Source organism: Erinaceus europaeus, chromosome 1, assembly GCF_950295315.1.
Source record: "Erinaceus europaeus chromosome 1, mEriEur2.1, whole genome shotgun sequence".
Taxonomy (NCBI): Eukaryota; Metazoa; Chordata; class Mammalia; order Eulipotyphla; family Erinaceidae; genus Erinaceus; species Erinaceus europaeus.
Genome location: NC_080162.1, coordinates 35,176,378 through 35,248,466, shown reverse-complemented (window position 1 = coordinate 35,248,466; position 72,089 = coordinate 35,176,378). Strand labels below are relative to the sequence as shown.

Genomic DNA, 72,089 nt, shown 5'->3' with positions numbered 1-72,089 from the left:
AAGGCCCACTTTCCCGTATGCCTCTCCCAATCCATACCAAATAATATTGCATCTGCCGATCACAACCTAACCAACGCAATGATTGACACCTCACATGCTTCACCTCAGACTGTGTCCAGAGACTTCACGTGTGGAATGACAACCCTTCAGCTTAATTATTCGGGTGAGGCCTTTCCTTTTATAGTACACTCTAATTTCATCTCAGGTGGTTCACTTTCTAACAAAGTCCCATAACCTAGATATACACCAGTTTCTGTGAGAGAGAGCTTATGTTCACATGTATCCATAAACTACTGCAAAATATATACCTGAAAGCAGAAGTACACTAGAGTTTGCAGTGAGTACCTCCCTAACACTTCCTCTCCACTATTCCAAGCTTGGGATCCATGATTGCTCAACAAATTGTTTGGCTTCGTATGTTAACTCTCTTTTCAATCACCAGGTTCCAGATGCCACCAGGATGCTGGCCAGGCTTCCCTGGATTGAAGACCCCACCAATGTGTCCTGGAGCTCAGCTTCCCCAGAGACACACCTTACTAGGGAAAGAGAGAGGCAGACTGGGAGTATGGACCGACCAGTCAACGCCCATGTTCAGCGGGGAAGCAATTACAGAAGCCAGACCTTTTACCTTCTGCAACCCACAATGACCCTGGGTCCATGCTCCCAGAGGGCTAGAGAATGCGAAAGCTATCATGGGAGGGGTTGGGATATGGAGATTGGGTGGTGAGAATTGTGTGGAGTTGTACCCCTCCTACCTTATGGTTTTGTTCATTAATCCTTTCTTAAATAAAAAAATTAAAAAAAAAAGAAAGAAAGAATGACAAAAGCTGGATAAAGGCAAAAGACTGGCTTTCTTAATGATGGTCTTTTTGGTTATTAGCAAACCACCCCATAATCTGGGGCCCTAATTAGGAAATTCTTGGATTCTTACACAGATATGAGGAAACTTGAACTCTGATAGACCCCCCCCTTTCCACCATCAATGATCACATCTATCAGAAATATCCTCATAGGCACGCTGGTGGACCTCTTCAGGAAATTTTCCTTTCTAGGAAGTAGCAATGGTAGGGACTGCCCCATTCTTGGCAGGGGAGTTGGGTTGTCAGGCTAGCATCACGAGAGAGAGAGAGAGAGAGAGAGAGAGAGAACCCAGGAATCAAGCGTGGCGGCAGGACAATTCAAGTCTTTATTCATCCGAGGGTCCCAGAATCAGATGGTAGCACACCTAGTTAAACCATGGGGTGCAGACTGCAATAGCCAGCATCAGCCTCTTGGTCTGCAGCTCTTCCAGCTTGGGACATGGAAGAGACAAGACAGAGACAGAAGTGGCTTGACAGTAACATACATGGTTAGGAAAGGGGTGCAGAAAGGCAAAGGGGGCCAGGAATGGTATGGACCTCCCCAGCAACTGTTGCTTGGGATTTTAAGTGTTAGGATTAATAATAATACCATGGAGGCAGTGAGGGTCTTGAGGGTAGAAAGAATATAGATCAAAGGAATGGAATGGGTGGGGATTTTTTAGGCAAAACAATGATTATGTAGATGTCCCCTCAAGTCAAGTCAAGCCTTGCCAAGCTCAACCACATCCTCAAAATTTCCTGACATTGGGTCATTCTACTCTGCCAATGGAGGTAAACTGATCTTGAACTCAATGCAGATTATAATGTTATCAGCTCTTCTATAGGACCTTGCCCTCATGTGGAACGATAGCGGGGAATGCTCCTTTCTTCAAATGGAGGCTGGGTAAAAATATTCTGTCACTCAAGGAAGACTGGTCCTTAAATGACTGCAGCTTAGAATGTTCCTAGCTATGACCATGGAATGTGAGAGCAGACCTACAGGGATACAGAGGTCACACAGACTCCTATGCTAAATATGGGCCCCAGATCAGATGGATGGGATTTAAAGTTGATTATATATATACACACTTTCCCCATATTTGGGAGCTACTCTCTGCCCTGATCCAATTATCTAGTCCTATGTCCAACTCTGACACTATCTCTTCAGTCAATACCTTTAGCCTACTTGCATGTTAACTGTTGAGCTCAGACAAAAATTGGTAAAGTCATGGGCCTCTTGGAATGTATCTGAAATAGATTTTCTAGCTTTTCTCAGAATGGAGATCCCAAATCTCATCTGCTCTATTCTTACCTTTAGGTACCTGATTATTAAGGAACCTGTTCTTTTTTTTTATATTTTTATGCTTTTCAGCCACCAAATTGCAGAAGATACCATGATGTCAACCTGGCTTCCCTGGGCAGATGGCCTCACCAATGTCTCTTGCAATCCCATCTCTCCAGAGCCCTTCCCTACTAGGGAAAGATAGAAACAGGTTGGGGGTATGGATAGACCTGCCAACACCCAAGTCCAGTAGAGAAGTAATTACAGAAGCCAGACCTCCCACATTCTGCACCCCATAATGTTCCTGGGTCCATACTCCAGAGGGATAAAGAATAGGAAAAGTTCTAATGGAGGGGATGATATATGGAACACTGGTGATGGGAATTGTGTGGAATTATACCCATCTTATCCTATGGTCTTGTTGACAATTATTAAATTTAAAAAAAAACAAACCTCTGGAATGCAGGGGTGGAGGGTAGTGTTCAGTACCTAGAACTCATATGATTGTGGAGAAGGACATAGGAGGTAGGGGAGATGGGAAGTGTTATGTAGAAAACTGGGAAATGTTACATATGTACCAGCTACTATATTTTACAGGTAACTGTAATCCACTGATCCCCCAATAAAGAAATAAGTCAGTAGCACACACAAACAAAAATGGGAAAATAATAATAAATATAGACATATAGTTATGGAAATAATAGTTGACCCATATCTGTGACCATAGGAGTGCTACTGCAGTTTCCAGTGGAGGGAATGGGGACTCAGAACTCTGGTGGTGGGAAAGATGTGAAATTATACTTCTGTTGTCTCATAATTTTGTAAATAAATATTAAATCACTAATTAAAAAATGATATTTTGCATGGCAAAAAAAGAATGTTCCCAGCTGTGAACTCAGACTGACAAAGACTCAGAGGTTACATAGGCTCCTGTGCTAAACATGAATAGACATGTTGCCTGGGTCAGGTTGATGTAGTAAATAGCTAAATTCATTCATAAATTCTATTCATGTTTGGGAACAACTCTCTGCCTTAATACAACTTTCTAGCCCCATTCTAAACTCTGACAGCATCTTCCTAGATTATATTTTTGTTCAACTCCATATTAACTATCAAACTCAAGCAAAGAAATTAAGTCCTGTACCATTAAGTGTTGGGAAATTGTGAGCATGTGGTTGAGCTTGGCAGGGCTTGACTTGAGGGGACATCCATCCTCTCCCTGCCTTATGAACCACCCTAAACTCCCTGATACTATGGCATGTCCTTTTATTATCAATATATCAGTCTTCTGCTTTGTCTTAAAAATGACTCCTTCCCAATTCCCCACAGGGTACTGCTAATCCTGCCAGTTGACCCCCTAGCAACAGTTGCTGAGGAGGTTCATACCATTCCTGGCCCCTTTCTCCACCCCTCTCCTAACCATGTATGGTATTGCCAAGCCACTTCCTTTTCTGGCTTGTCTCTTCCATGTTGTGTCCCTAGATGGAGGAGGGCAGGTGTACAGACTGAGAGGATGCTGCTGGCCATTGTGGTTGGCACCCTGTGATTTAACCAGGTGTGCTAGTGCCCGACTCTGGGCGCTCACATGAATAAATTTTTGTATTGCTTTGCCACCACAAGCTTAGCCCCTGGGTCATCTCTCTCACATGTGACACTAGCCTGACAATTAGGGACATACCTAAAATAGACTTTGCAGCTTATTTCCACTCTAAGATCCTTATTCTCACCTGCTCTATTTTTACTTTTTGGTTTCTGCTAATTAATCATTTTGCCCTGCTTTGGATATTACCGCCTTTCAGCCACCAAGTTGCAGATGCTATCATGATTCTCTCATGACTTCCCTGGAAAGACAATATCACCAGTGTGTCCCAGATCCTCACCTCCCCAGATCTCTACCCCACTAGGGAAAGATAGAAACAGTTTGAGGGTATGGATCCACCTGGCAATGCCCATGTCCAGAGCAGAAGCAATTACAGAAGCCAGAACTCCCACCTTCTGCACCCCAAAAGGTATTTTTGTCCATACTCCTAGAGGGGAATAATTGATAGGGGAAGATGACCAGAAAACTCTGAACTCTAACTTTATTGGGACTCTGGAAAGACAAGAGGTAAAAAGGATGGACATTCAGAAGTATTAACAGGTGTAGGTATGACTTAGAAAGGAAGAGAATGCAATGCAGGACCATAGGGGAATATGGAGATATATATACTAATAATTATAGAATAATAGTCAACTGATATCTGCAACCTTGGGAAAACTACTATAGCTTCCAATGGAGGGAATGAGAATATAGAACTCTAGTGATATACCTCTGTTATTTTATAATTTTGTAAGTAAATATTGTCACTAATAAAATTTAAAAAGTTAAACCAAAAGGAAGTTAAGGTAGCACTGTGAAATGGTATGGGAGAGGAGAGAGAGAGAGAGAGAGAGAGAGAGAGAGAGAGAAATAATTATAGAATCAGGCCATATTGTGACAGCTACTATAGTTACCAGTGGAGGACATGGGACACTGAATTCTGGGGGTGGGAATGGTGTGGAATTATACCTCTGTTATCTTATAATTTTGTAAATCACTATTAAATTATGAATAAAATATTTAAAAGAATTAAGTAGAAGGATTATCAACTTTTAACTTGCTAAGTTTACTTGAACCTTTCTTGGTCAATCTTCAACTCTGTTTTAACTGAGGGTCTGGCATGGGGCTTTGGGATCTTGGTACATGATGATAGAAAAGAGCCTAAGTTCCTCCAAATTCTAGGCAATTAAATTAAGCTTTCCAGGGGGTGGCACGGGGGAAGCTGATTGAAAGCCAAAAAGGAAAGTCCCAGTCTATGGTCTTGGGTTCACAGCCACCTCATCCTGGCCACAGAAACCGTGTTCTTTGAGGGTCATCACAGAGCTGGCATCACAGCCAAACCAGAAGAATGTGGCAGGCTGTCATCTTGACAGAGGAAGAACACATTTTCCAATTTATCCAAGCTGCTTGGAGCCCACACTGCTTGAAGATATTGCTCAGAATTGCTGGCAGGGAGTCTGTGAAATCCTCCTCTCCCTCTCTTCCTGAGATTTCTGAGGCAGTATCTTTAAGCTTCAAGCTTTGCAGTGCACTACACAGAGCTGATGTCTCCTGATGAGATGCAAAAGAGAGAAGAGATTGTGTAGACAACTTGAGGGGAGCCACCATCATGACTGCCCACCCGATGGGCAGGGGAGGGGGAATACACAGCACCATTCCTAATCTTAGCACCTGTCACAGATAGAAGGCAGAAAGGAGGCAGGACTGTCTGATTTGCTTACTTCTGATCCTGAGTTGGAGTATCCTAGTCAGCCGCTGTCTGTTGCTTGTAGAGAACAAGCCTCAAAAACTTGAATGGACATTATGTAAGCAAGGTTTCTGAAGACTTCTGAGCAGAATGAATGTCTTGTTATCTCTTTGAGGTGTGTAGCCCACAGACATCTGACTTGGCATCACTGATGCCACAACACAGCCCATTTCTCTGCTACCTACGTTCTGCATCCATTGAGGACCCTAGAATTCAAGCAACTTTTCAGACCATGGAATAAAGTAAAGCATCTTTGTGGTGGCGGGCTTGGGGGGGGGGGGAACATGGGATCTGCCCTGAGCCATGCAATATCTCTGCTGAGCCCGTGCTTCCCCAGGCTGCAGTGTTGTGCTGTGTAGTGCTCACATCTGCTGTCATCAGCCAGCTCAAGGCAACAAGCAGTCACACTTCGATAACTTCTTCCCATGTCCCCAGAAAATCCTCAGAGCAAAAGGGAGGCTCCAATTATGTGATCACTCACTTTTTTATTATTTCCAAACCAAGACAATGTTCAGTAATTAATGGAATATTTTAAATATTCCAGAGAGATTTGCATTACGTTTTTCTCCAAGGAAGCATGAAGGGACAGCACAGAGTAAATATGAGCCTACACTCATCTCTTTCCACACTGGTAATCAGGGACTGTACTGTTAAAGAGTGGAGATTATGTCACCCTGCTGAGTAAAATCCTTTTTGTTCAAGGGGGAAGTTTTTGACAGCGTGCATTGCTGCAGAGGCATCTCGGCAAGCCCTTTGTTAAAATTTATTTCTCGTCTTTTATTAATGAGATTCAGTTCAAGGAAGACTGTCTTGCTGAAGAATTAAAATCCTGCCTAGGAAAGCAATTTTTAAGTGCTGACTTGGATTTGGTGACAAGTGACTCAGCAGCTAGTATCAGGGATTCTGGTTGTAGGGAGTGGTGGCTGTTGGGTAGGGAATTACTGGGCAGATAACACTACAGAGAGAGACAGAAAGACAGAGGATAAGAACCAGATAAGTGAACAGCACTCTGTGTGCTCATAGGGTCCTCACTTCCCTCTGATCTATGAGCCCCTCCCTTCTACTCCAGATTTCTTTGTCATCTTGAATGAGAACATTCTTATTCATCTCTTCCTAGCATATAACCTTGGCAAGCTTCAGTTTTCTCATCTGTAAAACAAGGCAATCAGTAAAGACTTGAGTTGATCTATGCTAAAGTTTCAGCACACAGCATTAGGCACATGTAAAGTCTCAGGACCGCCCCCCCCCACCCCAGAGTACCTGTATCCAAGATATACAGGGATATTATTGTCATATTATCTTGGAATGCACTTTCCCTCCAGGCTTACTTTCTCTCCATGCTTGACAAAACTTAACCCATAGAATATTCACAATAGAAATATGTATAATCTCCCCAAAGTGAAAAAATTCAAATATTCATAAACTGATGAAAGGATTAAAAATGTGGTGTATTTTTGCAGTAGGATACTAGTTAGCCATTAAAAAGAGCAAAACACTGAAATACACTATGATATGAATGAAATTTCATAACGTGATACTAAATGAAAGAAAACAGTCACAAATAAACACATGTTGTATGATTCCATTTATATAAAATATCCAAAATAGGCAAATACATGGCAGTAACAAGTATATTAGTGTTTGTAAAGGGTTGGGAGATGAAGGACTGGGCAGGGAGTGTTAACAGGGATGAGACTACTTTTTGGCTTATGACAGTACCAAAAAATTAGATTATGACCATTCTACAACTTTGAAAAGACAACAAGAACATTGAATTGTATGGTTTAAACAGATAAAGTGTATATTATATAAGTTATATCTTAAATCTGTTAATGTAAAGAAAAAAAGTCATTTTCTTTCAGTTTTATTCATAATAAATATCATGCGTATCTATATACATATATCATACGTGAGGTATACATTTTAAGTAAGTAAATGCATAAGTGCTAGTGTAGATGTCCTAATTGCATATATTTATGTCAGGTTGTGTGTTGCGGGGGAGAGAGAAGAGACTAGGAACTCGTGGCAGAGAGGGAATGCAAATCTTTATTCGTGTGGATGCCCCAGAATTGGATGTAGCACTGTGGTTTAGGCCACGTGCAGTTATCAAAATGGCCACTTCCCACTACACCACCACCCTTCTCTGGGTCAGGTCAGAGGGAAAGTGGAAACAGGAGAGGCTTTTATGGGAGAATTCTGGAAATGTCAAGTTGGGACGGGATTGACTAGGAAAAGGGGTGGAGAGAGGCAAAAGACATGTTGGGAAGGTGGAAGTGTCCTTAAGCAACTGTTTCAATGGTTTTAACTGACTTAGCAATACCCTGACAGGTTAACGTGGTGGAGATTTGTAAATAATATTTGCATGGAAATATAGTGGTTTGTGGGCCCTGCCAGTGTTCAACCAATCTGCACAATTTCCCAACACATTTACATGCACAGCTGACAGGATACATTTATTTAGGTTGTATACAATGTATGCATTGATTTTCATTTTCACTTGCACAAAGCCTTTGTCCTCAGACTTCCTGATTAAAAATTTCCTGCCAAGAAATGAAAATAGGTTTTAATTTATCATCTGTCTAGATAGAAGAACATGATCAAATAGAGATTTGTACTATGACATAGTTATTCAGGGTAGATTAAAGCAGTGACTTTCAATAATTGATTCATAGATTAGTATTACTTAATAATGAAATATTTAAAATTAGAGTAAATTAATTAACAACATTGTTATCAAGGTTAATTTCTCACTATGGACACATGTTTTTGGATTTCATAAAACATCACTACTAAGGGAAGCTGAGTGAAAAGTAAATGGACATTATTTGCGCATTGTTTCTTGTAACATATTGCAAAATTTTTGTTTTAATGTAAATACAAAACTTTTACTTGACAGAATTTTACTTAACTCCTCCATTCAAAAAAAAAATCTAATACCACCACTATCAACAATAACAAAGTAAGTATGAAGGTAAGGGCATTAGCAGAAATGCAAATTAAGCCTTTTATTCTACAAGTTGGTCTTCCAACATGTTTGGTGCTAAAGCATTCTTTCGACAGAGTGGCATCAGATGAAGATTACATTTATTGTTTCCTAACTTGGCACCATGAAGGTGATAATTCTGGACCAGATCTACACAGGTTTAGCAGATGCTTTAGCGAGGTTCTGTCCCTCATTCTCACCCTGTTTCTACATGAGTGGGATTCTGAGGGTGCCAACTACACTGTACCTGAGGCCCCAGGCATGGCTGGACCCAGGAGCTGCTCTCACCTGCTTTCTTATGTGCACTATGGGCTCCTCCCATTCACTCTCTGCCTGCTCTTGGGATTTGTTGGAATCACCTTTAAGCAAGTACTTGCTCTCTGAATTCTCGCATCACTTTACTTCTGGGGTACCCATATTAAGATAACTGTTTGCAAGTTCCAAATTCTGGGGTTACAAAACAAAGACTCAAACACAGGTGAGCAGTAACCCCATGGTGACCATCAGTGAATGCCAAAATCTGCACTAAGCCCTGGACATGGGTGTTAATGTTAACAGGTGCCAATCTAAGGTATCAACTATTAAGTGATAAAAAGCATCTTCCAGGGTCCAGACACTTTGAGGCTCACACTCTTCTGAAGGCTTAGGGAAAAGTCACTCCTTGCTGATGATTCCCAGCTTCTGGCAACTGCTGGTCATCTCTGGTATCCTTAGCTTGCAGTTCCCTCTCTCCCTTCTCTGATCGTCGTTACCTGGTACTTTGTGTTAACTTTCTTTTTTTTTATTTTTTTTATGAGTTGTGTTTTCTTCCTAAGAATAACACCAAAAATGACCTATCAAGGGAAAAGGCACAAAGTTGACAAAATGATTAGATTGCTCTGTTTATTAAAGACTGCCAATATGGCATATCTACTTTTTGTTTTTGATAGGACCACAGAGCAGAAAGGGAGGGAGGGAGGGAGAGTGGGAGGAAGGAAGAGGAGAGAGAAAGTAGTGAAAGAGTGGACAGCACTAGAGCTTCCTTCAGAGTGGTGGGGGCCAGGCTAGAACCTGGCTTGCACATATGGAAAAGCAACACAGTATCCAAGTGAGCTATTTTACCAGCCCTGCCACATCTCTTATTCACTTGATTGTGGTGGTCTTTATTCACTTACTGAACTAGATTAAATAAAATTAGAAAGAACAACAAAGAAAAATCAAGTTAAGTTGAAAGGCTGAAGTAAGGAAAGAAATTGTTAACACCCAGAGTTGTCTTCATGTACTATTCCCTCTACTTTTCTTTAGTTCACCACCCCCCACCCCATCCATTATATTTCATGCACATATATCTTTTTATTTTTTAGATTTATTTATTGGGGGATTAGTGTTTACAGTGGACAGTAAATACAATAGTTTGTACATGCATAATATTTCTCAGTTTTCCACATAACAATGCAACCCCTATGTTTACTATTCTTTCTTTTTTTATTATTATCTTTATTTAATGGATAGAGACAGCCAAAAATCAAGAGGGAAGTGGGTGATAGAGAGGGAAAGAGACAGAGAAATACCTGCAGCCCTGCTTCACCACTCATGAAGCTATCCCCTGCAGGTTGGGGACTGGGGGCTCGGACTCGGGTCCTTTCGCATTGTAATATGTGTGGTCAACAGGGTGTACCCCACCCGGCCCCATGTTTCCTTTTCTTATATGAATATCAGTCATATTGGCTTAAGGGCTTGCCACTCTACAGACAACCTCACTTTATCTTCACTAATAACATTTTTCATGACTATTTAAACGAGATCATATTGTGAGGTCTCAGGAGGTCAGAGATCTTTTATAGGACACTGTTCAAATCAAAGCAGAATGCAAAAGGGCAGTGGATAAACAAGGTGCTCAAGCAAAGTGTGTGTGTGTGTGTGTGTGTGTGTGTGTGTGTGTGTGTGTGTGTGTGTGTGTGTGTATGTGGTGGGGGAGGGGCGGCAAAGTGTGTGTGTGGGGGGGGACAAGGAAGCAGTTTAAACTAAACATACCTTCTCCTTCCTTCTTTCCTTCCTTCCATTCTTTCCTTCCTTCCTTCCTTCCTTCCTTCCTTCCTTCCTTCCTTCCTTCCTTCCTTCCTTCCTTCCTTCCTTCCTTCTTTCCTTCCTTCCTTCCTTCCTTCCTTCCTTCCTTCCTTCCTTCCTTCCTTCCTTCTTTTTTGCCTCCAGTGAATGTGGCTTAGTGCTGACCCTACAAATTCACTGTTTCTGGCAGCCAATTTTTTCTTTCCCCACCCTATTTTATTCAATAAGACAGCGAGAAATTGAGAGGGAAGTGGGAGAGGGAAAAATAGACAACTTCAAACCTGCTTCACCACTTATGAAGCATCCCCACTGCAGGTGGGGAGTGGGAGCTGGAGCCTGGGTTCTTGTGTGGGCCCTTGTGCTTAGTACTAAGTGCACTTAACTGGGTGTGCCTAAACATACAGGCCCCTAAACATACTTTTCAATGATACTTTTTTTTTCCTTTCCATTTTCCTCCTTTTTTTAATCCCTGTGGAGTCAGGACCTTGTGTAATTTCACCACACTGGACTATTTTTGTTATTGCCTGTTTGTTTTTTTACAGATAGAGACAGTGAGCAACTTGTATATAGCACAGAGCTTCCTCTGTTACCTTGGCAGTTCACATGTAGTACCGTGATTTGAATCTGGGTCACATGAACTAAACTGCAAGGCAAGCATCCTACCTGGTGAGCTACTTCTCCAGTCCCCAGATAAAGATTCTTAACATTAGATTCCGAGTTTGCTTTGAGTGAACAAAGCAAAAGGAAGTGGGAAAAAGTGGAAGAAAGCAAGCCCAGGGACTGGTCAGGAGGATCTTTCTTGAGTGGTCCTTCCTGACGAAGACCAGCACTGTCCTCACAGGTCTGTCATCCAATATCCCCAAAGTCCTAGAGGGAGTTGAGAGGGAGGAGGCAGGAAAGAGCAGGATCCCAGGAGAGAGTAGGAGCAGGGAAAAGAATGTGTGGGGGCTTAGTAACAACTATGATCAGAGATGGGAAACAGTGCATCCAATGACCTACATACAGAGGCAGCCCTCTCAGACAGCTCTTGAAACAACTATATGGAGAGCCTTTGTTGCCCTCAGGTCTACTCCCTGTGGATCTGCCTACTTAACTAGTCCAGGGGGGACCTATAGGTCCCTGTAAGCACAAGAGAAACTGATTTTTGGGGGGAGGGAGAAGGAGGGAGTGGGGAGAGCAAGAGATTTCCTTTTTGAAAAACTTTTTTTAGATTTTTTTTCTAATTTATTTTTGGATAGAGACAGAAAGAAGTTGAGAGGGTAGGGGGAGATAGAGAGGGAGAGAGAAGGAGAAACTGTACTACTATTTTACCACTTGTGAAGCCTCTTTGTTGTAGTTGGGAACCAGGGGCTTGAACCTGGGTCCTTGCACCCTATAATGTGTGCCGTCCACCAGGTGTGATACACCTGTCCGAGAGAGAGAGAAAGAGAGAGAGAGACGGAGATTTCTTTCAACAGAGCAGAACACCTACTCAAACAACTCTTTCCTCTTTCTCTGTCACCTATCTCTCTCTCTGGCACATTCCCCCAAGGTATCCCGGATGGACTTGGCTGGGGCTTTATTAGCCAAAAGCCCACCCGCTGCCTGTAAACTAGTCAGCCTTCACCTTCCAGTAGTGGTTAGTTTAAGTAATAGCTTCTGTTGAGGGCTGACCCACAACCATCCTATCTTTCTCTAAGATGTCAAGATTGATTGCCTGAGAGAGATGGGGAAATCACAAAGTTCTTTTATTGGGGTGAACAGTATACCTCGCCGAAAACACAGAGCAGGATGCTGGGTTTGTTCTCAGGGAAGCATTAGATATCAAATGACTTTGCATGATGCCGCTCCGGTGGTGGAGTGCAGTGCCTGTGACTCCATGATTCAGTGAGAAAATATAAATGGAAAATTACTGGAGCTGAAATTTTTATTGCAGAGTTATTTATCTTTGTTATTACTTGCTGAATCCTTTTGTGCTTTTTTGTTCACAGCTACGGATAGAGGCACTCTTACTTACACTTTGAGCAGAGATTAGAAGGGAAAAATATTCCTCATGGCACTGCAAAATACCAGATTAAGGCTCAGCTAGGCCCATGATTTCCCTCATTACAATGAAATGTCTAGAAATTGAAATAATAATGATAATAAAAGTTTTGCAGTCTTTTCACAGAGAGTTTGCTGGGCTTTATAATGCTGCTCACTTAGTATTTCTTATTAGAATAAGAATAATGAAAACAGGGCTGCCCTAAAGTCTGGCCTAGAATTTCAAAATACCTGTCTCCAGGTAATCACAGAGTGTTCTGGACTGACTATTCCAGAGGACACAGGTACAGGCAGTCTAGTTAAATCGGAGCATCAAGGTAACATTTTACATTTTTATAAACAGTAATGACCTTCCTGATAATTAAAAAAAAATTTTTATTATTTTATTTTTTTAGCTAGAGCACTGCTCAGCTCCGGCTTATGGTGATTGAACTTGGGACTTTGGAGCCTCAGGCATGAGAGTCTTTTTGCATAACCATTATGCTATCTACCCTCCACCCTTTTTTATTGGATTTATTCCAAAGACCCTTAAGAAGTCTGTCCTTTGGGTTTTTTTTTTTTTCCTTGTGTTGGGGGGATTAATGGTTTATAGTTGTCAGTAAAATACATTTCTCAGTTTTCCACATAACACTTTAACCCTCCACCTAAGTCCTTCTCTGCCATCACATTCCAGGACTTGAACACTCCCTCCAAACCTGGAGTCCTTTACTTTGGTGCAATACACTAAACCCAGCCCAAGTTCTGCTTTTTGTTTTCCCTTCTGTTCTTGTTTTTCAGCTACTGTCTATGAGTGAGATCATCCCATATCCATCCTTCTCTTTCTGGCTTATCTCACTTAATATGATTCCTTCATGCTCTATCTAAGAGGAGGTGAAAAAGGTGAATCCACCATTTTAAATAGCTGAGTAGTATTCCATTGTGTGTATATATACTACAGCTTACTCAGCTACTCATCTATTATTGGACCTGCATGATACTTCTTCACTGAGCTGCTTACTATCTAGGAAAGTAATCAGTATTCAATGTGACTTTTTAATTGAATATAATTTTATTAGAGCAAAAGCTAAACTATTCACAAAGATTTATGTTTCTTTCATTCTTCATGAAATTATTCCATACTATATTCAGAGAAAATAAAGAAAAAAAAATCCTCTTCTTTTACTTCTCTGATGTTTTACTCTGACAAAACACAGGGAGACTCTGAGATGTGATGGCCACTTCCAGGAAGCAACACATGTGGAGTATAGACTCTGGGATTAAATCACCTGGTACAAATCCCAAATCTACTTCTTCATCCCCTAAGCCTACATAAGGGTAAAGAAGTCTTCACTTGCCATCTTGAAACATGGATGCGTCCCTAGTGAAGGGAAATCACCTGAAGACATTTTCAAGTAATCATTGGTATGCATGCTCATTTCTCATTCAATCAGAGGCATCTCTCCCAAACTCTCCACCTAGCAGGACTGGACTGAGACACTCTCAAGGAGTAATAAAACCAAAATTTCACCTGTGGGCAAATTATGTTCAAATGCTACAGGTCTAGGTGTAAGGCAGACAGGACTTCTTGCTTCATATAGGAACTAAGAAAATAGTCCTGAACTGAGGTAGAGAAGTGAAGGACCACCAAACCAGGCAAATTAGATGACATTGTGGAGGCATAAGAAAAGACCCTGCTGGCGGGACTCACTTTCCTGCGTGCTTCCCTCAAGTCATACCAACTGATACTGCATCTGCTGATCCCAACCTAAACAACGCAACCAGTACCACCTCAGCATGCTTCACTTTGGATTGTGTCCAGAGACTTCAGGCCTGGGATTTCAACCCTTCAGCTTCATTACTCTGGTGAGACCTTTCCTAGCTCAAAGGACTCCTTAACTCCATTTTTTGCGGCACATTTCTTAACAAAACCTCAAAACCTAGATATAGACCAGGGCCCATGAAATAGGGCATATGTATATGTATACATAAGTTAGGGGAAAACATACCTTAAAGCATGGAGAACAATAATTTGCAGTGAGTCAATAAATGAAGCAAGCAAGTAGAAAGACCTAAAAAGACACCATAAAGTACCTAATGAAACAGTTTCTACTTAGACCTAGATACCCTCCTCACCTACCTCCTGTTACAGGTCCGTCCCTCAGTTACTCTAAAGCTAACCTTGTCAGACAAAGTAAGGACTACAAAAACTGAATAAGGCCAAGAGACTAGCATAATTTTATGATGACTCTTAAATTACCACTAGGCAACCCCATGGGCCCTTTGGAATATACCTAAAATAGACCTTCTAGCTTTTTTTCCAAAATGGAGACCCAAAATCTTCATCTGCAATATTTTTGCCTTTAGGTTCATGATTAGTCAACCATTTGTTCTGTTTTTATATCTTAACTCTTTTTCATCCACCAGGTTCCAGACACAACCATAATGCCAACCTGACTTTCCTGGATAGAGGACCCCACAAATGTGTCCTGGAGCCCCACCTCCCCAGAGCCCTGACCCACTAGAGAAAGAGAGAGATAGGCTGGGATTATGGATTGAGCTGTCAATGCCCATGTTCAGTGGAGAAGCAATTACAGGAGTGAGACGGTAGCGCAAATGATGCTAAGTGCAAGGACCTGTGTAAGGATTCTGGTTTGAACCACCAGTTTTCCACCTGCAGGGGAGTTGCTTCATAAGTGGTAAAGCAGGTCTGCAGGTGTCTATCTTTCTCTCCCCCTCTATGTCTTCCCCTCCTCTCTCCATTTCTCTCTGTCCTAACAACAAGGACATCAATAACAACAACAATAATAACTACATCAACAATAAAAACAAGGGCAACAAAAGGGAATAAATAAATAAATAAATAAATATTTTTTTAAAAAGAGAAGCAACTACAGAAGCCAGACCTTTCACCTCTGCACCCCATAATAATCCTGGATCCATACTCCCAGAGGGACAAAGAATAGGAAAGCTACCAAGGGAGGGGATTGGATATGGATCTCTGGAGTTGGGCATTGTGTGGAAATGTACCTCTCTTATTCTATAGTCTTGTCAATATTTCCATTTTATAAATAAAAAGAAAAAGAGAAAAGAAAAAGAAAAGATCCTTCCACCTCTCTGAGTACTTCTTGGACTAGGTCAGCATCAAAACTTTGTCAGGCAATTAGCAAAGGAAAAATCAATTTAATACCAAATACATGTTTAATCTACATGGCTTTAAATTCAGAGGTAAAATGGGCAGATTTAGGTTATATGTTATGTTAAGGGGCCCAGTGTATCCGGTTGAAGACTCAATGAAGAGTCAGACACTGGGGATTGTCTTGGAAAAAATAGACGAGCTCAAAGTCACCTAATGAATTCTTAACAGTAGGAGAAGAGGCAGAAGCTAGTCAGAAAGATGTTGTGATGGGCCCATCAGTGGCACACCTGGTTGGCTGTACACTTATAAAACAAAAAGACTGGGGGTCAAGTCCCTGGTTCCTACCTATAGGGGGGAAGTTTTACAGGTGGCAAAGCTGTGTTGCAGGTGTCTCTCTTTCACCCTGTCTTCCTCTTCCCTCTTGATTTTTCTGTCTCTATTCAATAAGTAATAGATAAATATTTTTAAAAGGAAAGATGATATGAAAGATTTCATGATGAGGAGGGCTCAGTGTGCCTCACAGCACAGAGATGCAGGCAGAAAGCTGGATATTGGGAGCAGCTAATTCCCAGACCTGAGAAAGGACCAGGCTGTTGATCAGTGGAGGAATGAAAGCCGAATGGTCAATAGTCAGTATTGCACCCCACCAGCAATAGGAATGAGTGAGGCAGTCCTCCTTTCAACCATTGATAAGGAAACACATTCCAAAACACTTTAGCTCACTGAGACCTGTGTCCCCCAAGATGGTCAGTTGCTAAGTTGGCTGATATCATGTAAGACCCCAGACTAATGCTATTTTGTTACAACCACTATAGAAAGTAAGAGATAGCTAGCTACCTGATTATGCATGAGGTTCTGGGACTGAACTATGCTATCACATGGGAACATCACAGATAGGATAGAAGGAGTTCCCTCTATAGTGGAACAGTGCCCTTCCCTTCCCTTCCCTTCCCTTCCCTCCCCTCCCCTCCCCTCCCCTCCCCTCCCCTCCCCTCCCCTCTTTTTCCCTCCCTTCCCTTCCCTTCCCTTCCCTTCCCTTCCCTTCCCTTCCCTTCCCTTCCCTTCCCTTCCCTTCCCTTCCCTTCCGTCTCCTCCCTTTCCCTCTCCTCCCCCCCTCACCGCCCTTCATCTCCCCTCCCCTCCCTCTCCTCTCCTCCCTCTCCCCTCTCCTCCCCACTCCTCTTCTCTCCCCTATCTCTAGCTCTTTCCACTGTTTCTCAAATTAAAGAAAAGAAAAACTGGACCTGGGAGTCGGGCTGTAGCACAGCAGGTTAAGCGCAGGTGGCGCTAAGCACAAGGACCCGCATAAGGATCCTGGTTCAAGCCCTGGCTCCCCACCTGCAGGGGTGTCGCTTCACAAGCAGTGAAACAGGTCTTGCAGGTGTCTATCTTTCTCTCCCTCTCTCTGTCTTCCCCCTCCCCTCTCCATTTCTCTCTGTCCTACCCAACAACAATAACAACAATAATAACTACAACAATAAAACAACAAGGGCAACAAAAGGGAATAAATAAATAAAAATAAATATAAAAAATATGTATATTAAAAGAAAAACTGGACCTGACAGGCCTGGGTTCATTCCCCAGTGAGTGAGAGAGGGGAGTGGGGATATAAAAAGAAAACATAGTAAAAGACCTAAGTTGTGGCAAATCAAGATAATGAACTGGGAAGTAGAATCTCTGCTATACTAGCAGCTGGAGTGTAACTTTTAGTCTTTGATATAGAAAGAACAGTGTGACCTGTCCTCAGGTCCTCAGTTCCTGATTACCCTTATCCTTCCAAGGTTCAGGATGGAGTCCAGCACGGACCAAATGCTCAGACTGTTTGATTATGGGGAACCCAGAAGAAAGGAAAGTGCAAAGAGTGCCTTGATAGTTTTGGGATTTTTATTTTTAAATAGATAAACTAGGTCAAAAAGAAATATTGCTTGAATATATGTTTCAGGCTAATTCAGTTTTGAAGTCGTTTGAGAGCTTTTATATCTTCATCTCTATAAAAATGTAGAGTGCTGAAAATACTCCTGAATACACAGAAATTTCATTAGATGGTAATGCAGAAAGCCACGCCTTATTTTTCTTGAAAGAAAAGGGATATGAGGAGGAGGAAGTAGGAACACATCGTTTTTAAATTCCACTTGCAAATGCATCCATTTTGTGACATTTAAAGTAGCAGTCGAAACCAAATGTCCCAGCTACAATGTTGCAGATTGCTGAAAATCAGGCACATTAACACCGAATTATTTCTGTATTAAAAGGTTAGCCTTGTAAGAGCTCAACTGTGCTTGTTCACTATGTCATATGGCTGAGTGCCTGATTTCCACTCCACATTGTTTTTCCTACTGTAGGGTGACACTCCTCAGAATAGACAGATACTCTATCAAAATATCTAGAGCAGATTCCTTCCAATAGGTGTTACCTTGGTATGGGGAACTACTAAAGTTAATCTTGGAGGGCCTCCATAGAAACTGTTTACCTAGATTTAGGAATGTGGTTTATTTTAAAAGTACCAGGCTGAGGAGACAGCATGATGGTTATGCAAAAGACTTTTATGCCTGAGGCTCCAAGCAACAGCAGCTAGCTTTCCTGGTATACCTGGTAGGGTGATTGCATTGCCATGCAACTGACCCAGGTTTGAGTTTGGCCCCTTGATAATGGGGGAAAATTTAGTGCTGTGATACTTTTCCCTTGCTCCCAGTCTCTCCTTTATCTAAAAATTTGTGATGTTAAGGGGAGGAGATGGGCTGGGGAGACAGCAAAATAGTTATGCAAATATCTTTCATGCCTAAGGCTCTGAGGTGACAGGTTCAGTTTCTAGCACAAACACAAGCCCTAACTGGAAAATTCTGTCTCTTTGTATCTTTCTCTGTTTTTCATTAAGCATAAGTAACCTATGTAAAATAATAGTGACAGGAAGAGTGAGACTCTAGAACCTGAGAACTACTAGTCCTGGTCTTAGTCCTTTGTCCTTTACCTTACAAGAAAAAAAAAGGTCATCACTGCTCCCTCTTTTTCTTTTTTATTTATCTATTAATGAGAATGATAGGAGGAGAGAGAGAAAGAAACAGACATTGCTCTGGTACATGTGCTGCCAGGGATTGAACTCAGGACTTCATGCTTAAGAGTCCAGTGCTTTATACACTGCACCACCTCCCGGACCACCTGCTCCCTCTTTTTCTGCCCTGAAAAAAAAAAAAAAGAGGAGTGTAGCCACAGGCCCTTTGGAATAAAACTAAAATATGCCTACTAGCTATCTACAAAACAGAGACCCCCCTCCCCCAACTCTTCATCTGCACTATTCTAGCCTTTAGGTCATGATTAGTCAACAATTTGTTTGGCTTTATATGTTAACTCTCTTTTCAACCACCAGGTACCAGATGCTAGCATGATGCCAACCAGACTTCCCTGAACAGAGGACCCCGTCAATGTGTCCTAGAGCTCCAATTCCCCAGAATCCCACCCCACTAGGGAAAGAGAGAGGCAGGTTGGAAGTATGGATTGACCTGTCAACAACCATGTTCAGCAGGGAAGCAATTATAGAAGCCAGACCTTCCACCTTCTGCATCCCACAATGACCTTGGGTCCATACTCCCAGATGGTTAAAGAATAGGTAAGCTATCAGGAGATGGGATGAGATAGGGAGTTCTGGTGGTGGAAATTGTGTGGAGTTATACCCCTCTTAGCCTATGGTTTTGTCAATATTTCCTTTTTATAAATAAATTTAAAAACAGAATAGAGTTTTAAAAGTGTCATGTAGGCAAAAATTTATCAGAATAAAAATCTTCTCTATCTGAAAAACTCAATTCTTTCACTGTCAAGATGGGTTCCTTCCTGGTCATGGTTTACTCTTTCTCTCTCCTTGAGGCCCCAAGTCCCTTCACACATTACTTAAATTCCCCAGGTCTGCCCTATAATTGCCTTTGAATTTATTGCCATATAAATGTTTTATGTGTATATTGTTGATTTTTTTCAGTCAGACTAGTTGTGATGACTGGTGTAGCCTAAGAATCCAGAGGGATAAGGGGCTTCACCTTGATATCACTCCCAAAGGATGCTATTCCCAACTTATTTCTTCTCATAGTGTCGTTTGAAAGAACATAAAAGCTTGTAGTTTCTGGTTTGCATCCTAGTAGAATTTGGTCCTGCTAGCTACTTCTGGGCTATACCCAAAAAGTATAGCTAAGTGCTTGGGTCAGAGGTGATGGTTGGTTAAAGGGTCCTGGAGGCAGAAGAAAAGAATTGAAATGCTCTTCCCAGAGTGAGTTCCTGAAGGTGTGGGTTGTGATTATCAATGCCTGCACTTGTCCTTTGGCTTCTTCCCCCTTGTGAATAATTTCATTTCTACCTTCTCAGAATTTAATGGAAGTTTAAAGTTTGGGGATCTTACTAGTCTGACCTGTAATCTTCACTCAGTTTCCTGCCCTTCTTCACTAAGTGTGTGGACTTAAAGCATTCACTGTCCTTTCACTGTCTCCACACTTCCAGATGCAAATGTTCAGGCTCATGGTTATTCCTTGACCATTCAGCCAGACTGGAATCACACACAGGCAACTGGGGGACTATACTTTGCTCATTGTTTTATTAACATAAAATCACTTTTTAACTCATTATTACAATAATAATGATTATTTAAATTAAATTATAATTCAAGGTGCTGTACATCGTTTCAATGATTATTTTTATCTCACCATTACCAGTGTTGCTAATAACTCATAAGTGTTATATTCATCACCAACTCCTATTAGAATGAAGTGATCTGCAGCCAAAGTAGTAAAGCAGAAGCACTTGGAGGACAGATGGAATTTTAGAGGCCCTTCCTATGAACCCATCTAGGGTGTGGGGACCCATGAGAATATTGTTATTCTCTCTTTTACCTGTCCAGTAGCTTTTGAGGAATTCTCAGTCATGACTGCATCTCAGACATGCTCATTGACATCATTCTCTTCTCTGATAGGTCAAAGTAGTCTTTTAGAGGCAAACTGAGCATCTGTAGCCTGTCCAGGTGAGTTGGGTCCCAGGAACTTCACTGGTAAACTGGTTATCTTTATTTTCACCAGATAGCAAGGTTCCCCACCAGTTGCTTATTTGCCAAGTTTTAGGCTATTTAAGGTACAAAAGATCATTTTTAGGCATTGTAATGTCTTTGGAGTTGGGACATCTCCTAAGACATATATACTGTCCTTTATAAAAGAACAGACACTAGACATGGGGCATTGACATTCTCCAAGGAACTATGGGGGCTGTACATTGCAGAGTACTAGAGAGGTGGAACATGAGTTTGCTGAGTCTCATCCTTCATGGCTGAGGGATGTTTCTCTCATTGTCATTGCTTCTTCATTCAAGTAGAGAGTTGCAGTCACAAAACCTATTCCAAGTAGATCCTTTGACTTTGGGTTTAAATGATGGGTTAGTCTGGAGCCTATCACAGCTTCCATTATTAGTCCTTTTAACTCTTCAGCAGACCTCCTCTTCCTTCTAGGGATATCTGGTGTTCCCTGTGCTGAGGGCCTGGTATGATTGAATTAACAGAGACAAATAGTGTTTGATGGTATCTTTGTGTTAGAATGAACCTTCTTGAGGGGCAAGTACTAGTGTTCTTGGTCATTGGTGGAATTTTTTCCAGCAAATATCAAGAGTACAGACTTCAGTATCTAGTCCTTTGTGGAAGCTTGCAGGGAGAAGAGATAACAAGACCAACTGCAGGCTTTTGATGCTATGGGGACTTCTGTGAGAGAAGTTGATGGAATTAGTCATGTGAAAATCTGTAACCCTGCCAAAGCGCATAAGCAAATTCTTATAGTTAAGATATGGGCTGTGGGGAGGCAAGGAGACTTAGTAGAGGGGAGGGAGTGGCAATAAAAGACAGAGAGAGAAAGGGAGAAGGAGAATGTGATTACAGACACTGGATATTAAGGGGGAAGGTAAATGGTGTATGCAGATAACTTTGAAATAATTTAGAGTCACAAGCACACACATATGCATAAATACAATATCTAGCCAAGATAAATATTAATTAACTTTTCTTTGCTAAATATTAGTGCATCTGGGTAAAAGACATATGGAAGTTGAGATTTGTGCATTTAAAACCTCTAGAAATAAAAGACAAAAATTCTGAACATAGTCACACATTAATAAATTTAGAACAATGTGTGCAGACACATAATATCCAGATCCACACAGACATACACTCACAGATGTGTAAACACACACACATGCATACACAAACAGAATCACACAAAACTTGTCCCCCACACCCACACACTCTCATATATATATACATACATGGGTTAGATATGTAGTTCAGTGTGTTAGAGACAGGATTTGCATGCCTGGGGGGCCAGGCTTGATCCCCTGCAGAGCTATATGCCAGAGATAAACAGTGCTCTGAACTCTCCTTCATAAAATTAAATAAATGAGGGTTGGGTGATAGTTCATCTGTAGGGAATGCATGCTACCATGTGTGAAGATCTGGGTTCAAATCCCCAATCTCACCTTGAGAAAGGAAGCTTTAGGAGTAGTGGAGCAGTGAGAGGCATGAACTGAAGATGGGATAGTGGTATAAAGATGACTGCAATCGAGATAATAGACACAGAGCAAGTTTTCCTGGATTTCATAGATGTCCTAACAGGGGCTCCTATGTTTCCAGTAAGCACAACCTGATCTATAAGGAAACACTTGGCAGGGACCATAGAGAGAACCCACAATCAGTAGATACATGATACATGATCTCCAAGGCTAGGCTGGTTCCAGGAGGGCAAGCAGGCTGCTGATCACTGCATAGTAATAGGTTTCTACAATTTTAATACTATTTCTTTCTCTATATGAAGCAAATCTTGTCATTTCTCTGCTGAGGGCAGCTGGAGTCTTTTCCATGCTGAAGGTGAGGCATAACTTCTTTCATCTCACTCATTTCCTGCAAATCCACATGGGTTCACACTCCTCTGTGGAATCAGTTTAATGCAGGGTGCATGTCTGAGCCACTGCTACTGTTTTCCTCACCCCAGGGGTCTTAGTTATCCATCAAGTCAACAAGTATTAATGCTTAGCTTTGGATGCCCCTGGCTGGAGGCTGGAATTGCTTGTAGAATGGCAAAGCTCAGCCTAAGAGAGTGAGAGCATAGAGAAGTGAAGGCCCTGTTGAGGGAACTTAGAGCACCTACTTCAGAACAAGTCAGAGCTGGAGAGAGTTCTCTATTTTAACATGTTTTTTGTTTGTTTTACAATATTTATATTTAAAATTTAATTTAAACTTGATATATTTATTTATTTATTTAATATGATAGAACACAGAGAGGAATTGAGAGGTAAAAGGAGTAAAGAGGGAGAAAGAGAGAAAGAGAGAGGGAGAGAGCCCTGCAGCAATACACACCACTTACGAAACTAAAGTTTTACCTCTGCAGGCAGGAACCAAAAGTTTGAACCCAGGTCATCATCATGGTGGCATATGCACTTAACCAAGTGCACTACCATCCCACTCTGCTGGACAGAATTTGAAAGGTCAGGAGAATCTTTTCTGGATAGCAAGGAGTCTCTGCAGGGAACAGGAGAAAATAAGGGACTGCGCATGTGCGGGGAGGAAGCTTTCAGCTGCTCAGTGAGAAAATTTCTCCCCATGGCACTTACGCGGAGAGACCTATGAGTGTTCCCTTCCCCCAAGAATCCTTGTGGAAACCACCAGGAGCTCAGACAAGTAAGTAGGTTATGAAAATTTTCTGCAACCAGCAAAAATGAAACCCAGGACAAATCAATTTTTGCCACATCCACGTAGGCTCACCTGGTTCATACTAACAATGTCTGTGTTCATTTTGCCTCTCTGCCCCCTCCTATCAATTCGATTTGGGAAATAATGTGCTGTGGCATCACTCAGAACTGGTCTGTCTTGAACTGAGGACTCAGGGTGCTCAGATTGGGGAAAGTGTCAAAAACAGAATTTAAATCAGTTTTCAGTCGTCTTTATGTGCTCATTAACTAATCGCATACACCTGTCCAGATGGCAGAGCTACTCAAAATATGTTTCAATTAAAACAGGATTCTGCCATCAGCTTCTTCCTGCCTGGGGCAGCACATTGATATTCTTTCTTTCTTTCTTTCTTTCTTTCTTTCTTTCTTTCTTTCTTTCTTTCTTTTTTTTCATTCTCCCTTTCTCCTTAATTGACAACAGGTGTATCACTGGGGTCTGGTGCTTGAACAAAAATTCCATTGCTTCCAGTGGCCCTTCCTGCCCTCCTTCCTTCCTTCTTCTTATTTCTCTCTCTTTTTTATCTTATCTATCTCTTTTTCTTTCTTTATCATAGAGACAGAAATTGAGAGGGAAAGGGAAGATAGATGGGGAAAAGAGAAAGAGAGACACCTATAGCACTGCTTCACCACTCCTGAAGCTCCCCTCCCTCAGCAAGTGAAGACTAAGAGCTTGAACCTGGGTCCTTAAACTGTAATATATGTACTCTAATAGGTGTGTTACTGCCTGGCTTATACTTAAAAAAAAATCTTGTATTTGATAGGACAGAGATAAGTTGAAAGAGGAGGTAGACAGAGAAAGAGCGGTATCTGCAGCACCGTTTCACCACTTGATAAGCTTATTCTTTTCAGATGTGGACCAGGGGATTGAACCCACATCTTTGCACAAGAGAATATATGCTCTATTGGGTGCATCACATTTTGGCCCAGGACATTCTTATTAGCAGTTTAAATTTTTTGGTGGAACTGGGACCTGGCTTGTGTATGTGTAATTGCACTGCTCTGGGTTAATTTTTTTCATTAATAGAGAAGCAGAGGGCTTCCTTTCCCTTGATTGTGATAGCATCTCCCATATGGTGTCAGTGCTTGAACCTGGCTTGTGTATGAGAGACATTGCAGACACTCTACCTGATGCACTATCTCTTAGACCCAGGACAAATTCTTTCTATGGTCTGCATGACTTTGGAAGTAGATAAGGCAACCTAACCTTTGGAATAATGTCTTCCAGTATCTCACTGTGGTGGGTCTGCTGGAGACATTTTGCTTAAGTCAGTTATGTAGCTCACTGCTTCACCAACCAAGCCCTGCTTCAGTGTACACCCTACACAGCCTGGAAAACCAGGATGACACCCTCTTACTCGCATTCCCTTGTGTGTATGTGTAGGGGAGTTGGAGGATGGTTTCCTATTTAAAACTCCAAAATCTGGACTGGTGAAGTTGCTTACTTAGTGGCTGGAGAGATGGCTCAACTAGCAAAGCATTTTTTTTTTTTTGCCTCCAGGGTTATTGCTGGGGCTCAGTGCCTGCACTATGAATCCCCTGCTCCTGGAGGTCATTTTTTCCCATTTTGTTGCCCTTGTTGTAGCTGTTATTGTTATAGCTATTATTGGATAGGACAGAGAAAAACTGAGAAAGAAGGGGAAGACAGAGAGGAGGAGAGAAAGCCCCCCCCTCCCCCGCCGGTGTGGAGCTGGAGGCTCCAACCGGATCATTGCTGCAGGCCCATGCACTTTGGGCCATGTGTGCTTAACCGCCCAGCCCGCGCAAAGCATTAGATTTACATGTTTGGGGCTCTTGGTTTGATCCCTAGAACTATATGAAATATAGTGATGCTCTATCTCCCCCTCCCCCTGTCATATGAAAATAATTCTAAAATTGAGTAAATAAAATAAATTTTAAAGATATAGATCGATCCGTGGGATAGTGTATTGTTTTGCTATGTCTAAGACACACCAAACTGATGGAAGCCTCAGTACTGTGCTCTCTTTCTCACTCTCTCTCTCTGTCCTTTTGTACCCCTATCTAGAAAAAAAGAGGATATTCTTGTGCTGGAAGTACTGGAAGACTAAGATCAGAATGGCAGACACATGATCATAATGGGTCAGAGTTATCTTGTGGGGAGAAGCTGAATTCATTAGTTTAAATTATGGACAGTCTTCCTGCAAGGCACATCTACTGCCAGCCACTGTGTCTAAACATGACCCAGTGGAAAACTAAAAACTCATGGTTGCTGTTGCTAAGAATTCCTGTTATCAAGAAAATCATGCATGCAATGTAAATAGTTGTGTTTTCTTTTTAGAGGACAAAAAGCAGAGTTAAGCCTGGGTTTCAGGCTTCTGAAAAAGAAACAGAAGCAATTGAAAAAGACGTAAAGCTTTTGTAAAAGGAAATACACAAAAGCTTGTAGGAAAGGCTTAATAGCTTAATAGCTAGATAGTATATGGCAAAGACTGGCAACTGTGAAGTGGTTCCCTCTCTCTCCATCTCCCTCTCTGAATATTTGCCCTCTTTCTCCCTTATCATGATGACATACTTCCTTTACTTCCCCAGCTTGCAACAAGAGCCTATTCTAGTCAGTAACTAAATTTCTTCTAAAGGGGATTCATTAAGGGATCTTGATGAGCTCACAGAATCTCTGGAAATGCCAGAAACAGAATTAGCTACTATGACCCAGGACCCCAGTCAGGACCCTGGGCCTGCTTTCCCACACAGACAATGCTCATTGCCTAACTGCCAGGTACTGTGTCATGACTGGTAGAGCCCACCTCCTGGGTTCTGAGGTTAGGATAGACAAGTGGCATGCCTTCTGCCGTAGCACGTTACAGTGGTACAGGAGCAGAAGGCAAAATTAGTTGCTGAGAGTGTAGGCATATCTTCTCCTGAAATAAGACTATAGGCAGGTCTCTGTCTGCAAAGTGACATGTGAATTGACCTCACATGGACTGGAATAGATGTGAGGAGGAAGAGGAGGAGTACGAATAAGAGGAGGTGGGTGGCTGTCTTGCTTCTGGTCATCTGGCTATGGCCATGTGTGAGCATTTCATTTTATTTTATATTTATTTATTTACCAATTTATTTATTGTTGGATAGAAACAGAGAAAAATTGAGAAAGGATGGGGAGAAAGAAAGGGAAACAGACACCTTCAGTGCTACTTCATCACTCATGAATCTTTTCCCCTGCAGGTGGGAACTAGGCACTTGAACCTGGGCCCTTACACAGTGTAATCTGTGCACTTAACCTAGTGGATGCAGCTCTGCCTGACCTCTTTTTTTCCCTTTAATTTTATTAAATTTTGTGGGCATATTATGAAGATCAAGCTTTCCAGTGGGTAGGAGGGTTCCTGCCCCATTCAAGTTCTCAGGAGTTCTAAGATAAAGTCTGGACATGTGGGTGATAATATGCATTCAAGGTGAAGTACTTGTGCTCTGGAATCTCAGAACCTGAGTTCAAATCCACAATTAACTACTCATGAAAATAATGATTCATAAAGTGAAGGATGAGTGTGGGATGATCTTACTCATAGACAGAAGTTGAAAAATTAGAACAGAAGGGAAAACACAAAGCAGAACTTGGACTCGAGTCAGTGTATTACACCAAAGTAAAAGACTCTGCGGTAGGAGTGAGGTTCAGGTCCTGCAACATGATGGCAGAGGAGGATCTAGTGGGGGCTGAATTGTTATGTGAAAACATGAAAAATGTTATGCATGTACAAACTGTATTACTGTGGACTATAAACCATTAATCCCCCAATAAAGAAAAATTTTTAAAAAGTATGAATGGGAAAATTGGTTTTTCTTATCCTTGGCTTTCTGTTCAGTGTGATGGAATTGGTAAAGTAATTTGAACCCTAGAATTATAGAAAATTCTTTAAAGTATTTAGGGTCAGGTTTGACATAGAAATGCTTACTAAATTCTTGACTGTTAGAATGCAGTCCCTGTGCTTGCTAGTAACCAATTAATGAATCAATCAAAAAAAAAAAATCCTACAAGGGTCCAGGTGGTGGCACACCCGGTTGAGCCCACATATTACAATGCACAAGGACCCGGGTTCGAGTCCCCGGTCCCCACCTGTAGGGGAAAACCTTCATGAGTGGTGAAGCAGGGCTGCAGGTGTCTCTCTTTCTCTCTCCCTCTCTACCACCCCCTTCCCTCTTGATTTCTGGCTGTCTCTATCCAATAAATAAAGATAATTAAAAAAAATTTTAAAAATCCTATAGCTGATCCTTATACAATCTTAAGACTGTGATATATAGGAAATGGTCAAAGGAAAATTTAAAAGTTATACAAGCAAATGGGGAAAGGAAGTTTCCACATTATCTATATTTATCACTTACTATACACATACTATATTTTAAGTACTTTTGTAGATTATCCAATTCAACCCATAACTATCTACGAGTGTGTGTGTGTGTGTGTGTATGTGTGTGTGTGTGTGTGTGTGTGTGTGTGTATGTGTGTGTGTGTGTGTGTGTGTGTAAATCAAGCATTACAGAGCTTATATGTGTTGTGAATGTTGCTGCTGTGTGGTGGAGTTGGAATTTGATCCCAAGTTTATCTGACTCCAAGTTCCTTTTCCAGTTCTACTTGGCTATAAAGCATAACTCAAGTAAGGATGCTAAAGGCCCAGGCTCTACATCTTTCTGAATCTCTCAGGGGTATATTTTTTTCCTTTTAATTTGTGACTTAATAGTGATTTGAATTTTTGTTTGTTTATGTATTTATTTATGTATTATATTTGTGACTTAATAGTGATTTAGACAGTTATAACAAGGGTATAATGTTGCACCGTTCCTCCCACCAGAGTTCTATATCCCTCTTATTTCCATTGGAAGCTATAGTAGCTCTCCCAAGGTTGCAGATATGGATTGACTATTATTCTATAACTCTATCTACATTTGGATATATTTGCCCAGTTTTTCCTATAGTCCTGCTTTCTCATCCTTTCTAAGTCACACCTACATCTATTACTACTTCCAAATTTCCTTCCTTTAGTCCATCTCTCTCCAGAGTTGTAGTTCAAAACACTATGGTCATCTCCCCTAGCATTTATCCCCTCGTGGAGGTATGGACCAAAATTTTTTCGGGGGGTTGTAGAAGTTTGGAGTTCTGTAATTGCTTTTCCACTGGATATGACCGTTGGTATGTTGATCCATCCACATCAGGAGTTTTTTTCTCTTTTTCTTTTTTTCTCTTTCTCTCTCTTCTTTCTTTTCTTCTTTCTCTCCCCTTTCCTTTTCTCCCTTCCTCTCTCCCTGTTTCTTCCTCCCTTCCTTCCTTCCTTCCTTCCTTCCTTCCTTCCTTCCTTCCTTCCCTCCCTCCCTCCCTCCCTCCCTCCCTCCTTCCTTTCTTTCTTTCTTCCTTTCTTCTTTCCCAAGAGCACTAGTCAGCTCTGGTTTATGGTGGTGCCTGGGACTGAGTCTGGGGGCTCAGAGCCTCAGGCATGACAGTCTTTTTGCATAACCATTATGCTATCTATCCCTACCCCAGTCTTTTTTCTATGGGCCAACAAATGGCAGTGTCCTATGGATGGTTCAGCAGTGTCCATTTCTATCATTAGAGAAACCTGTGCTTGGTTTCCGCAGGACCTTCTTGAAAATAATGACCAAAGGAAACAATTCTTTGCGATTCTTGTAGCTATCCAAATCCCAGAGAAATAAGTCTGCAAGAACGTTAGAAACTACCTACACAAGCCATTTTTATTTGCTTCCTGTTCATTTTGTATTTTCTTCCCCTATTTTCAGAATCTCCTTTCTCCCATGTGTCAAGATACTCATCTAATTCTTCATTTAACATACCAATATTCTTGCAAAACCACTATTTATTGTTACTTAGGGCGTAGGTTTGTTAGCCTCTGCCAGAGTGCTGTGTACTTTAGCTCTCTGCCTGTCTTTGTTGGTTTCAGATTAATTTCTGCTGTGGTCGTCTTCATTGGGATAATTTTATCAAGATTTCCTTTCTCTTGCTTTATTACTTGCTTTTGTGGTTACTTTATTAGATTTTAAAATATCTTATTAAAGCCACTTCTTTTCTTGTGACAAAAGTATAACTTTTCTCTAAAAATCAAGTTTTCTCTAAAACCTGCAATCCAAACCTTTATTAGGGTCTGGGAGTGGGGGTGAGGGTGGGGTGGGGAAGAGAGGCATAGGGCAAGATTGAAGAGGGAGGGGTAACAGTGAAGAAAGCTCTTACCTTTTGAGTGTAAATTTCTTCCTATAGTTTTAATTTTTTTTATAGTCACTAACTATGTTATTACATTTTTAGCAATAAAATAAGACTTTTAGACCTGGTCATGTTTTTTTTTTCCTCTTATAACATTTTTTTTTTCAGAACAGCCGTTACTTCCTAAAATGTAGAAATGTGAAAAGTCTTTCATGAAATAAAAATTTAAAATGGCACATTAAAAAAAAATTGGCTAATGGTAATCCCTACAGTGAAAATAATGTGAATATCAAAGCTTCAGAGACTGCAAGAATACGCTTTAATAGGCATTTTTAAAGCCACTTTTCCTGACTGTGGTTTAGTGCTCAGGTGGGAATTTTACTGGGCTATGTTGGATTATCCAAAGATATAGAAGGGAGTTGACAGCTTCCACATTCATACTACAGATGAGACAAGCTAGTGACTTCCATCTAGATCATCGCCAAAAACCAAATGGAAAGCAATTCATAAAAACTAGAAGGTGAATACCAAGAGACAACTCACCTGGTAGAAAGCACATTTTGCTGTATGCAAGGACCTGATTTTGAGCCCCTAGCCCCCACTCAGGAACACCATGCAAAGGGGAAACTTCATAGGCAGTGAAGCATTGCTATTGCTATTGGAAAATTGGCTGGGAGTGGTGTAATCATGCAGATATGAAATGAAGTCCTGGTGGAAAACCAAAGCAAACCAAAGCAAAACACCCATCAACAAACAGTATTTTGTATTTTTTGAGAACTATGGTGATGGGAAGAGGTTACAGAACTTTGGTGCTGGGTATAGTGGTCTCATACATCCTGTGTCATATGTAGATATGAAATAAGAACCCCGCTGTGTCACAATTTGGTAAAATCCTACTAAATCACTAATGGAAATACAAAAAGAAAACTTAAATCCCGGAGGTTGTTGATCTCTCAGACAAAGATTGATCTTATGAAAAAGGACTAAGAGAGGAAGGAGACAGAGATAACGTAAATATTAGGTCCTCACCTGAGAATGTAGGTAGATAAGTTATCTAGTTGGTTTTGGAGAAAATGAAATAGTCCTGGAGAACAACCCCTGGTGGACAAAGAGCTTCCCTGCCCCTCACCAACATCCTAAGAGATCTCACTCAAGGCCTCTCTGTCTCAGTTTCCTTCCTGTCCTTTCTTTTTTTTTTTTTTTTTTAGTTGTGGATACAGAAAACAATCCTACAATAGCCAAAACTGCAAGTTGTATCCCTCCCTACCACTTCATTCCTCCTTTCACATATCAAATGTGTGTTTCTTGGATACGGATCTAAAATTAATGCATTCAATCTTGGTTCCTCGAGGGAAAAGTGGAATGATCAGCAAATGTCAAAATGTTTTCTCCAAATTTCTGACTGAATAGAAAATGAAACAGTCTAATCCCCCCTCCCCCAGGAATTACCTGGCCACCTGTTTTTCCATAGACATGATGAATCTATTTGCTGTTCCCTAGAGTGAGTACAGCTGGGAATATTTTGTGCTGAAGATCTTGGAGCTTAAAGGGAGACAATATTCATTTAAAAACAGAAAGTCTTGAGCAAAAGTTTCTCAAGATGACCCCTACAGACTCAAGGCAAACCCCTCAGCTATGGTTTTAGGGATATCACATCTTTACAGAACTGTGAGACACCTAGTCACATAGGCCCAAATGGGCTCCATCTCTGGGTAGCACTGGCTCACCTCTGGAATCTAGTATAACTGGAAATCTTTGTTGGAATTATCTCAGCCATTACCCCACTCACTGTATTAGCTCTGCCCTCAAGCACTCTTGACTGCATATTGTAGGGATGGAGTGCTTTGTCAATTGGAACTCAAGGCTCCCAATCTTAATTAGAGATGTGCCAAAGTACCTGACTTTAATGGAGAAGGTTGGCAGGCAGTTCTCTCTCTACCCCTCTTGCATTTAATAACTTCATTACTGATTACTGTCAATAGCCATGCTCAGCATAGAAGCATAAAGGTTGCCATACAGCTGCTTCTACATAGCAAGTACCATGTGGTGCTCTCTGCTGTTTTTGAGATGGGGAAGAACCGAGTTGTCATCCCTAACAATTGCCCACACTCCTCCCCACAACCAGGCTTCACAGGCCTGTGAGGGGCCAATACCTGAGTTGGGGAGAATGCATTATTCATGTGCTGGAGCCTGTTCACAGATAATTCAATATTCTGCTCTCAATAATCTTTTCTAGCGTTATCTGTATTCATCCACTTGTTTCTTAAAGGAGGCTGTTAAGTAATTGTTAAACATTTCTCCTGTTCCCTGAATAAATTGGAAACACAGAAAAATAATAGTGATATGATACCAACAGATTCATTTGGTAGTGTTTGTCTTGATTTAGAGGATCAGGAGTAGCTCAAAGAGGTGGAGGTTCCAGAGCCACCAAGAAGAACCCAAGTCACACTTCTTTATTTCCAACAAAAAGATTCCCTGACATCAGGATTCCTTTATGCCCTGTAATCAGATACTAACTTGGCCTAGGGCTGCCACCTTTTAACAACATGACTTTGTTTCCACAGAACCAGGTGGTGGTCTCATCCACGTGAAAACTCTGCCAGCCTTATTCTCATATTTAAGCTAAACATTTCCGCTTAAGACAAGAACATTCTAACTATTCCATCCGTGTGCTTTGCAAAGTGAATTCACAGGTTCAGATTTTCCCAGTCCAAGCAACGGCTTGTGAGCACAGTAAATACAGCTGGAGGAAACTGTTTCTGTAACACTTAGTTGGAATGTATAAATAGCACTGGGTTCTGAGAAGAAAGGTAAAATGTTCCCAGAGTTTCACAGAGAGAAGGAACACAGTGACTCTATTTCCAGGAACACCATCCAGAAATGGTTGATTTTTCTTTTACTCAGAAAGATCACATGCTGGTGTTGCCAAAGGGAAAGAGCCTTGACTGAACTTGGGGGTTGGTCCCAAGTTCCTCTGAGCACTGAAGCTCCCAAATAGAAAGACAGTGTATACATCCAAAACAGAGAATCTTGCCTGGGGGCAAGGGAGTTGTCTGGTTTTTAAGTGGAGAATGGGACAATCAACCTGAAAGTACTTACCACCTGATCCATATCTTGGCCCCACTAGCCTTAGGGCATGTGCTAGAGCTTTTGCTTGCATTTGGCCTTGTCATAGATAAGCTCAGGTACTACTAATAAATCTTTTTTCTAAGAGCTCCATCTAAGAATGCTCGGTCATAGATACATATATGCACTTGTATCTAGTAAAATAAACGCCTGCTGACACAGTCTTTCCTGGATTTTCATAACATTCAAACTGCCATTTGAACACATTTTTTCTTTTCCTTCTGGTGACAGTATATGCTTTTGATTGAAGCCTTCAAATTTTTCCTCAGTGTTTTCCTTTTCTTTTTGATCTTGGACCTCAGCTTCTTTAAGGCCACTCTTCTCTCCATCCTTCTGTTCGGTTCACAGCTTTTACCTGCATCAGCACTCGTGCACATTATTCCATTTCAGAATTTGTTGTATCATCCCAGTTTTAACTACCCGATTTTCTGAAAAACAGCACAGGTGCAGTGCAGTTATGCAAATTCACATGACCTAGTCAGTGAAGTCTCCCTCAGCCAAATCCATCTCACCCTCATTTCTGAGAGACTCTCACTCGGGCTCTCTCATTTCTCCTGGCCCAGACATGCTCCCTTCACTGACAACACAGACAGTATTTTACACAGGGCTCTTCACTGTGAGTAGGAGTTTTTTCTTCAAGATAACTCTGGTTGTAATTGAGGATATCCTCATTGTCACAACTTAGCTCTAGTGACACTTAGTAGGTGAAGGTCAAGGGTGTTATGTAACAGACCATGGTGTCCAGCAACATCTCAGCACAGGGCCCATCCTGTCCAATATTATGGTGCCATGATTGAAAGCCCAGAACAGAACACAGTCTGGCATCAGGACTTTGGAGTCCTCTGGGAGCTTTATTGTTAGTTTTCCCCATAGCCTTACCTTTTATTAAATAGGCACTATGTCCTCAGATGGTTCTATAAGAATTAATAAAATCATGTTTATCAAGAGCTCAGTGGAGTTGTTCTTGGCGTCTGTAAACACACAAATCTAGCTGCTGTCTTTGTCACTCTTATTTGATTTTTAAAATCCGAGTAGTACAGCTTACCCACCCTCAAGTGTGAATTACACATCCCTGACCACTCCAAACCCTTGACCAGTCCAGCTCCACTTCAGATAGAGACTTCCAGCTGCTCTCATCTTGCTCCCCCCAACACCACACACACACTTGGCACACTGCCATATCAGATTCAGTCCCTACCTACACCAAGAGAAATCTGGGAGCCCTGTTCTTCTTCATTTCCCCGCTTTGCTGCTTTGGGGAACATGAAAGTTCTCATTTCATTCTTTCCTGGATACCCCAAGGGCAACATGTCTCTTCTAGTGTCTGTATTCAAGTGTCCTGGGGATGGAGGATGTGGAAGGTTGGAGCACAGAGACTCCCTCTTCTTTCTTGAGTCCTTCTCTAGCCAGGGCTCTCAGATGTTGAAAATACACTTACAGTAGATCAGTTGAGTGACATGAATAATCCTCAGGAGATATAATGTCATTGTGTATTTGGAAATTAACTTGGGGAAAAGTTGCCTCTATTACATGATACAAAGAAGCTGAATAGACCTCATCTACTTGTATAAAGATCTTCCCACTGTGCCAGCAGTTTACCTGTGGAGACTCAGCACTGGTAAGAACATTAGATTGGGAGCAGCTTGTCCCTTACCTCCAGCCCTCCTCGGGCCCTGACCTTCCTTGCACTGTGCCCTGGTTCTTTACTGAGTTTTGGTGCCAGTTGAATCCCCTGTGCTATTCTAGTTCTTGGAGCCACTGCACCTAGTCATAAATGTGTGGGTAAGCCATGCCCTGTTCTCACACTCTGATTGAATGGGGTGGAATTTATTGTTATTTTAAATTATTATTATTATTTTCATACTGGCACCTTGGACATACATATTACTGATCTGGGCCAGCTATTTCATTCTTAATACTTAAATGGCTCTGGAGTAACAGAGATTTTGAGATACATGAGAAGCCTGTTTTCTTTCACCCTACTAGTTTGACTGAGGGCACCTGTAACAGTGCCTGTCTCAAAGCATTTAAAGGCAAGCATGGAACTCTTGTTCTGGAAGATAAACAAATGGTTTTCTGCTCCTTGCAGGGCCTGGTAGTAGCTGACTGTGGGACTGTAAGTGGGCAGAATAACTCCCCACATTCAATAGAAGGCCATTGACTTCCAGAACATCTGGGAAAAACAAAAGGTATCTCCTTCAAAAGTCTTCAGCACTCACCCTCTTAGCAGATTGGAGAGCTTCCACTCTTAGAATGAAAATGTGTTTCCTTAGTGCAGCTTTGAGAGAGATTTCCTCCTCACCCTGTAATTCCCCAGCATCCAATAGTGTCTAATGAAATTGCACTTTCATTCCCAATTCCTCATGCAATTCATTCCTTTCCAGAAATGTAGAGCATAATATTATGTCCATGAATTGCAGCAAAGGAAAGCTTTTCTTTCCCAGAAAAAAGGCTTCAATAATCATCTGTGTATGATTAAATCTTGATGTAACTTGAGTCAACGTTTTAGGGTCAGAGCTTATTGAGCGTCTATTAGTGTTGGTCTTGGAGGCAGGAGCTGTCTTTCCAATGAGCTAAACAAAAGTTAAGCTGGTTAAGGCCCTTGTTGAGTAAGTGACAATTGGTAATCTCTCAGAATTTTAGGGACCTAAATAAATTTAGTGAGGAACATCAGGTCTCACACAGAACCTTGTTCCATAGAGCTTGACAGTCGAGCATCATATAACTAGGATTGACAGTACCAAGCCATGAATTATTCCTGCATAATGATGCCTTTCCAGACTAAGACAAAAGCTGTCATTACTTCATTACTCAGCTGTGTCTTATTTATTCTGGGTCTACTCTGCAGAAATCATGAGAAAATATTTTTGTCTCCCCCATAAAGGAATGTCTCCTTTGTACAAATGGTCTGCTTCCAATCAAAGAGTCCACAAATCAATTATCCCCAGAGTGATGGAAATTCCTGGAGGTCACCTAGACTGAGCTGAAGGAAAGAAATCTGATTTGTCTCTCCTTGGTTCATTAGCTTAAAGTGTTTGTATCTTCACAGTCTCCTTGCTGGAGGGTCTTCAACCTTTTCCCAAGGAGTGACTGTTTCTAATTTCCCTGAAGTACTATGACTGACTGCTTATGAGAAAAGTAAGAGGCCAGGAAGCCAAGGACATCTCCTGTAGGTCATGTAGTGAACTTTCAGAGAGGACATTCCAAGAATGGAAAGACATTTGGAGAGTCCCTTGTTGGTACAGACAACCACCTGGCTGAGCTTTGGGTTTTGTCTTTCTATCTGTCCTGGGGTCCCTGAACTCTGGCTGTGTCTCTTGACCTATTGTTATTTCTGGAAGTCCCAAGATGTCAAAGGAAGTCATACATTCAGCATGCACATATCACCAGTAAGGTTAATGGAGCACTTTTTCAGGGAGAATGCTTTAAGAAGAACAGTGGAGAGAACTAGGATTCTCTTTACATAATGAAGTTCTAAGGAACAGAAGGCTGCACCCACACTGCCTAGGTTCATGTCTGCTTCTGCTGCTCACAGGCTGAGGTGTCTTAGTGTTCTAGCCTGTTTGGACTGCTATAACAAGATATTAGAATCCTGGTGATTTATTAACAACAAAAAATTCTTTCTATTCATTCTGGATGTTGGGGACTCCTGGATCATGGTGCTGGAAGATTTGGTATCCTTTGAGAGTATCCTGGTTCATGGATCACCTTCTCACTTTGTCCTTAAATGGTGCAAAGGAAGATGGGGGGAGGTCTCTTGCAGGGCTGTTTTTTTGTCACTAAGACAATTTCTGGGACTCAGTGCCTATATGACTCCACTGCTTCATAAATCATGTTTTCTTTCCCTTTATTTTTGATAGATGTGAAATGCACAGAGACATTGAGAGTAGAGACACAGAAAAAAAAAGACACACCTGAAGCACTACTCTATTGCTCATAAAGTACATCTACCCCACAGGTGGGCACTGAGGGCTTGAACCCTGATCCTGGCATGTGGTAATGCTTTCACTCTACTGGGTTTACAGCCATCAGGCCTCAGGCTACTCAGCTCTCTTTGATAAAGGCTCTGATCTCATTTATAAGATTTTACCCTCATTATCTAATCACTTCTCACAATATACCTCAGTACTATTACATTATAAATTAAGCTTCAGTATCTGAACTTGGGACATATTCAGACCATAACATTTGAGAAAGTTACTGACTCTTTTGATCTCAGTTTTTTTTTTTTTCTTTGACTGGGACTATGATATTACCTATGTGCTAGGGCTGATGTGATCAAATATTGTAACATAAAAATTAGGCCCAATGCCTGCTATCTATTGAGAAATGCTAAATTTTACCTTTCATGAATAAATGGATGGAAATATTGAGTTGAAATTTTGATGGGGGAATAAAAGTATGAGTACTTTAAGAAATGCTAATATTTGTTGGTAGACATTGAAAATGAATATTCATTATATCTCCAGTGCTAATGCAAGTTGATGGTAAAGTCTTGGTGTATCCAGATTTGGCATTGTCTCCTGTGTAGTTAGGAACAATGCATTTGTACAAAGTGGAGTCCTTTTTCTGAATGACTCCTTGCTTTAGAGTTTTGCTGGTAAATTCTTATTCCAACCTGGTAAAACTGTTCTCTTACAGACAAGTCAATGGGTGAATAGTGAATTGATTTTGCAGAGATTTTGTAATCACATATCTCTGTGATCTGATAAACTCTATGGATCACTAAAATCAGTGCTACATCAGAGCCTATGGTACTATATTTAATGACATCCATGGTAGAGAAAAGCACTGATTTCTTTTTAGTGTCAGGTTCTAGACTATCCCTTGGGGCTTTGTGCTAATGACATGCAGAATTAGTTTGTCTCCTTCTGAAGGGAGATGGCTGGAACATTAGCTTTACAAAAAACTTCTCCCTTAAGAAAGATTCCAACTGGGTGCAAGGAAGCATACAAGATGTTCTAAAGCTCAGATATGAGAGAGTTAAGCTGGTTTTAATGAAAACTTCTCCAATTCTTATACTTCTTTGGTGGGAACTTCAGGAAGGTTACTCTCTGGAAACCGCTGATGTACTTATTCCAGTTTCAAAAATTTGAGCTCAGATACCAGGTACAGTACTGCACTGGGCTGGATAACTTGAGCCCACATAATTTCAAGGCATGACTAAATGGTGGAGAAAGTCAGAATATGGAGAACTGAAGATAGAGGCATTGCTGAACTGTCAAGGTAGAAATAAGACAGAATGGGAGTTTATTTAGGAGAGTTGCTGATGGTAGGTACTCAAAGGCAAGTGGGAGATTGTGTTTGAAAAGGTGTTAGAAACCAAGGTTAGGGTTTTCATATTTCCTGTGATTTCAGTTTGCACAGAAAAAAAATAAGTGCTGTAAGTTCCACTTCAGGAACTGAGACAGAAGCAGGGCATTCCTGATTAAGAAACAGAAGAAGGTTTGGGGGACAGAGTGTTGAGAAAGTAAGTAGTTTTATTTCTTCCAACAGAGTGGCTTTCATGAAGTCAATAGCATCTCTTCTTGACTCCCAAATAGGTAAAGAAAAAATGATTTGTAATTAAAATATTAATTGTCAGGTGCTTCTGACATGCTTGGGGTGCTTGAGAAAAGACTTGAGTAGTGTCAGGGGTGCTTCTCCCTAACTGTGTATGCAATGAGTATGCAGTGAGTGGGCTGCACTGACTCCACTCACTATCCAGCATGTCAGCAGATGGGGATCATCACAGACTGAATGCTGTGGCTGCTGTATAGTATTTGCCTCAAGGTGCCCATATAAAAACAGTTAAAAAGGGGGATAGAGTAATAATAATATAATAATAATAAAGGAGAGAGAAATAATGAGTTAGGAAAGCAAAGGGCTTGAGGTGACCCCAAAACCAATGAAGATAAACTTTCCTACGTGCAAAGGCAACTATCTGTCAGGAGTTTCCAAGAAGTTAATGCGACAGAGGTCTCATGATATCTTTGTCATTCTTTATTCACTGCTGATGACCATTACAAGTGCCTTCTGACTAATAATCAACAGCAATTTTTAGTTTGTCCGGCTCTTTTGCACATACCATCCTGGGAAGTAAAAAAGTAAGATTGTTACTATCCAACAGTCAGGTTATATACCTGATACCTCACAGCTGGTATGCTTGATCCAGAACACAAGTAGATTCTCCCCACTAACCCTCAGTCTTTGGGTAAAGTAAAATCCTACTTGCAGTGTCTAGTTTGTGGTCCATGTCTGAATTTAGAAAGAATCATAAACTGAGAGAAAAGTTTTACTAGAAGAAAGAATTTATCCCTCTCCTCGAAGAACTGTTTTGAGTTTCTTTAAAGAATAGGTTTCAAATTGTCATTTGCTTTACAAAATCATGGGATATCTTTTAGAGCTCCCCCACTAGATAGACAGAGTGACCCCTGAGAAAACAAAGGCAAGCTACCCCTTAAGAGTTACTAACCTCTGCTTAGCCTCTTCCATCAGCAGCTTACACTTTTGTGTGGTTTAAACATCTACTTGTAGGACCTTCTCTTACTCTCATGTCTATGAGTCTTAGGCACACAGGATTCCATAATGCTTATTAATAGATGGCATTATTGACAAACTGCAACTTTCTTTCACAACTTTCTTTCACTCACTTTAGTGCACCCTAAATGATGATTTATAAGACTGTTGTTGCTGGGATCAGGCAGTGGCACACCTAGTAGTGCACACATATTACAGTATAGAAGGACCTGAGTTTAAACCCCTGCAAGGGGGAAGTGTCTCAAGGCATGAAACAGTATGGAAGATATCTGTCTTTATATCTTTCTATCTCCCAGTTCCCTTTTGATTTCTTTATCTTTATTCACCCAACAATCAAAAAAAAAAAAAAAACTTGTCATATATGTGTAGTTTCTTATCTCCCGGTGATAGGTGTCAGCAGGCCACACCCACCACCAGTTTGTTCCTATAAAAGACCAGAGGGATTGCAGTTTGTTTTTTGAAAGTTTGAACTTAAATCAGTATCAATAATTTAACTTTAAGGATCTCCTCAAGCCCTACAGGTCTTTATTCCTCCTAATCTCCTCTACAGGCATTTACTGTATACACACACACACACACACACACACACACACACACAAATACACACACACTCCTATGCACATTTTTCTTAGGTAAACATACAAACACAAGGGGGACCTTTTAATTGCACAAATCTGAACTCCTTCTGGGGACTCCTTCTGTCAATAAACTCCTGGCATCATCAATATTCACCTTCTTGTTTCTCTCTGGATAGTTTTCATAATGGAGATTGCCTTTGTTAAACCCATGGTTGTGGGTTTTGACCTGAGGAGATTTGGTCCCTCTCTAGGAGATGCTTGGAAATATCTGGAGATATTTCTTCATTGTCAGAACCCCAGGAAATGCTACTGTCATCCAGTGAGTAGAGGCAGGGGATGCTGCTAACCATCCTACAATGCGCAGCGTAACCCCATGACAGAGACCCGTCCATCTGCAATGTAAATAGTAAGGTTGTGAGTAGTGGTGCTTCTGCACATGTCACAATGCACAAGGGCCTGGGTTCAAAACCCCAGTCCCCATATACAAGGGAAAAACTTAACAAGTGGTGATGCAGTGCTGCAAGTGTCTCTCTGTCTCCCCCTCTCTATCTCCCCTTCCTTTCAATTCTTGGATGTTTCTATCCATTAAAATAATAAACAAACAAGCAAATAATAAATAACACTACAGCTAAGGAATCCTGGCCTGCAAGGGAAAGGTGCATAATGGTGAATTGACTTATTATTAATAAGTCTTATGTAGGACCCTGGTCCAAAATTTGTAGTTAGCATTGGGACCTCTCTTACTCTCTTTTTAAAAAGGAAAGCACATCATATCACCTAAGTGTCCTATACACTCCAGTGTTGTAGTAATCCCATGTGGTATGACCCACTATGTTAAAGCAGACACACTACACGTGAATTATTCTCTCCAACTCAGCAGTGGGTCCTCTTTGAAAAAATTGGAGAAGGGAAGAATGCTTATATGTACATGCATTTTATAAATCTTGCCTTATTAAGAACAATGGCAAGGACAGTGATGTAAAGTCTTTCTTTTAATTAAAAAGCACAGTTAGTAAACATAGAGCTCTGACTATTGAATCATAGTCCTCTGAGAGGTTCATTCCCTGAGCAGTCAGGTAGACTCAGGACACCCCGTCTGATGATGTGCTGAGCAAGGCTGAGTTCTTGGCAAGGGGAACAATCTAGTCTGTTCTGAAACACTTTCTCTCCTGTTATTAAGAGATTGCTTTAAAAAAAGACACTTGCTGTTTTTTGGTGCTATTAATAATTCTCCATTTCTGATATCACCCACATCCCCAGGGAAACACAGAGTTTCAATTACTGCATTACCACAAAGCCCTTGTTGGATTGGAGATTGGGAGATATTAACATGGAGAGGAAGGAAATGTGTGCCTGAGCAGAGGGCCAGGAGGAGGGAGTACTTTAATTTAACATCAGGATGGCATTTGAATGAGACAGAGAGATTCATCATTACAGGAAGCAGAGGCCTTCTTTGGTTTGTGAAAGTATTAAATATAATTTACCATGGAATGTATAAGCTATATTTAGCTGGATATTGGAAAGGGTAGAAGAGGGATATGTTCAAATAAAGGTTTGGACAGCTTGTCGTATACAAACTCATCACGCTCATGTACACACATCTCTACAAGTTAAGAAAAAAAAAAAAAAAGAAATAAAACTTCCATATGATGGCTCCCTTAAATAGTGGTTTCTGCTCCTGTTTCGATCTCAGAAATACTGAGCACAGCAGTTCTCATTAACACAGATTTTAATAGGAGATATTTGTCTGCACTGCTCAGTTTGCACTTGCCTGAGACTGCCATTTGCAACAAGTGTAATAGCATCTTTGAGCTTTTTAATTAAAAATTAATTAGGAGATTTAAGAACAAACTCATTGGGGGTTACTGTACAATAACATGTTTACAAAATTAGGTCTGGGCTTTTTTGTTCCAGCTAAGTGTTTCAATCAATTCTCTGTCTATTAAATGTAATTATGTATGATGCTTCCTCAAACTTATAATGTAGCATTTAAAAAGCAGCTGGGAAAAGTCTATAATTTTAAGTTTCAAATTTGGGTAACTGTTAAACTGCAAACAATAGCAATGGTGGTTGGTTGATTTCAGAATCAGAGAGACAAAACACTTAAAAGCGAAGTTTTGACCACTGAGACCTTTTAGACTGCTCCTCTCTGTTAGGCTCATCTTTCTTCTCTTGAGATGTTCCCCTGGGGAATGCCCACCAAAGCTTGCAAGCTGCAAAATGACAAATAAGCAGAAAGAATGGATATTCTTGCACATACTGTTGGCATGTAACTTAACTCATAACATTTTGATGTAAGGGGTTAATTGATTAAATATTTACTTTGGACTTTGGTTGTTTAAATGCATGAATTTTGGACTACTCTTCAAATGGTACTTTGAGGCTCTTCTGAATCAGGCTCTGTATTCAGTGCATTTCCCAAGTACATCTCTTTAACAGGTGCTCATTTGACAACAGGATTTAACGTGCATGTGGGCAGGTTTCGGGACACCCACTTCCTTACTCATTAGTGGAACTCTTCTGCTGTGGCTTCAGTTTGCATGGAGTGTTGCATCCCACCTACTTGATAACTTTCGTAAAGATGAAGTGAAGTTGTAGAAAAAAATGTGTATGAGATATCCAAAAATATAACTTCTCAGAGAAGACCAGAGTCTTGTCTTGCTGTTGATGCTCTACACAGACCATATAATGGGCATGGGAAATTCATATCTAGCTCACTCAGAACACACAAAGCAGAATTTAGACTGGGTTGGGTGTACTCCACAGAAGCAAAGATCCTCCCCCCACCCCTTGTGTGTGTGTGTGTCTGTCTCTCTGTGAGTGTGTGTATGTGTGTGTACATTTCAGATCCTAGTGCACAATGATGGAGGAGGACCCAGTGAGAGTGTTTTGCAGAAAACTGAGAAATTTTACACATGTACCAACAACTGTATTTACTGCTGACTAAATTATCAAACCCACAATAAAAAATAAAAATAAGTAAGATAAGGAAAAGACCAAGAACAGTCCAAAGAAATACTGCTACCTTATTTTTTTCTCCTCTGTTAGCTTTATTCTTTCAATAGACTGGTTATCAAGCTATCTTATCTGTGAAAACTAATATATTTCTTAGTTTTTTTAATTGAGGTAATATTTATTTAAAATAAATGTTTCAGCTGTGAATCACTGAAGACAAAAAACAAATATAAATAAAAGTAAACTAAAATGTCTAACCTATTCTAGTGGCATGTGGCATTGTGGAACCTCATGCAATATACTACATCTAACATCTTTTACTTTTTTTCCTAAAGAGCAGAGTTTAAAGTTTTAATATGATGTGTGTGTGTGTGTGTGTGTGTGTGTGTATGTTTCCCTTGAAGATATTATACTTACCATATGTGTCAGAATGTGAGAATTTTTTTCTCTAAAACTTATTCCTGAGAAAGTGGGAATTCCTTCAATATATGTGTCTATTTTTTATTCTGAACAAGTAAAGTTTGAATTCAGAGAGATATATCAGGCTGAAACAAACCACCCAGTTCCAGCTTGGGATGTTTACAAAAGGAAATGGCAGACTTGGTATTAGAAAAAAAAAGTGATAAGGTTAATGCAGCACATATTTGACAATCATTCTACAGGGCTTTGCATTTCCAACAATTGTGTGTCATTGTATACAGGACTTTTAAGAAGCACTTTAAAAAAGCAACACAGCAAGTTACTATTCTGGAGATAACTGATGTACACCTACAAGAAAACTGAAAAGAAAAACAAATTGTCCTTATGTTATATAAATGAGTACTTGGATTAGGAAGTAATTTGTAGAGATGCATTCATACATGGAGTCAAAAAGTGCTTAATTGCAAACACCTGAGATGAAAGATAAAATGATGTGCTCCAGAAAAGCATGTCAGATGATTCAGATGGTAGCCTTGGTGATGGTGAATCACGGTGACAAAGATGTGTGTAGCATCTGAATAAAACCATCTCATCAAATGTCACATGGAAGAAGCAGTGCTTCTCAATTATTCTTTTCTGCAAGATTCAAATATGCACATGCACCTGAACTAATCACACTTTATAAGTAGACATCAGGCTTTTTCATCTTATTCTAGTATTTGTTTTTCTTGTTCTAAATGTCTTATTTACTTATTTCCTTTTATTGCCCTTTTTAAAAAAATTGTTGTAGTTATTATTGTCATCATTGTTTGATAGGACAGAGAGAAATGGAGAGAGGAGGGGAAAACAGAGAGGGGAGAGAAAGATAGACACCTGCAGACCTGCTTCACCGCCTGTGAAGTGACTACCCTGCAGGTGGGAAGCCAGGGGCTCGAACTGGGATCCTTTTTAGGTCCTTGCACTTTGTGCTACATGAGCTTAACCCACTGCGCTACTGCCCGGCTCCCAGTATTTATTTATTTGTTTTTATTACCAATTGGTCAAAGTACATTTGGGGATAACTTCTCATTGGAAATATAGGGACTCACCTTATATTTGGCCACATGTATTGTCCTTTATTTTGTGTCCTAAATGAAGGGCCAGGATCAATGACTGGGAATTATTGGTGGAAGTGCAAGGCACTGAGACTTGCTGGACATCTGTGTAATGTGCATTTTCAGGTAAGACAGATGTTCTGATTACATCATTGTAACCTTGTGTGTGTCCTAGAGCAGTTCTTCTTTATATCTGAAAGTGTCAGAATCCCCCCATAGAATTAACTTAAAGGGTGGTACACTCAGTTGACTGCATAGATCTCCATGCACAAGGACCCACTGCTTCAAGGTCCCACGCCTCATATGTAGCAGGCATATATCACAAACAGTGAAGCAGGTCTGCAGTTGTCTATCTTTCTTTATCCCCCTCTAGCTCTTCAACCTCATTCAAATTTTCTCTGCCTTTTATAATGAAATAAAAAGAAAAAAAAAATGGCCACCAGAAGTGGTGGATTTATAGTCCCAGTTCTAAGCCCCAGTGATAATCCTGGTGACAATAAAAGAAAAATAGTTGGCAACCTACTATCTACAAAATGGAGACCTCCCCACCTCTTTATCTGAGCTATTCCAGCCTTTAGCTTCATGATTAGTAAACATTTTTTGTCATTCTTTACTTCTTTTTTATTTATTATTATTTTTATTGATTGATTAGTAAACAATTTGTTTGGCTCTATATGTTAATTCTTTTTTCAGCCACCAGGTTCCAGATACTACCATAATGCCAACCGGACTTCCCTGAGCAGATGACACCACCAATGTGTCCTGGAGCCCTGCCCCAATAGAAAGAGAGAGACAGGCTGGGAGTATGGATTGACCTGCTTATGCCCAAGTTCAGCAGGGAAGTAGTTACAGAAGCCAGACCTTCCACCTTCTGCACCCCATAATGACCCTGGGTCCATACTCCCAGAGGGATAAAGAACAGGAAAGCTATAAGGGGAAAGCTATAAGGGAAAGGGATGGAATACAGAGTTCTGTTGGTGGGAATTGTGTCGAGTTGTACCCCTATTATCCTATGATGTTTGTCAGTGTTTCCTTTTTATAAATAAAAATTAAAAAAGGAAAAATAGCTTAAAAATAGAAAGCAAGCAGGGCGGTAGCAGCGAGTTAAGTGCAGGTGGCGCAAAGCACAAGGACCAGTGTAAGGATGTCGGTTTGAGTCCCCGGCTCCCCACCTGCAGGGGAGTCGCTTCTCAAGCGGTGAAGCAAGTCTGCAGGTGTCTATCTTTCTCTCCCCCTCTCTGTCTTCCCCTCCTCTTTCCATTTCTCTCTGTCCTATCCAACAACAAGAGCATCAATAATAACCACAACAGTATAAACAACAAGGGCAACAAAAGGGAATAAATAAATATTTAAAAAAAATAGAAAACAAGCAAAATGTCTAGTGATTACGTTCCAGAATTCCAGGGTAGGGCTGGGAGTTTGAATTTTGAACATGATCTTTGATGTTTTTATTGTTTTATTTATTTGATAAAGATAGCCAGAAATTGAGAGGGAAGGGCATGATAGAGAGGGAGAAAGACACATAGAGACACCTGTAGCACTGCTTCACCACTTGTGAAGTTTTCCCCCTGCAGGTGGGAACTGGGGGTTGGAACTTGGGTCCTTTCACACATTGTAACATGTATGTTCAACCAAGTGAGCCACAATCTGGCTCCAACATGATCTTTGTTTTAAGTCCAAGAGAGATAAACTGAGAAAAACACTGCTCTTGGGATGAATAACCATCTCTGCTGTGTGGCCACTATGCTGAGGGCCAAAGAAAGCTGCATGGAGATGGTTTGTACATGAATATTGGATATTAAGAGAATTAATGGGCTGAAAAATGTTACAAATAAATTGAAACAAAAGAACTAGATTCATATGTATGTTATGAAGAACTTATTTAGCCAGAGATGCCTGATCTTTGCCCTCAGTTTCAAATACCTATAAGCTCTGAAACTCCTTGTCCAACAATATTGATCTTGTCTTATACATGTAATCAATTAGTATGTATATCTATTCACTTATAACTACCTGTAGAGTCTAACAGTATGGCAATAAAAATGTGTATCATCGTCAAAAATTGCCATTGGTTCAGCAAGACAGCTCACCTGAGAGCACACTTGTTTTGTCATGTGTGTGACCCATGTTTGAACTAGCCCCCACTACACCATGGAAAACTTTAACACTGTGATTTTCTCCCCTCTCTCTCTCTCTCTCTTTGGACATGGTGTCCTAGAGCAGAGAAGCCTAGACAACTAGTAAAAAAGTCATTTTCAAAAATAATAATTCAAGGTTCTTTTAGTGCCTTGTGAGGTGACCCAGGGACTGGAACATCTGGAGGGCAAAACAGGCAGGTTGATTGGGAGTGTGCATAGTAGACTGGGGTACATAGATGTTTTGCCTGTGTTCTCTAGTGCCTCTTCTATAGGGCAATCACAGTAGGGAAGTAACTCTCTTAACACTGAGAAAGTGGTACACAAGGACTAGTCTCTATCACTTCTCCACGGGCAATCACACTCCTTAACATAGAGGAGAGGGCCACAAGGGCTCCTATCATTTCTTCTTTATCACTTTTTCAGTCACAGTAGGGGGAATCCTTCAACCTTCTAACATAAGGGAGTAAGGACTGAAGGATTAGACTCTATCATTTTCTCTCCAGAGACAATCACAGTAGGAAGAATTTCCCGATGCTCTGACATAGAGAAGGGACTCAGGGATTGCTCTTTATCACTTATTTTCCAAGAGCAATGACATTAATGACACTAATGGGAATTCCTCCACTGTCTATCATGGAGAAGGAAGGACACAAGGTCTGCCTTTCTTTAGGTGCCCAGAGATACCAAGGAGATAGACAGTGACCAGGGAAGAAATACCTGCGGGACTCTCTGAGGAGTATATTGGACTGCATTTGGTCCCTGACTCCATCCCCAGTGAGCCCCTGTGTGTGGCTCATTTTCTAATGGCCTAACCAGGCAATTGTGAAGAGTTGTAAGGACTTCTCCTGGGCTGTGCTGCAATGTCAGCCCCCTTCCTCTGATGCCAGCTTGCATACCTGATGTTTGTTGTTTACTGTCTCTGTCTAATTATTCCTGGCAGTGGCACACGTCAGTAAAAACCCATCTGGCTCTCTCATCACAAAGACTGGAGGTGCCTTGAACATTCATTTGTGCTGAGCTGAGCATACTCCTTCTAAATCACAGGTGTCAAAGGAGCCAAGGTGACATGGTAGGAGCAGAACAAATCAGCCTATGGAACCATGAGCCCTGCAGGACCCATAATTCACTCTAAGCTGGGAGGAAAGGCAGGCAGTGTCTTTCCTTCAGATGATCAGAGGAATTCAGGAAAGTTCTAGCATGCAGGGTCCTATTGTGTGCTGGGCACTGCTAGTGCTTTGCATTCTGAAAGTGCCAGTGACTCTAAAATAGATAATGTGTTTACCATCTTGGGATCTAAAACCACACCCTCCACAAGATATTTAAGACAATGAAGTTTAGTCACCATGGAGCCTAGTACTTGATGTCAGAAGAGGTTGTGTTCTGCTTTTTGGGGGGGAAACTGGGCTACTATTCATTTGCTTGTCATTCAGTCCATGTCAGAGCATTTGTGATGTGCCAAGCAGCCAAACATTGAGAGCAGCAGTGGGAAGCTCTATTAGTGAGACAGGTGAGGAAGAAGTGACCAACAATCAGGCACTTCTGACATTGAGAACTGCCCTGACAGATAGAGCAGAGTATGTGTGGGGGGGTGGGGGGTGAGGGGGATGTTGTTGATCAAGGGCATTTTCACAGTGTGCAGTGGTATCTAGATGTGCTTTTAATGTGCATTTCTCTGGTGGACATTTAGACTTTTATCCAGTAATTTAGTCTTACTACCTCACTTCAGCATCTTGGGATGGAACTCCTGGTGCTGTTCTGGTCAGGTCATGTCTCTGCAGCATGAGTCACCTCCTGGTCTACCAGGAAGAACAGTCATGGAAGTGTCCCCAAGGAGCCACTTCTGAGGCCCTTTACAACAGCACAGTGCTCAGCCCGCTGGAAATGAGACTTTTCATTCTCTTTCTCTCTCTGTATTTATGTGTGTGTGTGTGTGTGTGTGTGTGTGTGTGTGATTAGCAAGCAACATTCCCCTATCTTGTGTGTAGCCCCCCCACCCCTAAATGCAATTATGGTAACTGATTGGTCCTGTGGACAAAGTGCTGCCCCTGTATCAAATGTGGTCCTATTCCCCTGTCTCATGAAGGATAAAAAGGTCTTTCACATTCTAATTACGAATTCCTTCAATAACTCTAATAAAACCTTGTGATAATTAAATTAGAATTGGCCTATAGGTTTTTAACATGAAAGGAAAAACAATTTGTCAAGATAAGTCAATTTAAAAAAATGAAAGTGCTTACATTATATATTTATGAATTGAAAGCTCATTTCCCCATTCAATTTTAGCTTGCTGTTTCATGTAGGCTAATAGCTGCTTCTGATAATAATATCCACCTGGATGGAAATGCAGGTCTGACTCACTGTCAAGTTCTCTCCAAACCCAGGTCAAGGTTTATAGATGCCGCTTTTGGTTTGATGATCTTGTCTGACCAGACTCAGAGCTACTGACAATGAAATGTGATTTGCAGTAGATTTATTCCCTAGGCCTCTTCTTTCTGCCTGCTCCCTCTCCCAAATTTTATTTATCTTTTAAACTTGTTGGTTCATCAGATTGATGATGAATTATACAATTTGAGATTGGTTAATTTTTTCACATTCAGATAGAGGCACTGAGAGACTTCTAAGGTCTTTGTTTTAGTCTTTATCATTCCTGCCTAAAAGTTATCCAGCCTTTGCACAGCACAGTAAATAACTCTTGATCCTCTTCTTTTCCCACCTCTCTCCTCCTATCCTCTCCCCCCCATTCCCTTCTTAACCATTCTCATTTCTTCTTTTCTCTCCCCCCCCTTCACACCTCTCTCATGTATTTCCAGTTCTATGATCAGACTGACTCCAGCAGGAAAAGACAGCATAGAGCATGTTTCTCACCCATTTTGTGTTTGATTCCAACACAAGAAAGCATGCATTTTCTTCCCAGGCTCAAGGTTGCATTCTGCTAAATGTAGGGAGAGAATGGTCTAGATGAGGTGTGTTTAAGTGAGTTTATGTAGTGAAAATTGGGATGGGAAAAACAGAAGAGTTTCAAACAGGAAATAAAAGAGTGGTAAGGTGGAGCAGACAGGGTGAAGGTACTAGGTTTTGTGTATATGGAATAGGAGGTTGAGTGGGAAATTACAAGAAAGTTTAAAGGTAGGTTCTAAGTGATGGCAGCAAGATAGAGAGTGAAAGGGAATTGACAATGAAAATGTTTCTGTGGATCATGAAATCCTCACCTTTAATGTTCTTGGAAAGACTCAGGGAAAAATATTGAAAAGGACACAGATCTCCTTTCACTGTTCTGTGAGACACTATGGCCCTGATTTGTAGTAAATAAGTAAGTAAGTATATATGTATGTATGTGTGTATGTATGCATGTATGTATGCATGCATATATATTCTATCACCTGAGATTATTGCTGGGACTCATTACCTACACAACTCTACTATACCCAGTAGACATTTTTTATTTCTTTAATTTTTGATAGAGGGTGAGAGTCAGAGAGAGAGAGAAGTAAAAAGAAAATGAGAGACTCCTGCAGTATTGTCTTTTCTCCAGGATATAGGGTTGTTGGTTCTGTGGCCCCATGATTCAGAGGCCTGGAGTCAGAGACATATGCTTGAATTTTATTAGCCTGTAAAAGCTAAATGGAGATATTGAGGTATTGCTTAGCTTCTCTAAGCCTCAGTTTCCTCAGCTATGAAATAGGCCTGAACATTATCATCCTAACAAATTATTGTGAGGTACATAAAGTTGGGTGCAGGGCTTATGATACCATAAGAAATGAAAGATGAATAGGTCTTGATTTATTTGTCCTTCTTATTCCACAAGTTTTTGTCTCACATGTCCAACTGTAGATGTTCTTCTTGAAAAGGCCATGCCTTAAGATTTGCTCATGCATTGGAGATTTATGAGGACAGTACACGGCAGGACTCCAAGAGGTCAGCTGGTCTAGTGCTTCTACTCCATTGTGGGACTATGTGGAAGTTTGGTAGAGCTTAGGGAAGCTCTCCCCATCTTCACGGATGGAGGTCTGAAAAGACACCTCTCTTGTTAGCCTCTTTCCATAGAGATGAGCCAAGAAAGAAAAGTCTATCAGACTCAGCTTGCCCTTTGTAAGACTCCCAAAATTCACAAAGAGCCTACACCCTCTCTCATTTAAGTTCCCCTGCTGTCAGCCAAATGGTTTCCTGCTTTAGAATTCACTCACTCAAAGTTCACACATTCCACTTCACCTTTTGATCACAAAGGAAGAGCACATCCTGTCACACACTCCTAACACTGGACAAGTGAAAAGCCCCCCAAGACCTTGTTTCCTGCAGCCCTTTTAATGTCCTTAAAGCCTTGTTATTCCTTCTGTATCTCACCTTACTTGTTCAACCACTATTCTTCTCTCAAATGCCTTTGGATAATTAAATGCCTGCGTCAGGAGACTAATTGTTTTGATCTTTATGTATCAACTCTTGTCATACCAGCCCCTGCCATAGGGGCATGCTGACCTTTAAGAAACCTGTGAATTCTGATGTATGTGAAAACTGTTCTTTGTCTAGCTTTCTATATTAACCCAAACCTACCCCCCAATAAATGAGTGTGTTCATATCAGAATTCTCCCCGAGTTTCTTTCTTTTTCACATAGTCTCTTGAACTAGTGATGAGAACTCGGTAAGTTTACCTTCCTGGCTGAGAGCCAACCCACGTGAGCTCCAGCACTCCATACTCTAGAAGGTTCCTTCCCTGAGTAACTCCAAACAAGAGGTTCAGACACAGTGGGAGGATCAAGTACAGAGAGATGATTTTTTGCTTGCTTGTTTGTTTTCTGGTCTGCTGGCCTGACATAGGTCTTGCTTCTCCACTTTGATCACAGTTCACAGTCCTTCTGAGCAGTAGGCATGAGGGTTTGGCTCACAACCTCTGGAAATGGCATATGCACAAACCAAATGTTCCTGCAAGGAATCATAAATTCATAATCACATTTAATTCCTCAACAACAAATGATACACATTTGTCTGAAGGCTAAATACTGAAAAATGCATAGAGCTGGGAAAAATCATCAACACATTTAACAGAAAGCCCCAGGACTAATTATTTATTTAGGGTAGCACTGGCTTGATCATGGTGACCATGTTTGGAAACAACCACACTTTGTGTCTTTGGGTCAGCTTGAGCCAGGCTTATGGACAGAAGCCATGTCTGTGAACCAGGTGGATGACATCAGTAGGTACAGTACTTCCACAGGTCTCAGTACCCTAATCTGGACAAGAAAACTGAGTTGATGTTGAAAATGACCAGCACCAGCCCAAAGCTGTGTGTATGTCCTGCTATTAACATAATTACCATATTAGGAGTGCTAACACCATCTGCTTCTCCTGAAAAATGACTCTGGATTAACTTTGTTTTTCTTGTTCTCTGAAGTGAGATAAATATTTCAACTGACTGATACAGCATGTTCTGTATCTGACATCCCAATGAATGGCAAATGAATTTCCATTCACTAATGGTTGTGAAAGAACCAGAGACTCCATTTTAGGAAAAGAAAAGAATCTTTACAGTTCACAGACAGATTACTTACTACCAAAGTCATCAGTAGACTCTGACTACCTGAATATGTGCTTTTGTCACAAATATGGGGGGGGGGTAAGAGGAAGGATGATGGTGACCTTGAACGGTTGTATCACAACAATAGGTAGTCATGGACATAACCTCTTGCATGAAATTAATAGAAAAGTCACGTCTTTCTAGTAAGAGACCCTTATCTGTGTTTTTAACATGGAAGCTGCTTTACAGGGGAGAAACAGAGATGGTGAGAGAGGAGCCCAGGTCAGCGACTCCACAATCTGTGGACAAATCTAGAAATGTGACATATACCCTGTGTTTCCTTCCTTCCTTCCTTCCTTCCTTCCTTCCTTCCTTCCTTCCTTCCTTCCTTCCTTCTTCCTTCTTCCTTCCTTCCTTCCTTCCTGTCTTTATTTCTTTCTCCTTTTGTTCTTTCTTTCTTCCCCCATTTCCATCTTTGAATTTCTTTTTTTTTTAATAGGGGCATTAATGGGTTACAGTAAATACAGTTGTTGGTAGATGTATAAAATTTCTCAGTTTTCTGAAAAACATATTCCATGGCTTTATATGTTAACTCTTTTTCAGCCACCAGGTTCCAGATGCTAACATGATGCCAGCTGGACTTCCCTGGACAGATGACCCCACCAGTGGGTTCCTGGAGCTCCGCTCCCTCAGAGCCCTGACTCGTCACCTGACCTGTGCTGGATTAGCACAGTAAACGGCCAAGCCTTTCCCGCTACGAGACAAGTTCTCAAGATCTTCCCGCACAGTCATCACCGCCCAGCTATCATCCACATTGGTCTCCAGCTCCCACTGATTCCGTGCTCGGAGAAACTAAGATGGAACTTTCAGAAAGCAAACTGGTGTCTGTTCAGTGATCTTACCAACAAATCTATTCCTGCAATTCCAATTAACTCTATCCCCTCTGAAGATTCCTACAGGCGCTTCCACCAAGCCATCTTCAAAGCAGCTTCCCAAGCCATTCCTCGTGGGAGACGTGCTAACTATACACCTTGTCTTGATGCTAAATGTGAGCAACTACTAAAGCAGTATGATGAGTCAGGAGACCCAGGTGTGGCTGACCATCTCATTACCTCCCTGGATGCAGCACGCCAAGCCCGCTGGCAACAACTCACGGAAAGTCTGAACTTCACCCACTCAAGTAGGAAGGCCTGGAAGCTTCTTCACAGACTGGGTGCCGGTAGCCAACCCCCTCCCGTCTCCCATCCTCCCGTATCTCCAAACTCAGTGGCCAGTCACCTAACTCAAGTTGGACGTGCTAAGATCGACCCAGTCTGGAAAAGAGAAATTTCCCATGAGTGGTCATCCCACTTCCGGTTATCTTGTCCATCTCCAAAACTCTCTCCCTTTACACTGTCTGAACTGGAAGATGCTTTGAAGAGGGTTAAACTGGGAACAGCTGCTGGCTATGATAACATCACCCCAGAACTCATTCTTAACCTGGGCCCCGCGGCAAAGAAGTGGCTCGCTTCATTCCTGTCCCACATCTTGGAATCTGAGTCTATGCCCAAAGTTTGGCGTCATGCGAAGATTATAGCGGTTTTGAAACCAAAGAAAGACCCAACACTGGCCGCCAGCTATAGACCAATTTCTCTCCTCTCCATGTGTTACAAACTCCTTGAGAGGCTGCTTCTGTCACGTATTTCTCATCTTACAGAGAAATTCCTATCACCCGCCCAGGCTGGTTTCCGCCCAGGAAGATCTACCTGCGAACAGGCCCTGGCCCTCTCAACTTACATTGAAAATGGATTCCAGAAGAATTTAAAGACGGGTGCTGTCTTTCTTGATCTCACAGCAGCCTATGACACGGTCTGGCACCGTGGTCTCCTGGTCAAGATCTCAAGATGCCTGCCTCCATGGGTGGCCAACACTATATCGTTTCTTCTCCAAAACAGAAGATTCCGGGTACATCTGGGTGACAAGTCTAGCAGATGGAGACTTGTCTCAAGTGGCCTCCCCCAGGGCTCTATTCTGGCTCCTACGCTATTTAATATTTACATCAATGACCTCCCAGAAACTTCTTCAAGGAAGTTCATCTACGCCGATGACATCTGCTGTGCAAGTCAGGCATCAAAGTTCGACATCCTCGAGGAAACACTCACGAAAGACATGTCTCTGATATCTGATTACTGTAAAAAATGGTGACTAATTCCTAGCACTGCTGAAATGGTATCATCTGTTTTCCATCTACACCATGCCTCGGCCTCGAGTGAGCTTAATCTGCAGCTTGGCGATATGAGAATCCGGCATGAAGCCCAGCCAGTCTATCTTGGCGTTACTCTCGATTGCACTCTGTCATTTCACAAACATCTCATAAAAACTGCAGCAAAGGTGGGTGCGAGGAACAACATCATTGCAAGACTGGCCAGCTCCTCATGGGGCGCGAGCACTTCCACACTACGATCATCACCTCTGGCATTCTGCTATTCCACTGCAGAATACTGTGCCCCAGTATAGTTCCGTAGCCCCCATGTCCACTTGGTTGATTCCAAATTATATTCCTCCATGAGGATAATTTCTGGAACCATCCATTCCACCCCAGTTCCATGGCTGCTAGTTCTTAGCAACATCGCCCCGCTAGATATTCGTCGGGATGCGGCATCATCTAAGTTCATTTCCCACGTCTACGCTCGACCGGACCTGCCAATATACACGGATATCTTCGCCCACCCTGTCCAACGCTTGACGTCTCGTCACCCAATCTGGTCCCCTACGCCTACACTGAATTTCTCTGTTCCAGTCTCTTGGAAACAGAGCTGGCAGTCAGCTGAGGTAAAGAACAAACACCTCATCACAGACCCCTGCAAGCGTCAACCCGGCTTTGACCTAGCACGTTATGATCGGGCCCTCCTCAATCGCTATCGAACAGGCCATGGCCGGTGCGCTGCTATGTTCCATCGCTGGGGAGCCAGAGACTACCCGAACTGCCCCTGCGGCTACAGACAGACTATGACCCACATAGTCAACGACTCCCACCTCTCCAGATTCAAAGGAGGTCTCGAAACTTTACATCAGGCTCAACCTGATGCTGTTGACTGGCTACGGAAGAAGGGCAAATGCTAGAAGAAGAAGAAGAAGAAGAGCCCTGTCCCACTATGGAAAGAGAGTGACAGGCTGGGAGTATGGATCGAACTGTCAGTGCTCATGTTCAGTGGGAAAGCAATTACAAAAGCCATACCTTCCACCTTCTGTACCCCATAATGATCCTGGCTCTATACTTCCAGAGGGATAAACAATAGGGAAGCTATCAGGGGAGGGGATGGGATACGGAGTTCTGGTGGTGGGAATTGTGTGAAGTTGTACCTCTCTTATCCTATGCCAGTGTTTCCATTTTATAAATAAATCAATTTAAAAATAGATTATTAGCCTGAAAAGCATAAATATGGATGGAGTTTGAGCCAGTAATTATATAGCTCAAACAATAATAAACAGAAGGAAAGTCATCAGAGGTATGCATTGCTGGGGTGTTCTATTGCAGGGATGAACCCTGATTTCTCTGTCTCTTTGATACTGAAGAAATAGCAAAAATAGGTCTGTTATTGAAAGTGATAGAGATCTTCCTCTCAGACAGCAGTAGTGGAGATTACATTTGTGAGACCCTGTTCTGTGCAGGTGCTTTGCAAAATTTTTCTGTGTGCATTCACTCTGGCTATAGTGTTTACATCCCTAGAATTCACGTGTTCAAGCCTTATGCACAAAATGATGTGTTAGAGGGACTCTTAGGGGGTGGATAATTCATAAGGATGAAGTCCTCAGGAATTAGATTTGTGGCCTATAAAACAAACTCCTAAGAACTCTCTTACCCCTTCCACCATTTGAGGTCATAGAGAGACTACAAGAAGCTGAATCAAGAGGTCCTCGGACTCCAAATATATCAGTGCCATGACCTTGAGTTTCTAGAATCTAGAGTTATGAGATAAATGTCTGTTATTTCCAAATAATTCAGTCTGTGGTGTATAGTGATAACATCCCAGAAAGGCTGAGGTGAAACAGCATGATTTTTAGCTTTGTATTTACCATCACATCTTCTGTTGTCACTGGGGCTTCATCATTCCAGGCCAACTTCTTCAGATACAAATAAAGAAACAGGGACCAGATGGTGGTACATCCCATATAGCACACATGTTAACAATGCTCAAAGAGACACAGGTTCAAACCGTCAGCCCCCTCCCCCCACCTGCAGGGAAAACAGTTTTATGATCAGTGAAGCAATGTTGAAGGTATCTCCTGAGATGAGCTATTTTAAGTGTCAAACTGAGGGCTGAATCTGAGGAAAATTCTTCATATTACTCCAAGAGAAATGATTCCAAGTCTGGGTTCCTGTATGGAGATTTTACACACTATGCAAAAGTAAAGGAGGTTAGAACCATTATCTTAGGAGTTCTGTAACATAATCATAGAAACTATGTCCCCTGACTCAATATCATCTACATATTGAGGCAAAGCAGGTTATTTCATTTTTATTCCTTAATTACACTTTTAACCCATTCTTCTGGGAACTGGTGGCTTGGACTTCATGAAACGGTTGCTCAGACATACAACTTGATAGTTGATGGATATCATCTATTCATTGAACTTGATTTCCACTTCACAGAGTCAATGGTTCTGGGTTCCATCATTTTTTAAGAACAATACCAATTGAAGTTTTTTTTAACTTTTGACTCACACACACATGTCTAATAAAGATAGTGGTTTTAGTTGAATTTATTTGAAAATTCATAGTCCCTTAACAATGGCATGTAAACAGAGGAAGTGGGAGGCAGATATATTCCAGAAGAAAGTAGTGAATGTTCAGATGTTGTGAGACAAAGAAGAAGTACAAAGTAGTGAAGGAATTGAAGGAGAAAAGCTATATTCGAGTATGAGCTTGTGTCCCAGTAGGGCTAGAGAAGTAGCTGTGTAGTGATTGGTCAGCTTTGGTGAGGATTTGGAATTTTATCTGCAAAGTAACAAGAGGTCACTGAAGGACTGAAAGCCAAGGAGGAGTGAAATGATGGGAAAAGTTTGCTGACTAGGAAAAGTTGCTCTACCTGTTGTGTGAGAAGATATTAATAGGACATAAATAGGACAGTAGGGTATTAATAAGGCAAAAAAGCTTTCCCCAGGGCAGAGAGGTGAGAAATTATGAGGACTGGTGCAAAGGATTATGTGATATTGACAGAAAGTTCTGGAGTTTTCATATTAACTAAACAGTGATTTATATGTCTATAATTTAATAGGAGTGTACATAAACACCATCCCGACCATGAAAAGACTGTGGAAAAACTGATTGAATGTATCAAACTTTTTTTTTTAGGTATTTTTTCTCTTTACAACTCCTGCCTTCCTGTCTTGTGATCTAGACAAACACCATTAGTAATGTGGAATGTCTCACACTTTTTAATGCACAGACCATAGGCTGAGTCTGATATGTTGATTCTCTCAGAAGCTTAGACTAGGGAGAACAGAAACAACCAGTGAAAGAGCTATATAAAAAAAAATGTCAAAAGACATAAATTATGGTGGTGTTATGTATGATACAGCAAATCCTAACAAAGGGCTATTTCAAAGTTAACCCAATTGCCAAATATTGAGATTTTAACAATAACTATATATTGCCTTCTTAAACCCTAGGACAGCAGGAACCTCCTACTTCCTCTATAGAGCCTATATTTCCCCCAGTCCTGGAACCTCTAGAGTGGGGCTCACTTTCCTGCATGCTTCTTTCAATTCATACCAAATGATATTGCATTCGCCAATCCCAACCTAATCAACACAGTGACTACCACCTCAGCATGCTTCACTTCAGACCGTGTCCAGAGACGTCAGGTGTGTCAACCCTTCAGTCTCATTACTTGGGTGAGATCTTTCCTTTCATAGGATGCTTTAACTCCATTACAGGTGGTTCACTTCCTAACAAAGTCCCAAAACCTAGATATAGACCAGGTCCCATAGGATAGAGCATATGTTCACATGTATCCATCAATTAGGGCAAAATATATACCTGAAAGCAAAAATACACAATAGTGTGCAGTAAGTCAGTATAAAGTTCATAATGAAATAGTGTCTACTTGGACTTAGATACCCTCCTTAATATTTCCTATTACACTTCCCTCACTCATTCCAAAGCTAACCTTATCAAAGTGAAAAATGCAACAGCTGAATAAAGGCAAGAGACTGGCAGCTATCTACAAAACGGAGACCCCCAACTCTTCATCTAAACTATTCTTGTCTTTAGGTCATGATTACTCAACAACTTTATATGACTTTATATGTTAACTCTCTTTTCAGCCACCAGGTTCCAGATGCTGCCATGAAGCCAACCAGACTTCCCTGGACAGACAATGTGTCCTGGAACCCCACTTCCCTACAACCCTGCCCCACTAGGAAAAGAGAGAGACAGGCTGGGATTATTAATCGACCTGTCAATGCCTACGTACATTGGGGACAGCAATTACAGAAGCTAGACCTTCCACCTTCTGCACCCCATAATGACCCTGGGTCCATAGTTCCAGAGGTATAAAGAATAGGAAAGCTATCAGGGGAGGGGATGGGATATGGAGTTCTGGTGGTGGAAAATGTGTGGATTTGTACCTCTCTTATCCTATGGTTTTGTCAATGTTGCCTTTTTATAAATTAAATAAATAAATAAATAAATAAATAAATAAATAAAAGAAATTTCTGGAGTTGCCTTCTCTTCTGTGGCAAGCCCACAGTTTCTTGCTTGTAGTTTTCACAAGGGAGCAGAAAATTTTAACCATTTTATCTCTTTTGTGGAAAGAGCCTGACAAGGAATGTTCCCCAGTTTACTACTTTATTCCAGGTAGAATACACAGACACATGGAGCTCACCCCTCTGAACACAATAGCCACTTCCACCCAAGGTCAAAAAGTAAAGGGAAGAGTTCAACTCAGTGAGAGCGGAGAGCAGATCCCAGAGAGCCCTGAACAGCCCCATCACCACTGCCAGCCTAGTTACCATCATACACTGGGAGGAACCGAAGCTGCTACAGCAGACCCCAGTCAGCATCACCACAACCATGAGTAGCAAAGCCTAGACCGGGCAGCTGCCTGCCACTGCACCCTAAGTGCAACTGGCACCAATCCTGGGTGGTGGTGCAGGGAGAGGCAGCCCGGGTGGCCTCATATCGGTGGTGTCTGCCAACAAAGGTTTTGGTTCAATGTAAGCAACGGATATGGTTTAATCAACAGGAATGACACCAAGGAAGATGTATTTGTACATCAGGCTGCCATAAAGAAGAATAACCCCAGGAAGTACCTTCACAGTTTAGGAAGTGAAGAGACTGTGGAGTTTCATGTTGTTGAAGGAGAAAAGGGTACCGAGGCAGCAAACGTTACAGGTCTTAGTGGAGTTCCAGTGCAAGACAGTAAATATGCAGCAGACCATAACCATTATAGCTATCCACCTTGTAGATGACCTCCACATAATTACCAGCAAAACACCAGAATAGTAACAGTGGGGAAAAGAATGAGGGATCAGAGAGTGCTCCCAAAGGCGAGGCCCAACAACACTAGCTCTACTGCAGGCTACAGTTCCCACTTTACTACATGTGGAGACCCTATGGGCAATGACCACAGTATTCCAACCCTCTCGTGCAGGGAGAAGCGATGGAAGGTGCTGACAACCAGGGTGCAGGAGAACAAGGTAGACCAGTGAGACAGAACATGTATTAGTGCTATAGGCCACAATTCCGCAGGGGCCCTCCTTGCCAAAGACAACCTAGAGAGGATGGCAATGAAGAAGATAAGGAAAATCAAGGATATGAGACCCAAGGTCAGCAGCCACCTCAATGTAGATACTGCTGTAACTTCAATTACCCATGCAGATGCCCAGAAAACCCTAAACCACAAGATGGCAAAGAAGCAAAAGCAGCCCATCCACCAGCTGATAATTTGTCCGCTCCTGAGTCTGAGCAGGGTGGGGTTGAGTAAATGCCAACTTGCCATCTCTACCATCATCCAGTTTAGTCATAAACAAGAAGAAATGAATATGAAATTCCAGCAATAAGAAATGAACAAGAGATTGGAGCTGGATGTGAGGGAAATCTGGCTGCTGACGTCTGTCACCCCATTGATCGCCAGGGTTGATTCGGCTGATCTGGTTGGCTAAGCAGGTGTCCCCTTCCTCCCTCACCACTCCATGTGCGTCCCTCCCAAAGCTGCGAGCTAGGTTGAAGAGGATGGTCTTCCCCTAATCGAGACTGACTGGACTTCGGTTGAAGGTATACAAGTAGCTGCACTCCCCTGCTATAACCTCCAAACAAGCTCAAGAGATTGGAGCTGATGACCTTAAGTGCTTGCTTTTTGCCCATTGACCAGATAACTAGAACTATCTGCATTATCTATGGGATTTTTATTATTTTTACATGGGATTTTTATTATTTAGCATGGGATTTTTATTATTTTTACCTAAAGATATCTCTTTTTGGTAATGAAAGATGTGTTTTTTTTTAAAGGCCTGGTTTTTCTCAATACACCTTTAAAGGTTTTTAAATTGTTTCATATCTGGTCAAGTTGAGATTTTTAAAAACCTTGTTTTTAATTTGTAATAAAAGCTTACAACTTGATTAAAAAAAAGTCAATAAGCTACAAGCATATGTTAATAAAGGTCTTAAATAGTGAAAAAAAAGTAAAAGGAACACCTGTATGTTGCCGGTGCTCACATGGGTGGCCTCAACAGAGGTAAGCCACTGGTCTTCCTGTCACCAGTTCTAGTGACTGCGTGATGCAGAAGCACCAGGGGAAACTCAGGTATGAATTCCACTTTATTTGAGGTAAGCACAAGCTTTTATAACAAGTAGAACAAAGGATATTTTTCTCATATGTCAGAAATCACAGGGTTCTAATGGTCAGATACCCTTATGGTGGGGAGGGGTAGGAATGACAAGAATTGATGAGATACAGAAAGGTCAGAGCAATTAGTTTCCATGATGCAAGACATGTTAATTATCTAAAGGTGTTGTTGTGCGTGGGCTGCAGAGAAGAGAGAGAGGAGGGGTCCGGAGTGAAGAGGAAACACAAATCTTTATTTGCACTGGCACCTCAGAGTTGGGTGCGAGAGAAGCAGGTTGGGCCACGTGGAGGTAGAGAAAATAGCCGCCTCATGCACTAACCTTTCCTGCGTCTGAACACCGGAGTGAAGCGCTGGCAAGAGAACGAGGTGCGGAAGAAGAAAGGCTTTTATAGGAGCAGCTTTCACAAGAATGGGAAGGAGGAGGAGTAACCATAGCACTCCAGGATAGGATAATAACTCTTGTGAGAATGGGAGGGGGGAGGAGTAACCAAAGCACTCCAAATATCGCGGGGATATAGACAATGCCCTGAGGGCACAACATGGCTGAACAGGCACTCCGAGAATGTCCCAACTCTCGCGGGAACTAGCAGTAGCCTGAGGGGACAACATGGCAGATGTGACTGCATTGGCACAATTTCCCAGCATAAAGGTAGTAAGAAAAACATAGTGGTAAAACCAGTAGAGTGAGAAAAAGCAGAGAAGGGCAAAGCTTGATGTAAATCATACATATCAAAAACACAAGGAAGTAGTGTGGGGGTCTCACTGCCATGGTACTGGCAATGCTTGTGATCGAGTATGCTTATATGTGTGATCAAAGGGTGGTGAACTTATAGTGAATGTAGTGAACTCTAAGTGAAGTTACAAGCAGACTGCCATTTGGTCTGGGCAGGGGAGTGAACTAAGTGTGAGAGGTTGCAGGCCTTCTATGAAGACTGAGAGGCTAACAAGGGGAAAGTGAGTCATGGAAGCTTTCCCTTTTAGCTCATCCCTGAAAGGGAGAGACTGACAAGTGGGGTGTCTTTCCTGACCTCCATCTCAAGGATGGGAGAGCTCCCTTAAGTTCTACCAGGCTTTCATATAATCCCACAGTATGCGAAATTTCATTCTTTACAAATGGAAGTTTGAGAGGAAGCTCAATGTCAAATGGAACAGTATTTACCATAATAGGCAGAAGCACTGGATTTTGCAGGCAAACTTTTTTTTTTTTTATGTCGGCTATTCCTTTGAACACTAAAAATCCCTACTCATCAGCTAGCTTCTTTCAAGCTATCCCCCATTTTCACTGCCATGTCACATCACAAATTAAAGCTATAACACCAGGCACTTCTTTCCAGTAATTCTTGCACAAGTGAGATGAAAGTTGATGCAAAACCAGGCATCATTTCCATGAGTAAGATGAGAAAGGATGGACTGAGGGCTTTAGGGTAGTGACCACAACAAACACAGACATCAGGGAGATGCATATTTCTATTTCTCTGACCTGTGACTAAATTTCATAAGGAGAGAGTGTGGGTTTCAAATGCTCCATGGCTGGAACAGAACATAGAAAACCAACTTTTCAAGGGCATGACATTATTAATTTCTAAGACTTATTTGTCACACTAATATGGATGCCATAATTAGTTATTTAATTATGATGTATAAAATCAGAAATTAATGAGGATATAAATAATGAGATTTAGTTATTTTTCCACTCTAACATAATAGTCATTTATTTTGACCCCAGATGTTTGGCTTGGGATGTAGATTCTTGAAAAGTAGTCTTCATGGGCCCAATTCAAAGTACAGTGATTAATGTCTGCATGTGTTTTGGATAAATAACTAACAGTGGTATTTCCAGATTATAAGGTAATTCCATTTCATTTAATAGTTGCACTTACGTATTTTCTGAGTGTAATGAGAGAGTGAAAGGAGATTGAGTGAACATGAATCTGATAGGGACCACATAGAAAATTCTTCAGTGGGTTGGTTCTACTCTGGCACCGCAGGGGCCCCAAAGCCTCTTCTCAAATATGCTGTGTAATTCAGTTCAGTAAGTGACCTGTCAGGTGAGACCCAGTGCTGAGATGTAGAAGCATGTCAGACCACACTGCTGGGATATGAAAATGGGTCTCCAGGTCAGATCTGGTATACACTGCACAATCACTCTCTGTACCAGTCTTTAATGATATGCTTCCTGTCTTCACAGAGGAAAGAAATAGTTATGGATGACTGCTATTAAGAATTCAAGCCAATACTCTCTTACAATTCAATGCACACAGAAAAACATATGTCTCATCATCAGCTCTTAAGTGTTCTCTACACACTACTTACACATTGCTTGTATTTCACTGTAAATACAGTTTGAAATTAATTCTCATCCTTTTGAAGTACTGTGATTGACTGGATATTTGTATCCCTTTATAAATTAAATGCTGAAATTGAATTCTCAGTATGAAGATATTAAGCAGTGGGGCCATTGTGGGGTGAGTAGGTCGTGAGGATGGAGCCTGCATAAAGGGGTTAGTGCTATCTACAAGATGGAGACTCCCCCCACCCCAACTCTTCATCTGAATTATTCCAGCCTTTAGGTTTATGATTAGTCAACAATTTTTTTGGCTTTATGTGTGAACTCTTTTTTCAGCCACCAGGTTCCATCCAGATGCTAACATCATGCCAACCAGACTTCCCTGGGCAGACAACCCCACCAATGTGTCCTGTAGCCAGAGCCCCAATAGGGAAAGAGAGAGAGAGGCTGGGAGTATGGATCGACCTGTCAATGCCCATGTTCAGCTGGGAAGCAATTACAGAAGCTAGACTTTCCACCTTCTGTACCCCATAATGACCCTAGGTCCATACTCCCAGAGGGATAAAGAACAGGAAAGCTATCAGGGGAAGAGATGGGATATGGAATTCTGGTGGTGGGAACTGTGTGGAGTTATACCCCTCCTATCCTATGCTTTTTGTCAGTGTTTCCTTTTTATAAATAATAATAATAATAATAAATAATAAATAATAAAATAAATAATAAAAATAAAGATAAAGCGGGGGGGGGTTAATGCCCTTATATAAAGTTTCTTAATGCCTTCTACCAGGAAACAATAAGTAAATAGGCCCTTCTCAAACACCAATTTTCTAGTTCTTTGATATTGAGTTTACCAGCTTCCAAACTAGAGAACTATAAATACTGTGTTTTTGAAGAACCTGGCCTGTGGAATTTAGTTAAGGCAATAGAAAGCATCAAAGCATTTAGTTCTGTTACTTGAAAATCTTTGAATCTTTGAAAATCTTGAATGATCAATATTTGAGAAAGTAACATCTTAGTGTTTGGAATTAAAAAAACATACTTAGATAATATTTATAACATGCTTAGAAGATACTGTTTCTTATCAATGTCCATGGAGGTAGCTAAATGTAATTGCAATAACTTCCTGTGACTATTAGAACAGCTGCTATAATGGAGAGAGAGAGAGAGAGAGAACCATTCCAATACATGGAATTCCTAGAATTGAACTGAGCTATTTCCCCAGCCTCCTGACTTCTACTCTTTATTGTTCTGACACATCTATCAAAACACAGAGACTGGTCATCAATATTGTCCTTTTGTTCTTTGTAGCAGTGCAGTCCTTGATATTCTCTGAGCTCTTCTTGGGACTCAGGGAAAGTATTTGCCTACCCTATTTCCCAGCTGGTATGGATACTGTGATGTTGGGACTATGTGTAAGCTTGATAGAGCTTAGGAAGAACTCCCCCATCCTTGGATGGAGGTCTGAGAAGATACTCTCTTGGTTAGTCTCTCTCAACCGAGGTGAGCAAAAGGGGAGAAACTCAGACTTAGTTCTTTCCTTCTTGACTCTCAGGCCCACAGAAATCCCAATATTTCTCCCCATTAACTGGAAGCCACATGGTCGCCTACTTTAAGATTCACTTACTCAAAGTCACCTTACCTTCTGATGACAGAAGAACACACCTTATCACACACTCCTAGCAGTGCCCTTTGATGTCCTCAATTTGCATCAAACCTTGCTTATCTTCTCTCTATCTTGCCTTAACTGGTTCAACCCCTCTCCTCCCCTCAAACGCCTTTGGGTAATTAAATGCCTGCCTCAGGAGACTAATTATCTTGACCTTTATGTATCTGCATCAATTCTTGTCATACCAGCCCCCTACTATAGGGGCAAGCCGACATTTAAGAAACCTGTAATTTCTGACAAATTTGAATAGTGTTCTTTGTTTGGTTTTCTACTTATACCTTGCCCACCTGCTAATAAACGAGACCTGAGACTTGAGACTTGAGATCTGAGGTCTGAGAATGCTGCAGGTATCCCCAGTGTCTTTTACTTCTTGTAGTCCCCTGTCGCAAGCGAGAAAGAACTGGTCTGTTACCTTTCCCCTGGAGATCACCCCGCCAGAGACCCCGATACCGTGAGACTCACTGATAGAAAGCTCTATCATAGTGCTCAGCAGTTTCTCACAGTGGCACAGAACTGATGCTCACTCTGAGCCAGCATAAACTTCCTTTCCCCTACTCTCCACTCTAACTTCACTCAGCCCAGGCCAACCCCCACATTGCATCCTTCTGATGTCTGTTCATCTGTTAGATGCATATCCATACTTACCTGGGTGCTAAGACACAGTTTTTTACAAATATTTTATTTACTTATTTATTTACTATTGGATAGAGTCAGAGAAATTGAGAGAGGTGGGGAGATAGAGAGGGAGAGAGACAAAGAGACACCTACAGCCCTGCTTTACCACTTGTGAAGCTTTCCTTCTGTAAGTGGGGACCAGAGGCTTGAACCTGGGTCCTTGCACACTGCAATATGAATATGTAACCAGGTGTGCCATCACTTCCCCCCAACACAGATATTTATCTCTGAATGATAAATATGTAGGAAAATAGTCATTCTGTTCCCTCAAGACTAACTCTAAATTTCTTGCTCTTTCAAAGTTAAAAATATTTTTATTTCTTTGGATTTTTATATTTTTATGGGGGGGTTAATAGTTTACATACAGTATATTTATTAACATCTGGATCTTATTTCTCATCTTCCCATAAAAATTCTCTGCAGAACACTCTTACACCCAACTAAAGTCCCTTTTCATCACCTCCCTTCAACTTCTTCTCTCCACAGAGACTTTTTTTGCTTTGGTGCAATACATCACAGCCATTTCAGGTTTCGCTTTGTATATTCCCTTTCTGTTTTTGTTTCTTTAGTTCCTCCTATAAGTAATAGCATCTGGTATTTGTCCTCTTTTTGGCTTACCTCACATAACATGATTCCTTCAAGTTCCATCCAAGTTGAGGTGAAGGAAATGACTTCATCATTCTTAAGAGCTGAGGAGCATTCCATTGTGCACATAAACCACAATTTTCTTAGTCACCCAACTGTATTTGATCTTCTTAAATGATCAGTTTAAAAAACTTTATTAAATTTTGAAAATATTCCTGAAAAATATGGAAGAGAGAACAAGAAAGTGGAGGTAGAAGATAAGGCATAAGCAGCAGGCAACTTGCCTCATTGATGTCCATAGGATGGCTTTTGTCTGGCCTTCTTTAAGCCTAAATGTCATGTGTTATGAAGGAGAGTGACCACTGGGATATTCACACACCAGTTTTGGCCCTGTCTGTAAGCACAGCCATTTCAACCATATCATGTTGTAAGACAATAGTTTTTAAAAGGTAAAATATTGCTCATGTTTATTATTTAACTTTTTTTTTAGCTTCTTCAGTAATAAAAAAGAAACATAGCACATAGAAATGAGCTATTTATGGAAACATATAAAGGAATACATTTTCATAGCAAGTCACTGGAATCTAATTTAGAGATGTAGATGCAGATGAAGATGTAGAATGCAGATGCATTCTCATGTTGCTTTTTTCCCTGTTTTGGGTGAATTTTCTTGCCCTTGTGAGAATATCTGAATTCTGGTAGGAGAATAGACTCTCCAAAAGGGTCTGAGTATGAAGGATAGTCACAATCAATTTCAAAGAGTCTAGAAACTGATTCTACTTTCTGGACAAACAGAATAGGATGGACATTAGAAGATATGGGAGTGGTATCAGTGTTTTCTATTTCCTTACTTTAAAAATCACTTGTGAATATTGAAGTTCCTTTTAAAAAACACAAATTTTCTGTTTTCTTCATATGTAGACAAGATACTAGGTGTGGAGGTTACAAAAAACAACAGTTATTCCCACTGCTAACCTTCTAATAATCCGTATATTTAAAGGATTAAGGAGGATCTTCTCAAGCTTGATTACATGTTAGCATTACAAGGGAATTCCTGGGTCTACCATGAGATACTGGTTGGGTTTGGTGTGTTTTTTTAATTTATTTCTTATTTTATATAATTTATATTTATAAAATGGGAACATTGACAAGACCATAAGAGGAATACAATTCCACACAATTCCCACCACCAGAATTCCATATCCGATCCCCTCCCTTGATAGCTTTCCTAATCTTTTTCCCTCTGGGTGTGGATTTTTAAATTTTTTGTCATAATCTGGCTTCACTGCTCTGAGTTTATGTTTTAAGCTAGAGAGAAACAGAAATAGAGAGGCAAGGGAGAGATAAAAGGTTACCACAGCACCAAAACTTCCTCCATTATGGTAGGGACAAGGCTTGAAGAAACGGGAACTTTAAGAACTACCAAGTAGGGGTAGAAGAGATAAATTTTGCTGTTGTGGTGTCTATCTGAATAAAAATGTTGTTCAAAGCAATGAAGTTGTGTATACTCAAGACTCAGGTTCCAAAATAAATAAATGAATAAAACACTGAGTGGACTAAAATGGATAATAAACATTAAAAAATTTCAAATTAGTAATCAGGAAATGTGAATTGAAGCTACTATTGGCTTTATTTACACCCAGTAAACTTCAATGATTTGATTTTACCTATACATTAATAGCACCAATAGTTGGAGATTTGGATAAAATTAATCTAGTGGTCCCACAGGGTTGGGTATATGCCTCTAGTGATGATAAGATACCAGTCACACATTATAGAGGAGTGGGACTGTAAGTTTGATACCCTTACCCCTGTTTGATTTCCCTTATTAGATCGTCATTGCCACTATCACTGTCAACAAGATTGACAATGTTAATGAATTTTATTTATAATCTCACTTAGACCCCATATTGCCCTTCAAGAGAGGATTCACATCTGTTATTTTTCTCACCCGTACCTCCTTCACTGTTAGCAGTTCTAGACTTTGCTTCCTATCTCACCAAGAAACAGAAATACAAGAAGGATTTTTTCTAAAATTTCCCATCACCATAGCTATCCTTCTCTACCTGGCGAGTCTACCTTTCTTTTTGTCACTGCTACTGAGCCACACTTTCCAACTGTACCTGTTCCTCTTATATTCTGAACTATAGCTCTTTTATACATTGTTAAGCATTGTATTACCTCCATCCCTAGAAACATACTGGAATATGTTCTAACTTGAACACACATCAAATCATCCTTGGGCTCCAATTCTCCTTAAGTCCTTGTCCTTTTTCTCACCTCTGTTCAACAGTAAAGCTCATAGAAAATGTTTTTAATTGCTTCCATTTTCTATTCTCCCAATCTCTTGAGAATCTGTGATTCTGCATTCATTTTCAACCCCCACTATTACATACTTACAGAGGCCTCATTAACGTTTACATTGACCTATATGTTGCTCAGTGTAGGTATCTAGTCTCAAAACTTTAAAAAAAAAGTGTTACTTTTCTTAAATCACTTTTATGACTTGATTTTTGGCCATTGTTTTATATTAGTTCTTCTAATTCCATGACTAGTTCTACAAGAATTTTATTTATTTCCAACCAGGCCCTTCTCATCTCCTTAAATTCTAAATATTAGAATAATCTGATGATAAGTCTGTGGCCCTCTTTTCACATTGTACTCACTCCCTTGATACCGTCATCTGAAGAGTCTACTATTTATCTATCTATCTATCTATCTATCTATCTATCTATCTATCTATCATCTATATACCTATCATCTATCTACCTATCATCTATCATCTACCTATTTTCTATCTACCTATCATCTATGTATCTATGTATCTATCTATCTATCATCTATCTACCTATTATCTATCTATCTTTATCTATCTATCTATCTATCTATCTATCTATCTATCTATCTATCTATCTATCTATCTATCTATCTATTTATCTACCTATCATCTCTATATGACTGTCAATAAGACAGCCACCCCCAGCCCACAGTCTTCTATCCTAAAGTCTTTGAAATCTTAGTAAATTTAAATGTTTCCAGGTACTCTCTTCCAAAATATGTGTCATTCTCAACTGATTCCTACACCTCACTTTTAGTGCTTTAAGATGCCCATCAGATTTACCTTTAAAATACATCTAGAAATCAACCCACAGAAACTGTGGTCAATTATTTATTATTACCATGTAGAATGACAAAATAACAAATGTGAATCCTCTCTTGAAGGTCAATATGGGGGTCTTAGTGAGACTATAAATAAAGTTCATTAACATTGTCAATCTTCTTGGCAGTGATAGTGGCAGTGATGATATAACAAGGTAAATCAAACGGGGCTAAGGGTATCAAATTTACAGTCCCACTTCTCCATAATATGTTACTGGGTGCACTGTTTTTACTTCTCCTTATCATCTTCACAGCTTCCAGAGGTATCCTGTTAAAACTGAACAGGATCATGTCACCTGCTTCTAACAATCCAATGGATTTCGTCACTTGGCTGGTCACATAGGAAAAGATGAATGAAGGATCTAAAAATTCAAGTCAAACTTCAGGCTCCTAGGGCTGGAGAAATTTAGAGATATACAGGAATCAAATAATGTGGGATAATAGCAAAGGGGCAGACACGTGGCCAGTAAAGGTGATTGGAGTTCTGCTCACCCTCCTGTTGATAGAACATGCACTTTAATTTCGTTCACTTCATTGTTACCCTAGGAAATCCTCCAATGGTGGGATTGTGGTGTGACAAGGCTCTATAAACATTGAAGAAGGGATCATTGTAGGGGAAAATGAATAGCAACTAACACTGGCAGATGAAAGATAATTCAATCAGCCCAGTCTAGAATGGGTAGAAACAACATATTAAAAATACAAAATGTGACTGGAATAACCAAAGGCAGGATATAGCCACTTACTGTTTTTCTGTCCTCTGACCTTTTGCACAGACTTCAAAGTAAGTGAATTGGGGTGTAGACAGGGATGCTGGTAGATAGTAGATGCAAAGACAGTAGATGCTCTGTGGGGGAAAAGATCCACCGGAATAGATATCTAACTTTGCCATGTTTTGCACTGGCTACAGACTTGTGAAATCCATGGCCTGTATAGAGTAATCACTCTATACAGCCATCAAAGAGCTTTCATTTCTGAAATATGGATTAGTGTCAATGGAGTAACAGCTCCAGATGCAATAGATCCTGGTCACAACCTGTTTGGTATCTGATGTGAATGGGAGGTACATAAGTTGCTAACCATTGCAGCCATAAAAATTGCTGAGATCCCTTTAAGAATGCTACTTAGGAGATACCTTGAACGTTAGAAGAAATTTATGACTTAACCTCCCCTTATCAGGGGCAACACCCTATGTAGATTTTTCCCTCTACTTGTTCCCTTTATCAAACTGTTCTACTGATATAAACTGTCCTGAAATTCCTTTGAGTGATTCTAAAACTAACAAAAGTTTGGGGCCCAGTGGGTAGGCCTCACTACTTACCATCCATCTTCAGGAGAGTTAGCTGGTGTGAGCCATATGGGGCCACTTTAGACCAAGCTAGAGTCTTAAGCAATGATTCACTGATCCATTGTTGGATCCATTGTTGGTGTCTGTGAGTCACCCCACACTATTCTTAAAGAACTTGTATTCTGGAAAGTTTGCAAAAATTCTTTAGGAGAGTTCTGGACTGGAAGCCTCAACCTTGCAATAATACTTGGGTTCATAAAAGTTCTGTGGCTTACTGCACAAGGGAATTTCCTGGTGCAACATGTTGGAGACTTTTCTGGTTTTCTGTGCATTTAATCCAGTGATACTCAGATGTAATATTTGAATTCATCTCAAAAATTCCTTTGTTCTTTGCATTAAGCCCGAGTCCAAATGATTAACCATTCCTTGGTGATTTTACCCACATATATTCATTGAGCACCTGTTATATAACCATAGAACAGCTTTCTGATGGAGTGTGAGCAGACTAGCAATATATAATAAGTTCACTCTACTAGGAGGACTTTCTGAACCTTAAATTCAGAATAATCAATAATATTTCTCATGCTACTATTCTGCAGCTAGTCATTTCCATTATGAATATAAATATTCTCTCTGCAGCTGCCACCACAGATACCTCATCTTTGCTGTATATTCTCTACATAGATTAGAGATTGTGAAAGACATTCATAGCATCTTGTATTAAGGTCTGATGGTGGTGTGATTGGAAAAACACACATATTTCCATGTACAAAGACGAGAGTTCAAGCCCTTACTCCTCATGAGTAGTGAACAAGTGTGCTAGGTGTTTCTCATTCTCTTCCACCTCTATTCCTCATGGCCCTTCAAATTTTTCTTTTTCTCCATAATAAGAGGAGACAGAAAGAGATAGAGGTAGAAAGAGGGATAATAATAAATAAAACCACAAATAAGTGGTAAAAAAAAAAAGGAAAAAAGCATTCGTGCTATGCTGTCCTTTCTCTATCTCTCTGTCTCTGTTCCTCTGTCCCTGCCTTTCTTTTCCTATAGGAAAAATCATCCTGGAGCTGTAAAGCCCCAGCAGTATATATATATATATATATATATATATATATATATATATATATATGAATTTATATTGATGGAATAATTACTCTTCATCTCATGAGCAACATATTTGCAAATGAATGCATTAGTAAAGGGGACTGCCAGCTATTTAAAAACATCATGCAACTCAGAACAAGTCTAAGAAGGAGAGGTGAGTCAACGGGTGACCATTTGTCATATCTAGAATTGCCATTTTTTTAATTATTATGAAACTCTTACTACACTGCTTCCCAGGGGAGAAAATATATTTGCATAGCTCATAATTGCTCCACCAGAGCAGAAGTGGGCTTCAGATAAACCCCGAGTCTGGCAGAAGGATGCTTCACACAAGGTCACCAAGTCCTACTATATTGAAAGCTAACAGTTACTGTAGTTCCAACAGTTTGAAGAGAGGAAGAACAGACAGGGCAGACATAAAATAAAATATAGCTTGCAGTTCCTTAATTATGGCAGTATGAATAGCTGTCTATTCCATATTATTCTGGTCTGCCTTCTTGGTACGGTGTCTTAATAAGACCTGGCGTTCCAGGTGCTAGCATGATGCCTATCAGACTTCCTTGGACAGATGAACCCACTAATGTGTCCTGGAGCTATGCTTCCCCAGAGCCCCACCCTACTAGGGAAAGAGAAAGGCAGGCTGGGAGTATGGA

The 72,089-nt window shown here is 40.9% G+C and overlaps 1 pseudogene; it reads left to right on the top strand.

Annotated features, from left to right (window-relative positions):
- Positions 1-15,684: 15,684 nt before the first annotated feature.
- On the top strand, positions 15,685-59,896 carry LOC103118999 (Y-box-binding protein 1-like; annotated as a pseudogene).
- Positions 59,897-72,089: the final 12,193 nt, after the last annotated feature.